This window comes from Pinus tabuliformis, chromosome 4_1, assembly GCF_031772625.1.
Source record: "Pinus tabuliformis cultivar Carrire ecotype Pingquan chromosome 4_1, CPIR1, whole genome shotgun sequence".
NCBI lineage: Eukaryota > Viridiplantae > Streptophyta > Pinopsida > Pinales > Pinaceae > Pinus > Pinus tabuliformis.
Genome location: NC_142303.1, coordinates 594160950 through 594232653, shown reverse-complemented (window position 1 = coordinate 594232653; position 71704 = coordinate 594160950). Strand labels below are relative to the sequence as shown.

General features: G+C 39.0%; 1 protein-coding gene and 1 long non-coding RNA gene across 2 annotated transcripts; one reads left to right on the top strand and one right to left on the bottom strand.

Moving 5' to 3' along the window:
• Nucleotides 1-10972: 10972 nt before the first annotated feature.
• Nucleotides 10973-20502, top strand: LOC149177369 (putative inactive cadmium/zinc-transporting ATPase HMA3). The gene is made up of 10 exons (XM_089421726.1): nt 10973-11448; nt 11825-12082; nt 12194-12291; nt 12384-12639; nt 14868-15005; nt 15098-15428; nt 15782-15981; nt 16085-16215; nt 19475-19543; nt 19642-20502. The coding sequence occupies exons 1-10, from the start codon at nt 11187-11189 to the stop codon at nt 20500-20502; spliced, it is 2604 nt and encodes an 867-aa protein (XP_089277852.1). The 5' UTR covers nt 10973-11186.
• A 15481-nt stretch (nt 20503-35983) lies between these two features.
• On the bottom strand, nt 35984-38369 carry LOC149177368 (uncharacterized). The gene is made up of 2 exons (XR_016258104.1): nt 36738-38369; nt 35984-36505 (listed from the first exon to the last, which is right to left on the bottom strand). It is a non-coding gene; the product is annotated as an uncharacterized LOC149177368 (long non-coding RNA).
• Nucleotides 38370-71704: the final 33335 nt, after the last annotated feature.

Sequence of the window (71704 nt, the reverse complement as noted above, 5' to 3'; positions counted from 1 at the left end):
TTTCATCCAGGAAATGGTAACGTGCATGGTGAGCTTATGATATTTAGAGTATTAGTTTTCACCTATGGTGTTGCTCCACTACCAATAGGCCTAGACAATACCCCAACGACGTCACTTCAGGAGCACAAACGTTGCTTCAATTCGAATGAGCCTGGAAAGTACCTTGGTGAAGTTGCTTGCTTCACCTCCCTATGCAGGAAGCCTTTCTCTTCTTTCACCCTTTATTTATTTATTTAATAGGACTATGTATAAACACTTATTATTTTTAGCAGGCGAAAGAGGGATCCCGACCTATTGAGAGCAGAGGAGGTTTCCCCTTCAGAGAAGCATTTTGGACCTCATGTATTGGTTTGTTTTCTTTAAATTTCCCCTTATCCCTTCTCTAATAGATTAGACAAGCATTAACACACAAGTAGATTTACACCATGTTGAGTAGTTTAGATACTAGCATAAGCACGGATCTAATAGGTTCCCTCGAGGTTCTCCTTTTGGAAGAATCATATTTTCCATTTGGACTTAGCTCAACCTATGGAAATTTCCCAAACAAATAAGGAGAACAACAGAAAGTCAAGCATTGTGGTTGTCACACTTCTCTTCTATTACACCACAAAGTCCTTTTAAGGCATGCACTTTTACACAAGGGTCTTATTTATGTAAAATTACCAAAAAGCACGATAAGACAGGACACGAATAACACAAAACACTTATGACTGACACATACAAAAGGAAAAGAAACAAAATAGATCGTACAAGAAGAGCATCATGTAGCTACTATTGAAAATAATACTTCGGATATCGACCATTTATAGGAAGGGGGTCAATCCTTTCATCTAAGGATTTCAGCTCGAATGTGTTATGACTGATATTTTCTTCGATGGTGAATGGTCCAATCCACACAAGTTGTAGCTTTGTGTGTTTTCCCTTTTCTTCATGGTTTTTATCCCACTTCAGTATTAGGTCACCCACATCGAAACTCTTTGCCCCTACGAATTTTTTTATAAAACCAACGCTTTACACAGTTTTGGCGAAAAAAAAAAAATCTCTCTTTGGATTTGAGACTCTCTCCCTCGAGTTTGAGTAAAGTGTTTATCCTGCTCTTATCTGGAAGGAAAGGTTTACCTTGTAGCTCTTGGGAGAGTTTCAAGGTTGGAAGATATAGGTTTGAGGGAAAGATAACTTCTTTACAGTAAACTAGAAAGTATGGTGAGGTATTCAAGGAAGGCTTAGGAGTTACAGATTCAACCCATAATGCATTGTTCAAAGCGTTATGCCAGTTCCTTTGCTTAGAGAATATGGTTTTCTTGATTATGCGGATAAGATTTTTGTTTGTTGATTCAGCCAAACCATTTCCCTGTGGATAATAATTAGATGCATGTTTTAATACAATCCCATTTTCTAATGCGAATTCATAAAGTTTTAATGATGGAAAGTAAGTTGTATTAACAAAGACAGGTGACATTGGAATGCTAAACCTAATTATAATATTTTGTCGTAAAAAATGGATGAATTCCTAGTCATTTACTTGTCTCAAGGGAATTACTTTTGACCACTGAGTGAAATAGTTTGTCGTTGTCAGAATATATCGACGTTGCTTTGACGAATGAGGAAAATTTTCTCCGATAACATATAGGTCCCACTGTTGGAATGGTTCCTAAACTGTTATTGGTAGCAATGGGGCTGCTGACCTCTAATCTCGACCGACGCACCTTTGGAAAGTTGTGCACTTGCGGACATAAGTGTGGGCATCTTTGAATATAGTGGGCCAATAATAACCAACCCTCATAAATTTATGTGTTGTAGTGTTTCCCACATAGTGACCATTTGTCGGTCCATCGTGCAAGTCTTTGATTATCTTATTTGTATCATGTGGCTCAAGGTATCTTAACAAGACACCGTTGTGGTGCTTTATGAAAAGCACTCCATGAACATGTTGATAAGATAGAGCTTTTAAATGGATTGACCTCTTATTTTTATTCGATAAGTGTGTGGTAAAGGTTCCATGATCTAGAAATTGTTGTATGTCAACATACCATGGCGCTATAGACGTGGACTGAGGAACATGTTAAACATTGTACATTTCTATCTCCTGCTCCCAACCTGAAAGATCTTGCTCGGGAGCATCTCTTGCTTTAGTTGCTAGCTTATAGAGGCCATGACCCTTTATGGTATGAATTGGTTTGAACTCCAGATAATATTCTTGTAAGCAGATCATCTAGTTAGCCCTCTTCTCACACAGCTCCTACTGCACGAATAATGTTCTTACCATTGGATGAGGTACAAATATGATCGTGTGAGCTTTTAAAAGATAGGGCCTGAAATACTTAACTACCTTGCATACAACATAGGCTTGTTTTTTTTATGGCAAAGTAATTTAATTATGTCCTTTGTAGGCTAGCACTCATAAAAGAAATAAGCTGCTCATTTCCTTCAGTATCCTTTTGAGTCAATATGGTTGGAATTGATGAATCTAAAGCGAAGGTATAAAGCAGGAAATCTTTGCCATAGTATGGACTAGATAACGTGGGTGCATCAACAATATCCTACTTGATTTGAGCAAAAAAGTCCTTTTCCCATTTATCACATTTATATGTTGCATCTTTCTTAATCATCTCTTGTATAGGCTTAACTATCTGAGCGTAATTAGAGATGAATTTTCTCAGGAAATTGATCTTTCCTAAGAAAGATTGCATAACCCTTTTATTCACTGGGAGCGAGATTTGTGTAATGGCTTTGACCCTCTCAAGATCAATTTTAATTCCACTCTTAACAATGTTGTGCCCTAACAGTGTCCCTTCGGACACAACAAAAACACTTTTCTTGGGATTGAGAGAAATCCCATACTTTCGACACTACTCAAATGTTAGTTTCATTTGACGTACGTGATCTAATATTTTTCTTGGAAAACACAGTAACATCTTTCAAATAAACAACTATGCTCTGATCAATAAGGCCACAAAAGTCAATGTCCATCGCTCTTTGGCAAGTAGCACCGATGTTGATATGTCCAAATGGAATTCTCTTGAAAGCAAATGTTCCCCATTTGGTCTTGAAGGTAGTCTTAAATTGATCGGGTTTCACTAATAACACTTGATTGTAACTAGAGAAACCATATAGTAGCAAAAACATCTTAGACCCAGATATTGTCTGGAGGATATATTCCATGGATGGCACTAAATAATTGTCTTTATCATATGCTCGGTTGATATTGTGAAAATATATGCATAAGCTTATTTCACTAAACTTCTTTCTGACTGGGACCAAGTTCGAAATCCAAGAAAAGTGTCTAACTTTAAAAACTATCCTAACATCCAACATCTTTCTCAATTCCTTTTGGATGAGGGGTTCCAGTGTTGGATGAATTTTCCTAAGTTTTTGTTGGAAAGGTTTTTCCCCTTCTTTTATAGGAATGATGTGTTGGATAATATGAGTATCATATGTCTTTAAATCATCGTATGTCCATGCAAACACATCACGATATTGTTTGAATATGCGGATAAATGTTTGTCGTTCCTATGCAGAACAACATGTACTGAGGTTTACATACTTCAAATATTTTGGAGTTCTTAGATTGACTTGTTCAGGTGATAACTTTGAACTCTGAGTCTCTGTATTGGTTGGCCATCTAAATCAGTTATGCATGTCAAATAACTTCTCCAGGGACACCACACCTTTGGGCATATTGTTTCCTTTCGTTGCACTAGATGCCTCCTGCAAAGCCTGATTGTGCTCATCCTCTTCTATGGAAACATCTTTGAATACGTTAACATTAGCCACAATGTGCAGTATATGTTGATAATCATTGAAAACACATCAATTAGTGACGTTGTTAGGCACAGATGGTTTGTATATAATTTCAATAGAAAAACCATTCTTCAATGACGACATCCTAGCGGTTTCATTTGCTAATGCATTTGTTGCAACATTTCTAATCCTAGGAACATAAATAATATTAAAAGCTTTAAAATGCTTAATCAAACACCATTCCTCATACTAGTAATTTTTAATATTCGGTGAAACATAGTGGTTAGTATCTCGTTCCTAACGATTGACCACCTCTGAGTCACCAATTACGTTGAGAATATCTACCTTCAGGGTTATGGCCTACTTCAGTCCAAGTACTAGTGCTTCATATGTTGCAGTATTATTGGTGCACTCGAACTCCAGACGACGTGAAAGGATATGCTTCTTATTGCATGGGTTTGTAAGTACGCAACCAACTCAGAGCCATCCTATGTATTTGAACCATCAAAATATACAATCTACATATTATTAGTTATTAAGTTGCTTCCTATACTAGTATTACTATTACTATGTACATTTATATTACATGATTCATTTTCACCAACTAGAGGGCAAGGAAGGAGCTCGAGCTATGTATCTGGTGGAACAGATGATGGTTGTGCTTGATAACACCCACGATCAGTTTCTAGGAAACAACTTCCAAATTTAAATCAACAAAAGAAATGGGATCATTGTGGCCCTCAAGTGGTGTCACAATGTGTTTCATGTATGGGCTCATTGTCCACTCGAATTTGGTTATTCATGCCCTTGTATGGAACTCATAAATGTGACAAGTCTGTAGAAAAATACCCCAATAATTTTCTAGACCAATCTCTGTTGAGGATTACACCATGGGCTTCAGGTATGTCCACAATTACAATATTTATACATTGGTGAACTCGATGATCAGATGATAATCAAATAATATGTGCATCGGTTTTGTCCAATTTAGCATTTATTTTCTTGGCAACATATAACGACATTACATTTACAGATGCACCAAAATCGATTAAACAATTATGGACATTGTAATTATAAATTTCAAAAGTTAATAAAAATAGAGGGAAGAGGGTGTTAACATCTAATGTTACAACATTAACTACATATTCAAGTGAACCATAAGACTTACCAAACACCTTTTGAAAGGAAGAAGCTTTATCACTTGGCAAAGGATGTGAAAAGGCTTGAATAAGCGATTCATGTTGGCTTGCTATCTTAGTGAGATCAAAGATGGAAATATTGGCTCGAGCTCTCTTGAAATCTTCAACTATGTTATACTCAATTGTTTAACCTTTAGTAGGCAATGTTGAAGTATCTAAAGGAGTGGCTTTGTTCGACACTTCTAGAGTGATGGACTTACTCTTGTTGTTGGAGGAAGTTCCCTTGGAATTTATTGCATTTCCAGACTTACTCTGTGTATTCTAAGCAGGATTGGATGGTAGTGAGATTCTTGTTAACAATTTCTCCTTTATTTTTTGTCTCGTCGCCTCCTATTTAGAGATGGACCCTTTACTCCTTAAACTATATCGACCTTTCCTCTGAGGAGGGGCCTCACTTTGTGGTGGTGCTTCAGCACTCTTCTTGTCAGCATTAAGGATACAATCAAAAGTATTTAGTGCATGTCTAAACCACTACAGGTTATTTTTTTTCTTCAATTTGTTTCATCTGCTCATCTACTAATAAGGAGTCTATAATGTGTGTGGCCAAAGCATTCGTGTTGTGGTTCCACTATGGGCATGTCTTTTCTGAATGATATTCCTAGTGGAAAGAACAACAGTCGATACCCATACTCTCTATATTCAACACAACATTAGAACTCTGGGAATATTTGGCAGGATGATTATTATTGTTACTATTTTTATTCCTTCGAAATGGGAAATACTTTGGAAGCTTGCTACTAGTAGAAGTCTCGCTTGACCTTCTCTTTAGTTTTGAAATTTCATTGGTAAGTTCTTTCACTGTTCAGGTCAAGCTTTCAATATCTAATGAGTCCTTTTCTTTAGCTTTACTTGAAGAAGGTTGAGACTTCTTATTGGTTTCCTTTGAGTATTTTGATTCATCGTCATCCATAATAACTCCAATAGTGCGCAAGTCCTTCTTGACGGTTATTGCTTCTGCAAATTTTTATGCCAATGTTTCCTTTGCAACTCTTTTAATGAATGAGGAAATGTTATTTGGCAAGGTAGTTGCGTAATAATCAATAGTAATTGAATCATGCAGTTCTATGCATAGGGGAAACTTGTTCAATATACGATTGAACTTTTGATTAAAGTCTTTCACTTTCTCATTTTTCCCCATATTATTGTTTCTAAGCTCTTTCAGTAACATGGAAAGAGTCTTGTCATCAAAAAATTTCTCTAGAAATAAATTCTTAAACTCCTTCCAAATGTGGACTGAATTGATAGGCATACTATAGTACCATGTTGTTTCTCTACCTTCTAATGTATAAGGGAAAAGTTTGCAAGTGACATCATCGTACCTTGCCTCCAACATTCATAGATGCATGTAGAAATCATCAATGTGATCTTCTACCTTTGTATTCTTGTCTGTATCAAATTTTGATAACAACTTTTCTGGATGTTTTGGCATCTTGTGGAGATTATCCGAAAGAGAAAGAGGCCCTTGAGCAATCCAATCCAAGTCCTGGTTAGATATGTCTTCGTCTCTTGGTTCTTCCTCCTTTTTAGAATCTGAGGAGTCTTCTCCTTCACTGTTTAAACAGTAAAAAATGTCATCATAAAGAACAATGTCGTCCTTGTACCCTTTGTTAATTGGTGGGAGTGGATCTTGTTGCACCGTGTTTTTCGAGAATTCTTCTAACTCTTCAAGAGTGGCAAAAACCAAATATTACACTATTGAAACCAATACACCGGTGTGAGTTGTTTATTTCTTCTTTGGATTATACGGAATATTATGTACAAGAGGGAGCAAACCGATAGCCTTTGCAAACCAATGGGTTATTGGTTGAAGTGCCCAGAGTTGTTCATAGGTAACCTCATATGTCAAACCCGGACCAGGCTGAGAAGACCCTCCTACTTTAGGAATAGTAGTTGGAATGGTGCTTGGAATGTTGCTACCTTGTCCCATAGATAAATGGTTAGGGTGTGTGGAGTTATGAGCCATAAAAATTTGGTTTCCCTCCTTCTAGCGCCAGAATGTTGACAGTGTTGGATACCGCCAACATACAGGTGGCCTCCATGATATGAGGTCCCAATTAGACCTCACACCGTTTGGTGTAGGCATCTCATCCCGAATATGGTCTGGTTATCGTTTACTTAAATATGTGCCTTGGTTTTAGTTGTTAGCACAAGAGAGAAGCATAAATGTCCTTTTTAATGAGCAAGCGAGTGCGCCTTGTGAATGTTTATTTGCAGATGTATCAAGGTTATCTTACTGCAAAGGGAGAAATAAAGTGAGCCTCTAAGAGAGTAGTAATAAAACTACCCTAACAGAGACACACATGAATGAGAAAGTCTCATCTAGAATTAAGCGAAATAGTTCACGTAGATGCGACGATCGTTATAACATTACAACACATTCCAAATAAGTGAGCACCAAAGTCGCTGAAATAGTTTAATTACTCCAATACAAGTGAAAGCAAACATGAATCATAAACATCCAAAGAATAGACACATAAACATCCACAATCTATGTGTGAAAATGTGTTGGCTTGGAAGGATTTGATATTAAGCACAAGTCCCAAGATACATAAATACAATGAACATCACTAGTTCCAATAGTGGAGCATTATAGCCACTACTTGCTCCCCAAAAGTACTAACTCTATCTCTCTAATTCCTTGTGGTTGAAGCCAAGTTTAAAAGTCCCTTACATGAGAAATGAGGATCCTTTTATAATTTGTGGGATGACCTTTCAAATCCCCATGACACTTGACTTTCCAAATCCTAATGAATTTTGGACTTATACAAACTTTGGACTTCCAAATGACTTTTGGAATTACATATGACTTTTGTTATTACATGTCTTATGGACTTCCATGACTCTATTGTCCATACATGACTCTTTGAAATCCAATTTTTTGTCTTTACAATCATTACATCATTACATTGTAACTTCCATATCATCATATAATGACAACGTGACATGTCACTATCCTTCATGACTAGGACTAATAGTGATTGATGACATGGACTTTCTTCAATTGTGGCATGGCTTCCACTTGATAACTTTGATATATGTCGATCCTAAAAATTATGGAGGAAAATTCCAACTCGTTAAACTAAAAATAATAATATACCTTTGGACACTAGAATTTCTACCTCAAGAGTTGAATGTGTCTCCTAATATTATGTACAATAACTAAACCCTCAACACTTAGGAAGAGATTTTATTTTTAAGACAATGAATTTCGATTAAGCTACTTGCAAAAGCGAAAAGCGAAAGTATCAAAATCTATTAAGGAAGAATTCTAAAAATGAGAGGACTTGTCCTTATCCTTCACAATCACAAGCTCTTCAATTTAATAATGCACAAGAGTTTCCCTAAACCCTAGAATCAAAGCATCGTTGGCCCCAAGGGTTAGCTTAAGTAGTCATGAGCCAAACATGAGACATTTTATCTCCCATAAACTTCGGGAGGCCATAGGTTTCTCTCTTCATTCGACTGGGGTTAGGCTCCATAATTATGGCCAACGGTTTACCCCTTTACCATTCATGGATCATAGGAAAGTACTCAAAGTGTCCATGAATGTGAAAAAAGGAGAAAAAAATGGAATAAAAACTCAATCTATTGTTTGCGTTTTAAAAGTGAGGATAAAGCCAACACCTCTAATTATAATATCATTATGATAAGCACTCTTTTAGCCAAGTTATCTAGAATTATTTTGGAAAGATCATCAGCATATGGTTAGAAAGTTATAAAAACAAGGCTAAAGACCACACCATGTTTAAAAGCTATCATTTATCCATGGACCACCTACTTAGCCTCAAGATTATTTTAAAGTAATGTCATGATTATAAAACCAATCTCTAGTGTTGCTTTTGTTAACTTTAGGAAATCGGTTGACATGGTGCTTAGAGTTAGCCTTTGGAATATATTAGAAGAGGTAAAAGCTATGTCGAAATTGAATAGTTAACAATGAAAAATTGGAGTGACAATTGTTTTAGGACAAGTATGATATTAAAAATTGACAAAACAAGGGTTATGATTATCAAATCCAAAAAGATTATTTATACTAATTATGACAATAACAACTTGATGGAAGTTACTTCATGCAAATATCTTGGAGTTGACCTTCATCTTTAGAACAAGCCTAACCAAAACTATATAGCATTGAGAAAAAGACTAATAGGATGCAAAGACCTATTTTGTCTTGGACACCATTGTAAACCAACAGGAAAAAGGGAAGCTCCACTTCAAGATTCTCGTAACTATTGTTATCTTATATAGATGTGAAGTTTGAAGCTACAACATCTCACTATTGTTATATATAGATGTAAAGTTTGAGGCTACAACATCTATAAAGAAATGTGAAGAAAAATCAATAAATTCAAAAACATTTTATAATTTTTAATCTTACAATTTAAACCAAGACACCCTCTATGATCCTTCTCATAGAAGCAACTCTTTCCCTCATTGAGAGTGGTATGGCTTATGACTAGATACCTAATGTATTCAAACTCCATTCAAAATTACATGTAAATCAAGAGAACTTACATAAAAATAAAAATATCAAATTTTGTTGAATTATTGAAGAATAGAAAAAAATGTCAAATTCCATAATATTAACACTATTAAAAATACAATACTTAATTTAACCACTGAATATATACATATAGAACATTTCAATATTAATTAATAATAATATAATTTTAAGGTTATAACCAAATACAACAAAACAAATGGTGTATAAAACCATAGAACAAAAAACCCCTTTGCACACTAATTTATATCCTCCTTTATATTATAATAAATTATATTCATTCCTTATTTATATACAACCTTAAATATCATTAAAAAAAAAACTACAATTTTCCAAAATTAATTAACTATCCTCAAATTAATAACCCTAACAAATTGATTCTTCCCTATTAATTATTTTCTAATCCAAAAAAAATTCAAAACAAATATATTATTCACCAATCTTTAGAGACAAACAAACTAATCTTTATCATCATTTCTAAGCCCAAGAAATTTTCAAAACAAATATGTTATTCCCAAACCTGTCAGGACAAACCAACTAAACTTTATAATCATTTTTTAAATAAATAGTTATTTTCAATTTTATTTAAAAAGAAAATTTAATATAAACTACAGCCCAACCGAGCAGAAGACTCTCACCTAAACAGACAAATACAAATATAACAATCAATGTATGTCATCAATTCATTATTCATTAACTAATTAATATCGTGGACCGAACGTTGGAATATTTAATTTACTTTCAGCATATGAATATAGTTTAAAAAGTTGTGTTTGTTTCCTAATGATGTCACTGGTTAATTGGCATCCAACCAAAGGAATCATTCTTTTTTTTTCTTTATTTCATTGAAGGTAAGAAGCGAGAAGTCTCTCAGAAGCTCAAAATTAGTGAGTTTTGTTTTGGAAGCTGCTTTTTTATTTCTTGGGTTAGGAAATGGTTATGGAGTTGCCCGCCTGTAACATGTTCTGACAGTTTTGGGTTAGAAAATGGTATGGTTGAGTTGCAGTTTGTAGCATGTTCACACTTTTGGGTGGGAGAGATTTATATTAAGCGTTAGATTCATTCTAACCAGCATTGAAAATTATCGTAGATTCGTTTTAACCTGAGAGATTGTAAGAGCAAGAACCCTAGAACTTGGGATTAGATAATGGATTGAAGTCAAAGTTAGAAGAATACGGATTCAAGTTAATGGGGATGTCTTTGGGAGAGTCACAAGGAAAGTGCAGTTGCAGTAGCTTAATTTCTGCTGAATATTCCAGGGCTAATGGTGTGATGCGAGGCATATGATGTTAATTTATTTTTTTACAAAGCAATAGGCCAAAACAAAACAAGTAGATTAGTTAGTTTGGCTTATGAGGTGTAGATTAACTGATTTGTGTGGGGTTTATTAGCTACAAATTTTATGAGAAGAATTGAAGATAGAAGTTATTAAAAGCTTCCAAGCTCAACTAAGCTTCACATCATCTTTGGGATAACACTCTTTACATAGTTAACTATTTTGAGAGGTGTCCCAAGGTCAACTAAACTTCACAAACCCAAAGATAACATTCTACCAATTACAAATCATTCTTCTACCCAACATTAAAGTAGCCTGGCATAATCCCAAAAACCAAGGTAATACAAATATGTAAGTTTTAACCCAGAGTAATACATATATCGTTTAATCTTCATTAACAGCAACTTATTCTTGATTTTGATTTTGTTTGTCACAGTTTCAGGCCCTGACAAGGAAATTCTCTGAAAACATGAGGACATATGCACAAATTTCCGAGATCTCAGCTGGTGATAACATGGGGAAATATGCACAAATTCCCGGCATCTCAGCTGGTGACAATGAGTTGAGTAAAACGATTTTAAACGTCTCGGGGATTTGCTGTTCTTCGGAGGCGTCTCTGATCGAGAGACTTCTTCAGCCTCTGCGCGGTGTTGAACAAGTTTCTGTCAATGTTCCTTCAAAAACAGTGACTGTGCTGTATGATGCCAGTCTTATTCAACCAGCACAGATAGGTATGAATCTTTTGCAATACATATGATGCCAATCTTATTCAAGCAGCACACATAGGTATGAATCTTTTGCAATACATATGATGCCAATCTTATTCAAGCAGCACACATAGGTATGAATCTTTTGTAATACATGTCGTGTTGTAAAATAAGAAATTTAAGAAATTGATGAATGTTTTTCCATATTTGTGGATTGGTATTCCAGGTAATGATAAAAAAGATGTGTTTTCTTAGATTATTAGATGAATAGGTTAAATAGTCAACAACATCTGAACTTTTTATAGTTCTGAAACATGATTATTTATTTTGAAATAAATAAAATATATGAACAAAAAAATTTAGATATGCACAGCAGTAACCTTCTCATGGTTTTGTACAGTTAAGGCCTTGAATCAAGCAAGGCTAGATGCAAGTGTTCGTGTAGTTGGACAAGTGAAAAGTGGTAGAGAATGGCCCAGTCCTTACACTCTAGCTTCTGGTTTTTGCCTTGCCATAGCTTTGTTCCAATATTTGTACCATCCTCTCCGGTGGGTGGCTCTAGGGGCCATAGCTGTAGGTATTTTTCCAATCATGCACAGGAGTTTCTTGGCCATCCGCAATTTCATGCTGGACATAAATGTGCTCATGTTTATTGCAGGTAACTGTTATAAACCTTTTAACGGATGAGGCCATATTGGCAACCTGCATAATTATTCCATAATGGGTGTACATAGTAATTTTCTAAATAAGCTAGTTGGCTTTGAAACAGTTCTAGGCACTCTTGGTTTGGGGGATTATTTGGAAGGAGGTACCATTGTCTTTTTGTTTACATTTGCTGAATGGCTGGAAGCAAGATCGAGTGACAAGGTACTGCGTTCCTCTCAAGACAATTAGATGATGCTTATAAATGTTTGCCATTTTACTAGCAATTCTATTTGGCATTTGGTATTTCATGGCAGGCTCGAGCAGAGATTTCTTCTGTTATGAATTTAGCTTCACAAACAGCCGTTATTGAAAAAACTGGGGAGAAAATATCTGTGGATGATGTGGCCATCAACACGGTGCTGTCTGTCAAAGCAGGCGAGTTGATACCTCTAGATGGTATTGTGATGTCTGGAAGCAGTTCAGTGGATGAAAGTAGTTTGACAGGAGAATCATTACCAGTTGAGAAAGAAGTGGGAGCCAACGTATGGGCCGGTACCATGAATCTGACAGGTAACCTTATGATGACAGTGACTCTCATAGTCAGATTAACCTGATTTTTTTGAAAATTACGATTACTCCTATAACCCTACTTTGAAAATTACGATAAATCCAATAACCTTACTTTTCTCCATGACAGATTCCTATTAATCTGAACTTTGGAAATTTATTACAATTCTACATTCTCAGGAACTTCGTCTGGATCCAAGAGTATGTCTGTAAGAACCGACCTCAATAATGTTACTTCGAAATATTTATATAGATTAATTTGAAATGGATGTAAATAAGTGAATCGAGTATAAGTTCTTACAAATGTATTTTTAATTAATAAATATTAATTAAATTATAAAAATATATTTTTGAATATTAGATAAATTATAAATAAAAATGTAAAATAAAAATTAAATAAGAGAAATAAAGAAAAATAATTAAATGGAATAGATAAATAAAAATAAAAGAAAAGATAGATAGTAATAAGTATTCAAATGTTAATCTGTTGAATTTTTCATTATCTCTAATTTTTCTGAAAACCTTATTGTAACTTAGGTTTCAAGGAATCTGAGAATTCAAGGGATTAACCTTTTCATTATCTCGAATTTTTCTAAATACCTCATTGTAATTTAGGTTTGAAAGAGTCTTAGGTTTCAAGGAACCTTTTGAAAAAAAAGAGTATGCACATAGAACCTGAGCTAAATATTGTTCAAATAGAAAATTAACCATTTAAAACTGGTTTTTTCATTTGAGTTTCTGAGGTCATTATGTATGAAGTTTTTGGTTATTGTTGAGTAAATTTTATATATGAAATATAATGTGTTGCTTTTAATGTAATAGTAACAATGAAAAATAGAAAAAATTTCCATAACAGTTAACAAATGCAAACAGTGCTATGATCATCTCTGTCCATTTCATCTTGAATTCTGAAATCAATGACTCTTATCATATCGTTGATGTAATTATTTAGTTATATTGCTCATTTTGTTAATAAAACTCCATTATTATTTGATTGAGCACTTCATTGATTTGTCTAGTTACAAAATCGTTAAACAATATAGTGTATTGCGTCATTTCTCATTAATTATTGGAACCTCCCATACATTTATTACTTCTTGCGCTAGATTTTACATATATAGGTCCGGTTGGGAATGAGACTCTTCCCAGAGCTAGTGAATGGCCTTTCCCTTGTCATGCCTCTCAATGCTGCACTAACCATTAAAATTGTTGTTATTGCTTATAATTATTTTTACAACCTAACTCCTGTCAAAATTTCTTAGAGTTGAGAGTTGATTGGAAAAAGTAATTGGTTAGAGTAGTGCACAATCAAAGTGTTGTCATGTCAAATAATTACATGACAGGAGCATTATTTTTTTTAATGTAACTTAGAGCGATATATTGATAAAACCATTCTGCTCTTTATGTAACTTAATAGATATATTTAATTCGTTGATTGATGTAAATTATGCTTAATTAATTGATTGTTAGAGCTTACAAGTGAACATTCAACACAAGCTTGCACGCACCACACCATCCATTTAATCATCTGGTTAATCCACAAGCATTCAAGAGGTGTGCCCTTAGGTTGAGTATTTGACCGTCTGGTTACCATCATTTCACCTCACATCTGCAGTGATTACATATCAACTTTCAAATATACATAGTTATAGAATTAGTATGGTGGTTGTGATTGTAAAAGCAATGAAGAGGTGTTGGCAATTGTACATAAACAGACTGATTTGATATTGCAAAGATGATAATAGAACCATCTTTATATGCTTGTTGAACGCTTGAATAAAGAAGCTTGAGGGAGAAGTAGAACAACTACTTATAAATAATCTTGTAGAGTAAATAAATTTCATAAAAGTTTTATATTGGTAAAGTTAATAAAATTAAATTTCTAAATAATATATTTTTTTAGTTAAAAGATTTTAGCTAGAGTGATTTAGCGAAAAAAATTTCAAATCTTAAAACTTAGACATTACCGGATAATTTAACCAAAAATTACTTCACCATATTCAACCACCGACAAACAGTTAGACATCGTCTTAAAAAAGAATACAGAAAACATGTCAAAAAAAATACACATTCGACAAATATTTAGACATCGTCTTAAAAAGAGTACAGAAAACATGTCCAAAAATATACATCATCCGTCAAAAATGTATAGGGTTTAAGTATACTTCTTTTACGCAGTAAATGTCTGTGATGAATAATTTATTTGAATGCTTAAATGGTGAAAATTGCAGGTTATTTAAGCGTAAAGACGGTGGCTCTGGCGGAAGACTCTACAATGGCAAGGATGGCGAAGCTTGTAGAGGAAGCCCAGAGTCAACGCTCACCCACCGAAGAGTTCGTTCAAAAATTTGTAAAATATTACACTCCAGGTCTGTAGGCAGTAATGTTTTTGAAAATCCTTTCATCAATCATGGAGTTGGGAAACATCTGATAGCAGTTTCTATCATGTGGTTGCCTGCAGTTATTGTATTGGTAGCCATAGCAATGACATTAGCGCCTTTGATCGATCGCTCTCTTAAATTTCGGAAGTGGGGTTACAAAGCCTTAGTTGTTCTGGTGACTGCTTGCCCATGTGCATTGGTTATCTCGACTCCAGCGGCTGTAGCATGTGGGTTGGCCTATGCTGCTAAAACAGGCCTCCTTATCAAAGGTGGGAGGTATCTGGAAGCCTTGGGGAAGCTTAAGGTGATAGCCTTTGATAAAACTGGAACACTCACAGAAGGAATATTCAGGGTGGTAGATGTAAAGTTTGTTGAGTCTGACAATATCCAGAAGCAGAAATGGATAACTTGGTAAGTTATTACAGGGTATTTTTATTCAGATGGTAGATATTTAGAATATCATCTCAAAATCCTAGTAATATGTTAGAATGATAGTAAGGAGGTCAAACAATTGATTTCTATAGCTGTTTATCATATTCTAAAATATTTTTAAATTTTTTACATCATATTCTAAAATATTTCTAAAATTTGCACATCATATTCTAAAATATTCTTAGAATCTGCCATCAAAATAAATTCAACCGTTATTAGTGATAAATTGGTTAGCCATTTGTGCCGTTTTAATCTCCACCCTCTGCAATTGTTACCATAATAAATTTTAGACTTGAAACCTTAGTGAGCATTAAGTATTGAATGAATTGCAGGGTTGCCAGCCTTGAAAGTAGGTCAAGTCATCCCATGTCAGTTGCAATTGTATCATACTGTCGACAAAAAGGCCTCGAGGCATCAGCAGAGGTGGACGATTTCGACATACTGGAAGGAGAAGGCATCTGCGGAGTGGTGGACAACCACAAAGTTTACATTGGCAATATTCGTTTATCAAATCGGTTAGGTTGGACCGAATGTAGGTTTGCATCTAATTTCACATCAAGCCATTCCCTAGTGTTGTTTAGGGTAACTCATCTCTGTTTCGAAGAATTAACATTATGAAGGATGGAATATTGTAGATATACCAGAAACCTGGGATATCCGAGGAGCAACGGTCGGATACTTTGGAACAGAGGAAAATTTTGTGGGGGCTCTCAGCGTGGGCGACAACAGCCGGCCAGAAGCAGCAGAAGCTCTAGATCAGCTCAAGGTAATAATCAGCTTATCATGTCCACTTTTACTATTTGTTTGTTCGTTTATATGAAATTTGAGATGTAATCGCATTTAATGTATGGGTGAATTTAGGAGAGAGGTGAGATTTATATTTTTATTGTGTGGAGAGGTGCTCTCTAGTTTAGTATGAAGAGATGTTGTAATGTCTTATTCTGTTATGTAAATATTTTAACTTGGTCAAATTATATAAAAATGAAAATAAAAATAAATAAAATAATTAAAATTAAAATAAAATTGAGGTAAAATAGTTACCATTTGCAGTTTTTAAGTTCGAGATTTTGAAATCCATGGTTTTGCATGTTTATGTAAGAAGTAATATATATATAACATAGATTCATCTAAACTCTAAATCTACCAAGTGTGGATAGGGATCAAATATCTTGAGGTGTGAACCTCTTTTACACTGAAAAGAGATTTGATCCCTCTCGGTGCTTGGTAGATCCAAAATATGATCTAGGTTGGTTCTCAGTTCTTGAGATGGATCTTGGCTCGTTATTTTTCTTTTTTTGCTAGCTCCATTTAATGTTTGGCCCTTAGTTGGAGACCTAGCCCCTTTTTCTAACTCTATGTTTATTCCTTTTCCTTGTCTCTCTATGTTAAATTTTTTGCATGTGTCCTACTCCCCTAGTCTCTGATAATTATGAGCTCCCAACCCCATCAGTGAATGCACAGTCGTCGACATGGTCGGGGGGCCGTGGAGGTGAGGGTGGCCGCATAGGCAAGGGTGACCAAGTTCCTCAAACTCAAACCCATTCCCAAACTCAGGCCCATGAGGTAGCAAATATTTTCTTTGTTGTTATTCCTCTGGAAATCTATGCAGAGATTCGACGTCTGGAAACTATGCATGTTGATGAATGCCTTGTTTATTCTGGGTCTGAGATTATTGAAGATGTCTCTCAATAAGTTCCCAACCCTAGTAATACCAGGGGAACAGAATCAGTATCTCAAATCAATCAGTGTCAACTAGCAACTCAAAACTCTTCTTGGCAGAAAAAGCGAGAGGAACAATACAACATATTTGTTGCTCTGAATGACGTTAAACATGCTCAAAGATCCCAATGTTTTTGTCTATAAAGCATAGAAGGCCAGATAGCTCACCTGGAGAGGCACTTATAGTGTGAACTTCAACCTTCAGCGCCCCTTGGTTCTAGCGCAAAAGATTTAGCCCCTGTGACCTCCTCAGATACTTGAAGTTTCATGCTCTTTAGAAATATTTTCTCATGCAGTTCATAGTTGATAATCCAGTTGTTTATTGGTTCTTTTTTTACTGGTATGACTTTTTCTCAAAAGGTGGTCAACATATTTGGTTTGGTTCTTTTTTCACTGGTATGACTTTTTCTCAAAAGGTGGTCAACATATTTGGTTTCCCTCATAGCAGATTAAGATTGCCTTCGTAAGTCTTGGAAAACCATAAATAGATAGTAAATGTATAGTGATGCTATAAGATTTTGAAATAATACCAACTTTTAAAAAAATAGTTTAAATTATAATATATAATTAAAAATATTTCTTATAATTTTAAAAATAAATTTTTAAACCAAATAAATTTTATATTTTATTTATGAGATAATTTATATTTACAAAATTATTTTATTTTAATAATAATTATTATAAAAAATAGTTTATATTTTAAAATAATAATAAAATTATTTATATATATATATATAGTGTTTGAAAAGTTTTATCTCCACAAGTGGCTTCCACATTCAAATCCTTTCATAAAATTTCAACCAATGCTCAAGAGTCAATATTCTCTCATGAAATTTCAACAAATAATCAACCAATACTCAAAACCTCCCATGAAATTTTAACTTCTTATCTCCACAAGTGGTTTCCACCCTCGAACCCTTCCATGAAATTTCAACCAATGCTCAAACCCTCTCATGAAATTTCAATGAATAATCAACCAATACTCAAACCCTCCCATGAAATTTTAACCAATAATCTGATGTGTAAAAACCTCATTCAAACCAACTAATCTATGTCTTATAGTCAACCTATAATCTAATGAGACTAAATCCCACTCAAACCAACTAACCTATACTTCATAGATTTAAATAAACAATAATTCATTGCACATCAATAAATAATGAATAGCATCATTTATTTGCATAAATGAACTTATCTTATTGCACTAAAGGGATTTTATAAGTTGATATGCATTATGCCACCAGCTTTAGGAGATGAGAAAATCCCCTTTGTGTAGTAACTTGAACCATTTAGGAGATGAGAAAATCCCCTTTGTGTAGTAACTTGAACCATTTCAAAGTTAAAAATTGACATTCCATTCCTACAAGACTGCTCTTCAGCCTGAGTTGCATGAATACTCTAGTTTGCACCCACATTAACATTAACAAGAAAATATTGACATGCTATTAAAGCCAACATGTGCTCTTGCATTAATATAGTTTGTACCCATTTTTAATAGTAACATGGTAAGGTAGGGGTGGCAAGAGAGGGAGGGGTACTCTATGACTCAAGAAGGATAAAGAGTTCAGGTAATCATGGGATCTTGGTCGTATGACAAATAATCACGCAAAGATATATGGTCTCTACCAAAGACTTTTGTTAGCCAAAGAACAACAAGTGGACATGCTTACAGTTTGGGAGATTCTCTCCCAATTTTGCATCATCTCATCACGCTCCCTCCCAAAGGAGAAATCTATGGAAAACATCATGAAAATAATAAAAGTGGGGAAAATATCTCATCCAAAGCATATTTCCATGTCTTAAGAGACTTCAAGAGAGAAGCAGACAATTATGCTAATGAGGGTGGTAAGTTGAAGATAAGTGAATTAAAGATTAATAGGCAAATAAGGCATGCTATAATTCCCTAATGGAGGTCCATGACAGCAACAGGTTTGTAATCATGAAAGATTTCATAATCGATTAGTAACATTGTGTGTTGTAAATTTTGTGCTTTGTTGGGACAGTTTTGTAAGGTATTCACCTACAAAGCCTCTCTTTTAGTTACTCAGATATAAATCATATATTCTTATTGTTAAAAAAAATAACTGAAATTTTTTTATGAATTAGCTCTGCAATACTTAATATAATATATTAATATATTGTATTTGTTCTGAACCAGGCACAAAATTATATAATACAATATTCTTTCCAGTTTAAAAAAATAGTAACACAGTAAGGCACAAGTCACAGCTGTATACACTGAGTACTGAGTAGTTTGATCTTTGAGGTATGATGTGTCTACGATGTTCTGTTTGTTACCATTGCAGAAATTAGGAATTCATCTCGCCATGCTCACCGGCGATACGGCCGCCTCGGCTGCTCTGATCGAAACAGAGGTAAAATCACAACAAGCTCTCACCAATTAGACTATTTGTACAAATGTTAAAAGATTATTAGCTTTCCAAGCATTCATTGACCATGTATCCACATTCAGGTGGGGCAGATTCAAGTTTATTCTCAACTACTCCCACAGGATAAGGTCAGAATTATTGGAGATTTGAAGCAGGTGGGCAAGACAGCCATGATAGGCGATGGAATCAACGATACCCCAGCTTTAGCTGCAGCAGACATCGGCATAGCTATGGGTGTAGCGGGCTCCGCTGTGGCCATGGAGACTTCAGACATAGCTCTCATGTCTAATGATATCAGGAAAATCGCAGAAGCAGTGAAGATTGGCCGAAGAACATTGAGGAAAATATACATAAACGTTGCCATCTCCATTGTCACAAAGGTTGTTATCTTTGTCCTCACTGCTGTGGGTTTTGTGTACCTCTGGATAGCAGTTCTGGCAGACGTGGGGACTGCTATGATTGTCACGTTCAACAGTATGCTTCTCTTGAGAGGAGCAAAAGACTCTCACCGTGTCGTTTGCACTCGCCAAGATCGTGATTTCGGAGGTCAATTGCATAAGGATAACAACGGTGGTGATCACTATGTTCATGGTGATAGAAACAGGCACCAGGCAGCCAGGAATCTTGAGACATCAGCAGATTCCACTCAGACAGTACAGGAGGCCAATACTTGTGACGTTGTGAAATGCAGTGCATGCAATTTGCCCCCTCCAATTTATGACGGCTGCGCCAAGCCAAGCACTAATCGCTGCTGTCAAAATTCGTCTTCTCCTCAAGTTGACGTCTGTGCCTCTGGGAATTGTAGAAATGGGAAAAGGCAGCTTGGAAGCAGTCAAATCAGCGATTCAAGATTTGAGCAACGCTGCAATTCCTCCAATAACTGTTGCCAATCAAGTGATCATCAGCCACATGAGATTGTCGTTCAAGTTGAACAAGATAAATAGTATTGCTTGCAGTTGAGATTGAAGGTAACTGTCCATTATTTCATCAGTTCGACTACCTATCGGTTTTTGTGATCTGACCTAGATTACCTTTAGGCTTTAGGTTTTTGTATTCTCATGTGTTAGGTGTTTGGTTCATTGTGTTGTGTTATCTTATGTGGTTCTTACCCGTAGGATAGCATATATGATGCAGCTTTTATTTAGTACAATGTGCTTTACGTATAAAATGCATAAAAGAAAATGTTGATCGTGGTAAAGCACATTTGACTTCTGACAGTATAAACTATTGTAAATATGTTTAATGGACTTAATGTTAAGATTTTTCCCTTTCTATAAAAACTCTTCAAGGATTCATGAATCATAACAGGGTTCACAAAACTCTATAACAGGTCATTGGGTTCACAAAACTCTACAACAGGTCATTCCTCCTCTATCTAAAACCATCCTCACCTGTATGGATTCACTATTTAACAGCTCAATAGCAGCTAGTCCCTGCTAAAGGTTCAAGTAAGCTGCATGGGATGCAATGTTCTCATCTTATTGAGAACAAATTTAAATGTTTGCTCAAACTGTGACATGCAAAATAACCATTGGGTCAATTGGTCTTAATTTATACTTCATAGTTTTAAAAACCAGCCAGGTTGAACTGGAAATTGGCCAAACCGGCCGGTCAGATACCCGAGCTTGCTAACCAGAGAAATAAACCTAATTCATGGCTACTTAAGACCAGTTAGGTCCTAACTGGTCGGATCTGTAAAAAACATCCGTCCCCTAGGAATAAGCATGCACTGGTTCTGCAATTTTGAAGCAAAAGACTTGTTGGTGAGAGGGATAGCAAGTCTAAATTGTCCACTCAGACCACTATGTCAGGAACCGTGCTTCCCAGACACTCCCAAGGTGCGCCCTTGATGCTCCCTAATGGTAATGTTAAATTCTTAAAGTAAAAGTGACGTTCTCATTTATCTTTCATTTTCATCATTTTACTTAAATTTTTAACATTACCATGAAATGACACAAGATGTTTGAAAGTCAGTTGCAACCTCATCGGACTTCATATGGATAAAATAGAGTTTCATGTCCCATTCAAAATTAGTAGACTTAAACATTTTTCAAGATTTCAGGATCAATGGGAGTGTGGCATTTCATTAGATTATATCACGTATGAGAGTATGTGATTGGCATTTAATCAAGAGCACCAAGCCTTATATCTACCCTAGTGTTGGTGGTGTTGATCGTTGAACTCCTTTGTCATGACCTTAGCAAAAATGTTATTATAGGAAACTCGATGAGTTATTATCAAGCAATCAAGTTAATGTGGAAACATGAGTTTGATGAGTGATCATGTTGATCAGTGATTTGTAATTTTGCAGTAGGCCAGTGGCCTAATAGATTGAGTTGTAGCATCGTTTTTGGACTCTAGAGGCCATTTAGAGCCTCATTGCTTATGTATTTCATTGATGATATGTAGTGCATCCAGTGCCATTTTAATATATGCACCCTTACATGGTATATAGATGAGCAGACTTTGCATATTTTGTCTCTAATGATTTAGAGTTATGGTTTGTAATCTTAAAAATATTTTTTTCATTAAAAATTAATTATTTTATATTTTTCAATTCCAGTTAATGAATCTGGTTTGATTTGGTTCCAATTTGAATCATGGTTAGATAACTGACCAGTTTGAAACCCAGTTCTGGTTTTTAAAATCATGATTAATTGCACTTCGATAAAGCAAAATGTCTCTTTGAAGCATTTGAGATTTGTTTATATTCATTACTTTGTTGATACAATAAAGTGAAAATTGTTCTGTATCATGATCTTCAGCCCCCTCAATGCCATCCCCAATCTGAAACAGAGGGATGTTCGATCCATCAGCAATAGAATGAGTTTTCCCTTCCCATCAATATAGTGTATCCGCTCCTTAAATGGTAGATCAGTGTATCCGCTTCTTAAATGGTAGATTTTCGATTCACATTGTCAGTGATTATATACTGACGGGTTCCTATTGGATAAGCTACCAATATAGTATGTCCAAGCCTGGCTCGAAAATTAGGGGCACCGCTTAAAGAGTTAGATTGAATTGGATACGTGAGGCATCTGAGCAATCCGACAGAAGATGCCACTACCACCCCTAGGAGGGGCATTTTTGAGGCGTGTACCTATAAATTTGTACAAATCCAACCGAAAAAGGGTATGTTCCACACAACAATATTCCATATCTCCAAATCACTGTTTTCAAGAGGAACATACATATTGATTAGCGATCGACTAGGGAAGCAATGATAGCATACATACTCCCTAACACAGGTTGTCCACCCTGCTTCCTGCCCTCGAGAAGCTGTACGGCGATTATTAAAAGCTCAAAGTCATCACTCTTACCTTAATTAACACTACTACTTCCCAAAGATCGAACCTAACGGCCATGTGATAACAAAGAAAAACTCCCGAGGCACGGGAGGGAACTACACAGATTCCACTTGAAACTAAGCAACAGGCAAGCCCAAGGACATAGGTCATAAAACTGCCCACAGATAATAACTCTCTTTCTAAGGACTTGCAGCTATACCCATTTATCGCTGCGTCCTACCAACTCAATGTCAACAAATATACACTTACATGTGACTACCATGCCCCACCTACATGGGCCATGCAAAACTGTTGGGACGTGTAGGATCCAGAATTGATAACATGGAGGTGTTTCTTAAATGAGGTAACCGGTATGAATAACGAGTATCTAAACGATGAATTGATATCATGCCAGAGACAAAGGAGGAATAGGAATAGGAACCAGATATATTCTTGGGCACCACCAACAAACCCTCCATAGAGATGAGTTCTTTCCTTTGTCATGCCCCCATAAGCAAAAAAAAATTGTAAAAAACAAAACAAACAGGTTGGCACAAGAAGCGAGTCAGTTTCCTGTGAGAGTACTCGAGGAGCATTTGTTAAGGGAGTGCCCCGGGGGCACTTCAGGAGCATCCTGGGAGCACTGCTCTCAAAGTGCTTCACACAAAGGCAAGGAGCACTTCAAAACCCTTGGGAGTGCACTCCCCGAAAACACTCTCAGGCAAGACCAACTCAGAAGTGCGTTTCTGAAGGCATTTCAGGGGCACTCGCATGAGGAGGATACTACAAGAACAAAGCTGGGGGGTGCTCCCATGCAGTGTAGCTTCAGCCAGTTTTGGAACAGATTTTAGACATGATGGGGGAATTTCAGCAAATCAGTTTTAACAATGTTCATAGAGAACACAACGTGCAATATCAGTTTTATCAGTTTTAATCATGTTTTTAACTGTGGAAAAAATCGCGATAACATCGGGAACTCACGTTTTTTCAACTCGCCGATGTTATCGGCCGAATTTTTCATGAATTTCTTCAAAAATTAAAAAAAACTCGGGATTTAATCGTAAAACGAGATAAAATCGGGAGTTTAACCAAAAGCTCGTGAGTGAGGTGTAGGGCGGCCACGTATAAGTTAATAAAGGGTCGATTTTTCCACTCATTTTGCACTCTAACCTTTACGATTTGTGCTTATGAGAGAAGGTGTTTGTCACTGCCCAAGAGGAGGAGATTCACTGGTTTTGTGGTGTGGATTTGGAGGGGCAGAGAAATTTCGTGACTGATTAGTTTATGACATATAGATGACTCGTGAAGATGATATACATTTAATATAAATTTTATTGATATTTTGACTCTTAAGATTGAGGTGACTCTTAAGATTGAGGGACGATTCAAGATCAATGTTTTAAAATTCCGATTCGGCTGAGGGTCAACTTCGACTCGGTATCGACTTGGCCGGCTCGATTTCAATGACTCGGTTGTTGTAAAAAATACATTAAATATTTTTTTTTTTTATAAAAGCACATAATTTTAGAGCTTTTCGTTCATGTTTCTAAACACACAGCATTATAATATAAATGGAAGACAACATATGATCAAAATAGGCTCATGAATATATCCATCATATCAAAATGGCACCCAGTGCACTGTCCAATGGCAATACATACATGATCAAAGATTCAAAACAAAAAACACATAACCAAGGAGGCCTTTCCTATAAGCTGCTATAAAAATGATACTACATTGCAAAGATCCCATGTGATGTATTTGGTAACAAGGCATCTGTACGGTCCTAGTTATTTGATCTATTTTTTGTTTCTTTACCTTAATTTGTATCTTTTTTGTTCACTAGGGATGTGCTTTCATCTAACCATCCAATTGGCTTCTAATTTGTCCACCATTCTTTGAATTTGTTCTTGCAGCGTATTCTAATTTGTCCACCATTCTTTGAATTTGTTCTTGCAGCGTATTCCCATTGTTGGTGTTATATGAGGTTTCTTTCACCCCATTACTCATAATCTTTGATTCTCCTTGTTTTCCTTGTATTGCTTCAGGTCCTTTCCTTGTAATTGATCTTCCCAATTGGTATTTGTTTTTGTAGTCTTATTTAGCATTTGAAGTTCTACCTTCATTTCACCATCCTTGAGTTTAATAACTGAATTTTATTTTCTGTTACTATTTTGGCATGGTTTTTCTTTTTACTGTATTGTTACCCCTTTTCTCTTGATTCTCTCTTTCCTTTCTGATTTTTCTTGTTGAAGGTCTTTTCTTTTTTGTCTCTGCTGGAGTTGCTTTCACTCATGCAGATTCTCTTCAGTTGTGTCATGCCCATATTCATGAATAAAGTGACACTTGAAGGGGATTCCATTGAAATGGAAATGCTTGCATATGTTACTGTCTTTCCTTTGTCAGATTTGCAGGTCTCAACTCTTCACATATTCACTGAGTAAATTCTGAATGCCTTGAAGAACTTCTTCATGCTAGAATTCTACAGGTTGAGAGCAAAGTGTAATTCTAATGGGGACAACAGAGGGGGGTGTTCTGCTATATTAAATCTGTTTGTGGGGTAATTGATAAACAGGCCAGCTGACTGGGGTACGTGAAATGTATATGGCTCTAGTTCCATTTTCTGGTTGGGTTGAGTGATACTTGAATTGATGTCTATAAGTTTTTTGATTTATCCAATTCTGTTGTTGATCCAATTTGGAAACAAGGTATCTTCCTTATACCAGGGGCTTTGTCAGAAGATTTTGTCTGTTTCCTGCATTAGTAAAAATTTAAAAAAATATATATATATAAAAACGCTGTTTTTGGGGTTTACTGGCCGCATGAACTGACCCGGCCGAGTAGTTACAGATCTGGCCGAGTCGGCCGAGTTATGACTGACTCGGCCGAGTCATGCTATAACTCGGCTGGGTCAGTCATAACTTGGCCGACCGAACCGAATCTTCTGCCGAGATGAAAAAAAAATTTCCGGATCTTAAAACAATGCTCAAGATTCAGGACTTAATTCACTGTTGATATGTAATGTAGCATTAGACTTCTTATACAGTTTATATATTAGCTTTCTTTTCATATTTATGTGGCAATGCATTTATATGATATTGTAGATACTTTAGATGCTAATAATTTTTTTTAATAAATATTTTTAAATTTTGACAAGTTTTGACCAACTTCAACTTTTTCAATTTTCAGACCTTTTCCTATTTATTCATGAGATCAACTTTTTCCACATCTTTATACTTTTCAATTTTCAGACCTTTTCCTATTTATTCCCGAGATCGACTTTTTCCACATCTTTATACAGAACACAATATGCAATCAAATGGCTTTTTCCACATTGGTTTATACGGAACACAATATGCAAGCAAATGGCCTTCCAAGAACGCACTTCAATGCGGGTTGGCATGCTGGTCTTGGTGTAGAATAGTGAGGGTGGGGACCATCCTACAGCACCCAGACACATCCGCACATAAATCCAGACACATCCTCCCGTAAATCTGGTTTTCTATTTTAGAAGTGTAACTTCTTGTTGTAAGACGTCAAAGAGAGGTCTCACAGAACTATAAGCGTATCCTGCAGATAAGATGCAGATGTTATATCTTCATGTCTGTGCTCGATTTCATGGTGGATCAATAACTCTTGTATTTTTTATGCCCATATGTTTGGATGTAATAGTTTCCTATAAGGCTAGTTGTTTTAGATGCTTATATATAGCTTGAGTGCCCATGTCCAAGACACTTGCACAATGTAATAACATATTTTCTTCTTCAAGTCAAGATATTGAGATATCTTCATTGGTAAAATAATGATATATTTAGATGGCCAAAAGCCAATATCTACAACTTCTGCGAACAAAATTACAAAATATTGGTATGACAGTTTTGCTTTGAGATTGTACTACCAGTGAGCATTTTAATTGCTTCTCTACAGTATACAAGTTGCTCCTTGAAGACACTTCTAAACCTATGCAAGTTATTAGCAATGCTTTTATCATTATTGGTGCACACAATATTTGTGAGAAGTCAGTGCTTGGCATTATGCCTATTAACCGATTTAGTTTATATGGAACTTACAAATAATCCAGATTAATGAAGATATCCTGGACTCCTAACAAATAGAGAAAGTTATTAGCAATGCTTCTATCATTATTGGTGCACACAATATTTGTGAGAAGTCAGTGCTCGGCATTATGCCTATTAACCGATTTAGTTTATATGGAACTTATAAATAATCCAGATTAATGAAGATATCCTAGACTCCTAACAAATAGAGAAAGTGAACCAGTAAGAGTTATTTTCATAGATTTGTTGAAAACAAAATTATTATCCTCCCGTCTATGTTCAAATCCCAATTTGACATGCTTGTTCTCTTCCTAAACCAATTGTTGGCTGTTGGCTTGGATTTGGGCCATGAAAAATCAGGTTTTCCCTAGCACCATCCTTTGTGAGTTTCTCCACGAAATACACTACACAAAAGGGGAAAAAAGGTAGTTTTTATAAAGACTAGTATTGTTTTTAATCTTATTGGCTATATTTTGTTATGCAACCAACTCACAAAATAGAAGAAGAAATAGATCAATGACTTCAAAATTAGTCTCTTTGAGGGGGCAACTTCCTTTACATTACACAAATGAACAATTCTTCAATGATACAAATGAAAATCCCTCCTTTCTATATATAGGAGTCTAAGGGGTCACAATATAATCAGAGCCTACATAACAAAAATATTGTAAGGGCACAACAATAACAATAGTGGGCTTCTATTGGGCACAATAATAACAATATGAGGACTACATGGGCACAACAATACAATAAGGGGATTGCACTAATCACAATAAGGGGCTACACTAGTAGTATAGGGACCTAACATGCCCCTCCTTCAAAAAGGTGTTGTCCTCAACGCTTGAGTAGCTCTAGATGCGTCTATATAAAATTTCCGTCCTCCCATGTGGAATGTTCAGTGGGTATGTTCTTCCACTCGATGAGATACTCTGAAATTGATCGATTTCGTAGCTGTTGGGTTCTTGTTTCCGTGACTGTTTCAGGTTACAATATGATTTTTCCTTCCTCGTCAAGTTCTGGCAATATTGTTTAAACTAAGAGTTTGTCACCTCTAACCTTCTTTAAGCATGAAACATGGAAAGTTGGGTGCACTCAGGAAGATGCAAGAAGCTCCAATCTGTATGTCATAGTACCAATCTTTTGCAACACCTTGTAAGGACCATAGTACTTTGGTGATAATTTATTATCCTTCCTAGCTTGCTTGAGGGACATTTGTTTGTATGGTTGTAGCCGTAAAAATACTCAGTCGCCTACATCAAAACTTCTTTCACTGCGATGTTGATCTACCAGTTGTTTCATTCGATTCTACACCAAAGTGAGGTTATCCTTTAAGAGTTGGAGAACTTGTTGTTGATGTTTGATGTGATCTTCCACTGCTTGAACCTTAGAATTTTCTCTTAAAGATGATGTGATGGATGGTGGATGATATCCATAAAGTGCCATAAATGGGGTCATTTTTGTTGAAACGTTATACCACCATTCAACCAGAGGTAACCACTTGACCCATTGTGTTTGTTTATCAAATACAAAACAACGAAGATATCCTTCCAAACATTTGTTCACTATCTTCATTTGTCCATTTATCTTGGGAGTTTGAGGAGTGGTAATTCTTGCCAATGCATTACAAGATATGGTTGGATTCATTTCTTCTTTCTCTAGGGTTGGTTCCTGCTGTATATCCTCTTCTTTTGACATTTCTTGATCATTTTCTTCCTCCTCTTCACAATCTATGTAAAATAATTTCTTCTCAACACACTTATGACCTTTAGTTTATTTGCTATCACAACTGTAACAAAGTCATTTTGCTCATCTTCCAATTGTTGTGGTGTCAACCTTATAAGTTGTGGAAGGCTAGGAACAACAACATTTCCATCTTTATAGTTGTGAATAGTAGGATTTCTTCTTACCATAATTTTTCTTTCACATTTTCTTGCCAACCTGAATGCTTTCTCCAATGAATCAGGTTCCCAAAGACGAACCTCATGTTGGATGTTATCATTTAAAGTCCCTATGAAAATATCAATCTTATGCTCCTCTAGAATATCATTTACCCTTATATTCAATTTTTGGAAGTCCTCAATGTGCTCCACCAGTGAACCCTTTTGTTTGAAATTTATCAATTGGCTAAAGAAGGTGTTCCTCTTTGTATCCTCATAATGTGCTATCATTTCCTCCATTAAAATTGACTGAGTGACAATTTGTTTACGAGAGCAAAGTCATTGATACCATAAAAACAGATTGGGTTCTAAATAGAAAGTTGCAATACATACCTTTTGTGTGTTTTGCACATTATGGATATCAAAATATTGCTCCATTTGCAGTATCCATGTTACGGGATCTTTGCCATCAAACTTCCTCATATCACTCTTTGGAATATGGTGGGTCTTCAATCCAACTTTAGATTTTATGAAATCATGATTAACATTTCTTTTGTTTTCATCATGAGTTTCCTCTACTACCTTTTCATCATTAAGAAGTCTTTCTTGTAGCAACTTTGTCCAACCTTCCTTCAAATCTCCCATGTTGTCTTTCAATTTTGCTTCTATACCATCGATATTAGCTTCCATGCCATATATAAAACCATTTATCTTAGCTTCGATCGCATTCTTCAAATCATCAATCCAATTTTTCTTACTAGGTGTTTCTATTTTCTTGATTCGAGTCATTTTTTTATTTCTTTTAGGAGCTCGATCTTGAAATGATTGTAACTCTATAATTTCGGATCTTCAAATTTTGAAATTTCGTGTTGTGGTAGCCCTCTGAGTCCTCTTTCCAACCCCACAAGTTTGATCGATATTAGATTCTCCAAGAAAGAGTTATGCCCAATCTCCCACAATGACCTGATTATAGACTAGTTTAGTAGAGCGAACTTGTACGAAGTGCCACATGTCATGGTTTCGACCTTCGGCCCTGAAAACAATACCCAGCAAACTACAGTTCGTCATCTTTATGTCACTTTTTACAAAATTTGAAAATGATGCTCAGAAAGAAAGTTATGACGATTTTCCCAAGGTCACCTGTTTGCGAACGAATTCTGGAGCCTACAAAAACCCTAACTTCATCGGATCATATCTCCAAAAATATAGCAAGACAAGATCTGAAATTCACACATGAGGTTCACCAAGATTTCGGCTCAAATGGGTTTTAATTTCAGCTTCTGAAACTTCGTATGACCTGTTTGAAGCAGCAAAACCCTAGAATCCAAAGCTCTGATACCAAATGTTATGCAAACAGCTCACAAAATAGAAGAAGAGATAATTCAACGACTTCAAAATTAGCCTTTTCGTGGGGGCAACCTCCTTTACATTACACAAATGAACAATTTTTTGATGATACAAATAAAAAGACCTCCTTTCTATATATAGGAGTCTAACGGGTCACAATATAATCAGAGCCTACATAACAATAATATTGTAAGGACACAACAATAACAATATGGGAACTACATGGGCACAACAATACAATAAGGGGGTTGCACTAATAACAATAAGGGGCTACACTAGTAGTATAGGGACCTAACATATTTCCCTTGAAATAATGTTTTAACCTTTCCTTCTCAAATTGATTTGATGTTGTCATTTTCTTAAAATAATGTTTTGCTATAAGATTCATATGTATGAAATAACAAAAGAGATGTTGCACACTATATAGTATTTGATTACCCCTGTGGTTATTGAAATTATGTTTTGCTATAAGATTTATATGTATGAAATAGCAAAAGAGATGTTGCACACTATATATTATTTGAGTACCTCTGTGGTTATGGAGGTGATTGAGCCGAGAGGTTTGTTCTTCAGCCCAGTGTGAAAACAATGTGTAAGTATGTTTGTCCCTCTTAAAATAAAAATAAAATATTCTCTAACTAGAAAAGCAATGTTGGCTATAATAAAAAAGAACAAAAAAATATATGCTATGCATATTTAATTAATTGTCCATATGACCTAATATCATGTAAAGTAATTAGAAGTAAAAAAAAATTATGTGAGTAAAATTTTTAACATGTGATGAACAAATAAGTGAAGTTTTCTCGACTGGGAAAAACGGGAGAGGAGCGATGGCAGAGTGCTCCATGAGCGTAGTTGGCGAAGTTCGACAGGAGAATGCATTGCAGGGCGGCTCGATCGATGAACAAAGGAGACGCGACAATGTGTGGGTTATGATTTCGTGGGATAGCTTTCTGCAAGATGAAGCGATCAAAGGTGGAGGGAGGTGCAGATCTTCTCCGGATCTGGCGTTGTTTTGGACATACTAGCAGTCTAAACAGAGATTGTTGTTTGGATCTTCCCTAACCAAAGGCGAGGACCTACACCAATCTGATAGTCGATACGGTGCTAATATTGTGACAGCCTTTACTTCTGAAAAGTACCCAGAAGTAGATCTATGGACAAGCCAGCTATATTGGGAGATTATCATCTCTCTGTGGGTTCTGAGCAATCGAAAGGGAGGTATGAAGTCGGATCTGTGGTGCAATCCGTCAGATTGGAGGTTCTTTCTGCCAGATCTGAGGTCTCCAGGGGAGTGGATCTCGTTTATGCGATTGTTCTTTATGCCACAGCTTCCTCAAAACCATACAGATCGGTATGTTGAGACAGATCCAGATATCGAATCGCACGACTGTCAAGAACGGTTTCTGGTACCCTTTTCTTCGGATCTACTCTCATACATAATAGATCCCAAAGTATTAAGGAACTCGCAGTCGACGATTGTGCCCTCATATCAGTCTCCGCTATAGGCAACAGAATCGCCATATGGCACTGAGCCGAAGCCCGAATCGCATGACTCCCTGGATCAAGTTGAACAGAACCTTTTCCAAAAAAATTAAAAACTTCAGATGGTAAATCATCATTAGTTTGGTTGCAAGCATTTGATAAGGTTTCTCAAATGAAGCAGAATATCATGCAAAATCTCGGTTATCCTTCACATCAGCAAAACCCGATTTGTGGTGGCAGATCTTTGCAAGATGATCGGAGTCTACATGAATACAACATTCTTCCTACGACCACCATCATCCTAAATCTGAGATTGAGAGGCGGAGCAGCTGGATCAAGTAAATCAAAGGGAGCAGGAGGTGTTGTTGGCTCTAGCTTACCCAAAGGTACAGAACTGAATAAAGAACATATAAATGGTGGTCTCTCCTTCAAAGACATCCTCCAAGGGGAACCAGCAACTACAGCAAACCCAGAACAAACACACAATACTCCCAGCCCCTACATAGTGGAGTAATTGAATCATGTCCCAGAACTAATTATAGATCTTCCAGAAACAAACGATCTCTGCACAACTTATGAAGCTCAAGCCATCATCTGCAGATTTAACAGTTTTTGGCCAAAACCAATGGATCTCTTCCATTGGATCTTCACAAATTGGACAACAAACTGTGAAATACACCTCTGCTCCAAAGGATTCTTCATCGTAAAGTTTGCATCATCGGAGGATCGAGAATTTATCCTTCAGGAAGGTCCATGGTTTTGGGGATCGACAAGACTTTTCATTACCCCATGGTTCCCAGATTTTGATGCAAACACCATGATTGTATCAAGAATGTCAGTTTAGGTTAGGCTACATAACCTTCCCCTTCATTTTTGGCATCCCCAAGCTTTAGAAGGCATTGGGAATCTCTTAGGATGATACATAAGGACAGACACACAAAGAATGGAAGAACGAATCTATACATTTGAACGAATATGTGTGGAGGTGGACCTCAATAAAGGCCTGTCGGATCACATTCACTTGTCACACAACAAGCAAAGCTGGACTTAGTTCCTAGATTTCAAGAACACAGCCTTCAGATGCCAAATATGCCGACAAACAAGACTTCTACAAAACATGTGCCTTGATGCCAAGAAAGAGTCGCGAAGGAAGAAGAAACCAGGAAAGTAACCCAAAGGATGGCAATTTCCCTCTAATATGCCAAAAGAGGAAGAGGAATAAGCAGAAAAGAATCCCATTTCCAATGTGGAAAACCAAAATACACAAGAAAAAGAAGGAAAGGCGAAAACCTCTCGAGAAGCAACAGAATTACAAGTCCCTGCGGCACAGTTAGTGAGGATACCTTAAGCGAAGGACTCTGGCGGATACAAACGTCACCATGTATCAGATAATTCTGATTCAGACAAGGAAATTACAAGAATAGAAGAAGGAAATCAGCTAGCTATTGTCTCATCCACACCATCTCAAGGAGAATGGCGGAAGGTTGAAAAGAATAAATGGAGAAAATGTTAATCTTTTCCCTTCATCTGTTAGTTGATTATTTTGTATGAACTTATCATCATCAGTCTTTGACTAGATGATGGAATGCTTGCAAGCATCTACAACATGTAATTTTGTTTTCATTAATAAAATTAATGATTTTTCCTTGGAAAAAAAAAAGATTTTTAACATGTGATATCAACTTCATATATATCTATATATAGATAAAAATGTTATAAGAGAATATTTTAATGTTGTAGAGAGAATAAAATATCCAATTGGGTTATGAATTAATATTGACTTTTACTTTAAAATATATTAATAACAAAAAATAATAGTGTAATGTGCACTCATAAAATGGCTCAATGCACATGTTATGTAATCTCTATAACATTCAGAAATTGGTTTTTACACTCTAAAATAAGTTTGCATCTGAAAAATTTGATTGCTCTTGGCTCATGTTAGATTCATGATTAAGATGGATCTACACTAGTTTTAATTATATAAAATATACACTTTTATTTATTATAGCCTAACATATTTATATGTTTCAACAAATTTGACAGAACCTACTAAATGTGTAGGATATAAATTCCATTCAATTATATTATGAATTTGCATCTATTAAATTTTGCATACTGGCAACTATTTGACACAACCTTACCTGCCTCCCTGAGAAGAGCGAGCTCACGTTAAAAACTTTTAGGACCTTATATGAACATAACTCAGTTTATAATGGAGGCATGATATAGGTCATTATAATTGGACATCCATGCCCATAGATATCTATATTGCATAGAAGTTTTAAAAAAAAAATAAAAGGAAATTAAGTCAAGCCCGAGTATTGGTTTAATTATTTGACACAGTTTCCTACTGGAGTTTGTATATATTCTTACATACAAGAAAATAAGACTGCTTTAGTATAATAAGACTCATACAAGAAAAAATAAGATTATAAATAGAAAACGTTTCCATTAATGTGAAAGTGTTGGAATATTAACCAGTGCTGAGGCACTTTTTACCATTTCAATCATATCATGCAAATATTAACAATTAACAACTATTTGCAAGTTGCAATTATTCTAGAGTTGAATTTTGATCTTCAAGCGTCCTTTGATTACTAGCTTTATGATGCTTCAATGATAGCTTTCACAATCTTTAGCACAACCATATATGCCAATTGTCCAAGTCTCATTCGTAGGTGGCTCATAGCTTTTAAGAAAGGGTTGACCACACCCTCAACATGTATGCAGAGCCAAAAAGCACATGTAATCCAAAATGGTCAAGATTCAAGATAGCTTCATCAGTGCATGGCATTTGCAAAGCCCACAAATCTTATTCTCTGCGTTGAAGGAACCTTAAATTCTGCTTGTGACAGTGTCACGGCATGATTTTCTTTCTTGTGATCTTCAAAGTGCTGCGTTTTGGTTATCAACATCTCAGACACATAGACCATGGTCCCGTTCTTAGGCTTCCCCTACATCGGACATTTTTAAGTGGAAAATTATGATTTCAAACAAAATGGGGTATTCTTTACCGGATGATAGCAGAAAACGCCATCAATGATTCAAAATTCAGTGAACGAAGATGTCCAGAGTTCAATCTGAAATTGTGGATAGTCCCCTGTATGCGGATCTATACTATGCCTGTACCCAGACCAGAATAATATTCAAAATTTGGGGACTATTGCAGCTCCTGGTTTGGTACCCAATGTGGATCTCATGTTACGGTACTGCAATCACTACCTCCTCTATTTTGGTACTCCAGCAATGAATATCACTTTAACATTCCTTTTCCAGATTGGTTGTTCTGGGGACAGGTTGAACTGAATCTGCCACCTTGGGAAGAAGAGTTCTAAAACATTAAACTAGAGTCCAAAGCATTTGAAATAGATTGACAAAAAACCTGTGGCACATTGGAAAGGAAATCCTGATGTGGCTACTCCTATACAGACAAAATTATTTGAATGCAATAACTCCACGACATCGAGGGCTGAAATTCTGTGGTAGAATTGGATTGCAAAAGCAGGTATGGTCTATATGAGCAGTCCAAACTCTCAAAGCAATGAAGCATAGGTATAAACTCTATGTGGAAGGTTTTCCACTCAAGATATATCCCACGTGCCTAACATACATACACAATTTATATAAACACAACCTAAACTGTGTGCATGTCGCAGATGAATAATAGGATAAGTCATGTACCTCTGACTATAATTTACAGGGAAGAAGAAGATCACCAAGGCTGTCAATGTTTGCTTATTTATTTGTCTGGTTGTTGAAAGGAGCGGTAGCGATAGAGGGCCAAATCCCCCACATGTAGTGCAGAGAGTCTAGTAGCTGCAAGGGATAGAGAGGCTGCGGACTCAATAAAATGGGCATCAAGTAGATGAATAGCACAGTTGAGCAAGGGAGAAGTTATAGCCGAGCAGAGGGAAACGAGTACCGATTAAAGATCATTTTGGACAATCAGATACAGTGCCACGAGTAGCCAAATCATTCCCCATGACGATTGCTCATGTCAAAGAAGGCCACACAAAACTTTAGTTCACAAACTTGTGGATTTCTCAAAAAAACCTCGCTTTGATACCACTGTTAGACTCACAAAAGTGGAAGACGGGTTTGATAAGCCTGAGATGTATTATCCATTTTCATTCATTTATATGATACACATAAATACATCAATTTCTAACCCTTGGTTTCATTTTCCAAGAGGTTTTTTTGGACTCCTGGTGAATTTTCAGATTTACTTGTGACTTTGTGACTTTTCACCTTCTTCTCAAGTAAATAATCCAAATTCACACAATCCTGAAGACTTACTTGTGACTTTTCACCTCCTTCTCAAGTGAATAATCCAAATTCACGCAATCCTGAAGTATCAGGTTTCCAACATATATAACACCCAATGTATTTGTTATTTTTGTAATTTCATCTTAAAAAACATTTGAAAGTTTTAATGGTATCTAAACAATACTCTTATTCAAGTGTCATCTTGAGGTATTAAATGTCATTCTCAGTTTCTAGATGTCCATACCAGATGCAAAGGTTGCACCAGCACTTGTAATAAGGGATAACAGCGGCAGCATTGGTCTACATGAATACACAAGATTCGAAGCCTAAAATACGACAAGCAACTCTAACTATGTTACATATTTCATGCTCAATGATAACGGAGAAATCAGTTGTAAGTTAAGCATGCTATGATTAAGATTACAAATCCCATATACCATTCGGTGTCAAGGTTCTATCTAATGTAAGATTCTATATCTGCTTTAAGAGAATGCAAACATAGTGTACAACGTAGGTTTCTGCTAACAAGTGACTTCATACACCTAATATTTCACTTGGATACAAGGATACACTGTACTGCATATCACTAGACACGTAGAATTAAAACTTGACAGTTAAAATGACCTGTTGAACAAAACAATCATTAAAACATTATACTAATTTATAAACTATTTTCAGAGCAATATTGAATTTCTATGAACTCGCATTTTCTATATCCATACTTTCAAATTTCTGAATATATGTATGTAAATATAAAACAGGATAAAAAAAAATTCTGCTAGGCGTCCATCACAATTATATCCACAGCATGGTAACAGATAAATAGCGTCAGATACTTAAGTTACAAGAGGCACACCTCTTCGTCTCTGGCAGAAATCGTTATGAGCCAACGCCCTCTTGACATAGGGGACAGATTTCAACAAGGCACCGCCACAGCACTCTGAGGAATGCTTTCAACATCAATGCACTACAGCACTCTGAAGAACTTGGAAGAATGCTGTCTACATCAATGCAGTACAACTCGTTAGCTCTTGGTTCAGTCTCTGCCCACTCTGAGGCACTTTGAAAAATGCTATCAACATCAATGCACGCGTTATCTCTTGGTTCACTGTTGTCCTTAAGGCAGGGAATTGCTGCTTTGCAGCTTCTCTTGTCTAACATGCAAAGTACGCCTTTAACACTACCAATCAGTCCACTACTCTGATGACCTACCATGAAGGGATATGCAGCTTGAAGAGCCTACCCAGTAAACAGAATTCAACATCGAGTAAATAAGATATAGCAATTATGAAGGGTGAATCTTTGTATTATATTTATGTTTTCATGTTCTCTCCCTTGAATTCCATTTCATATATATGTTCTCATAATTAATATGCAGACTAGTATGACCTTCAAACAGTACCAATCCCAATATGAAGCTTCAGTTCACTTCGGAATTATGGGTTTTATAATTGCTTCACCATGCTCTTTGCTCTTGCTCTGCTTGGATTATGACAACAAGTTCTTGTGTCATCTGTCAAACGCTACTTCTACAAGCCAGGAAGAGTTTATACCGAAGCACGCATTTAGTATTCCATTGGAGAGTGCATCCGAGAGCCAGTCGCTTACCGGATGCCTCAATATTTTCGCTAATATTCTCATTACCAAGGTCTGTCACTAGATCTTTACTGCACCTCTTGAATATGAATACAAACTCTTCATGCATTCTTTCACAGAATACCTGAATTTTTTTCACCAAACGGTTCATTTCCAAGCCCTTGACTAAATCTTTACTGAAATCCCTATGATTTAGAGGTTTTGCATCGTCCCTTTTCCGTATTCCGTGAAATCTTCCGTAGTTAGTTGCACTTGCCTTCTTGTGACTTGAGGCAAAGGACCTGGACCGTTTGCTAAATTTACCCACCCTTTTTCTCTAATAACCTCACTCTGGGGCCTGAGGCCCTTAGCTTGTCTGAAAACCTTCACGGGAGTACATGTTGCTGGCACTGACCTTCTGGCTAGATGAAACGGTGCTGTTCAATGGTTGAAAGGGACTCTTCTCTTCTGCTTTATAATCTCAGAAATAAAGACCTATTGAAAGCCCTGCTGATGCTGCTTGCTTCTTGTTTCTGGAACACAGGGTTCACGCTTGTGCGCCCCTCCTACATAGCTGGGAAATGACACTGTAAGCCCTCTCAGTGCGGTTCCAGTTTCTTGCTTGGTGTATATCATTCTAGTCTTTTGTAATTGATAGCAATCTGCGTTTATTATCATGCAACATAATTGATTGTGGTAAGATGCTGGCTTCCGGTGATTACTGCTAAACAGAATCGTCTGGTCATTTGCAGGGATTGAATGGGAAACACATGGGAGGGTCGCGCTGAGTAGAGAATATGATGCGAAAGACAAACCCACTGTCAAACGAAAGACAAGCCCACTCTGCCCTAAACCCCTATTATAGCTACTCGCCAAGTGTACGGTCGAGCTAATAGTAGCCCGCCCTGACGAGAATGATGCGATCTCATCTTTTTCTAGAGCGATTCCTATTTCCAATCCCATAGAAAAGTTATTGCGCTTGACATGCATATAAATTTTTTTTTAGTCATCACCGGGGCGTGTTATATCTGGCTATTAAATGCGCATGTCAAGGCGCAATAACTTTTTTATAGGGTTGGAAATAGGAACCATTTTTTTTTAGTCATCATCGGGGGCGTGTTATATCTGGCTATTAAATGCGCATGTCAAGGCGCAATAACTTTTTTATAGGGTTGGAAATAGGAACCGCCTTTTCCAACCCTATAAAAAAGTTATTGCGCTTTGACATGCGCATTTAATAGCCAGATATAACACGCCCCCGGTGATGACTAAAAAAAAATTTATATGGGGCTATCGAAGGTGCATGTCAAGCGCAATAACTTTTCTATGGGGTTGGAAATAGGAATCGCCTCCCTATTAGGGCAGATCCATTAAACAACGGTTAATGGATCCAACCGCTGGATCCAACCGCTCCACACATATTTATATATATAAATGTGTAATAGGATTTTTAATTGTAGAGATTTATTTTTGTTTTATCATATATATTTTTAATTTTAAATAGGTTTTGATTGAATTTTATGGGCCAATACTATATTTTATCAATAGTACATGTCTAAAAAATTATAACACAGCACATGTCTAAAAAATTATAACACATTTCATGTGACACTTGTTTTTATGATTTCTTTAATTAATCAATTTAATTAAATAGATAAATCTCAACCTTTGTTTTATGTATATTACTAAAAATATTCTATAATATTCTTTAGAGATTAAATTTCTAGTGTCCACTTAATAATTATTGATATTTAAATTAAAATTTTAGAAGCCCTATTCCAAAATAAGCACGACGTAATTAACTCATAATCTCAATAGGTGTGTTGATATCTCTATGAAATCTCTCATCCATGGCATGTGTGATGGAAATTTGCAATTATTGCATCATTTTATCCATGTTTTGATTTATGGAATCTATCCTTTGATCCATCATTTTTTCATTTCATTTTTAAGGTATTTCTAAAAATGTGATAAATCCACTTGTTTCAACATACTACAACCCATTTAACCCTAACCCTACTCAACCATCGACATCTCCATTGCCTTTGCATCTCCTGCTAGCCATGGTTGGCATTGTAGGAGGGAGTAAATGTTGCAGGGGATAAACACCCCAACCAATCCTTGAACCCTAACCCTCGTTTTGTTGGAAAAGAACTAGCTCGAGACCAACAAAAAGGTTCCTTGGCACATGCTTCTACTAGTTAGAGATCTCCAGGAAGTTGCCTTCCAAAAGCGGCCACAAATCCAAAGTTTGAAGTGCATTCCAATTGAATTGGTGAGTATATCCAATATATGAGGGGTCATGCTTAATAGGCAAATTCATTGGCATTTGACCTTCGGAAAAAGCCCTCTCCTACTGCATTCAGTAAAAGTGGAAGTCAAAGGGCCATATCAAATTGGAGTTGGGAGCAAAGGGCATTTTCACCATTATTTTTTCCAATGTAGAAGATCGCATGAGTTTTCGAAAATGACCCATATTTCTTTAACTTTATTGGATTATATCTCTGGTTTTGGATAGAGAGATTTGTTCCGAACAAAGAAGATTTCATAGTAGCCCCGGTTTGGATCTGAATGTCCTCCCTACCTAGAGAGTTTTGGGATGGAGAAATATTAGCTAGCATCGACAATACTCTGGGCCACTTCATCAAAGTTTTGAAAGCCACAAAACAAGCTAGGTAGATGTCCTACACCCATATATGTGTATACATGAATATCTCAAAACCCCTTCCCAAGTTGATTTATATTTATTATCAAGACGCGATATAGAAGCAAACACTGGATTATGAACGCATTCCATAATGTTGTCGGAGATGCCAAGAATATAGGCATCTTTATAGAAATTGTCCCATACTTGTACCTAAGACCACTCCAGATCAAACCCAAGTAGCAGATGAGGATGGCTTCTCAACACCAGTAAACCACCACCATGGACCCAAGTCTCTTACGTCGCAGCCACACACTAGCAAAACTCCTGTCACTAGCAACTACTTCAAGCCACTTGCAAATCTTGAATCCTTAGCCCCTTCTTTGGATACATTCCCCTAGAAATAGACATGCCTAATTCCAACTGATCTAGGTGGATATTGGTGGCCACCCTCCTATTCCACTTGGAACCCCAACACCATCTCTTTCAGTTTTTCAGTTTCATTAATTGTAGCACAATTTACTATTTTTGGCAATTTTTCAGGTCCTAAACTTCTGAAGTCGTTTTGAAGCCCTAAATGACGTTTTTAGGGAAAACGGAGAGACTGAAAATGTCCCAAATAAAGTAGTTGATTTGCTTTTAGCCTTCTCTTTGAGATCTTCGAAACGAGGTATTATGATAACCAAACGGAGATCATATGCCAAAGTTACGACCCTGGGAAATTGATGTACCAATTTACCCAAATGGGGCCCACAATTTTGACGCTTCATCTCCTAGGGTTAGGTTTTTGGATGTTTAGGGTTTTCCATTGTTTCTCAATAATAAATAGGCCTTGGAGCCTCATTGTAACACAATTGAGAGGCATGTAGCCGCCACATCTCTTCTCAGAGATAAGCTATCATCGTCCGAGCTAATCTTATTTCCATTCTATTTGTAAGCATATTTCAATATTTGATATTAATGAAATGAAGCATTATTTCTACTGCATTTTTGTATTTATGGTTATATCTGTAATTTGTTGCCTTCCTGTTTAAATTTAGACCAGTGGTATCAGAGTAGTTTTCTCTTTCTCTATTTTTCTTTGCATGTCCCCAACGAGGTTGAGATCTAAGGAGTTAGGGCTTGAATTGGCCGAACCTTTGCAATACTAGCCTCGCAAATCCCGATGGCCTCCGATGGGAAAAGAAAAAAAAGATGAGGGGGCAAGAGATCCTTTCAAAATCTTGCTCAAAGAAGCCCTCGAGTGATAGAGGAACGCAATGATGGACAACTTTGCCCAAATCCTTCAGCGGCTACCCAAGGGTGACACATCTACTTCCAGCAGCTACTCTAGAAATGCCACACCCTTTAAGGTACAAGTTAACTTTGACATTCCCATATTTGAGGGTCAGATAGATGCGGACATCGTAGATAAATGGTTAAATCTGCTAGAAGGATATTTTTCTGTTCATGATTTTTCCATTCGGGAAAAGATTACTTTTCCTCTTCTCAAAGTCACCCCCCACGTCAAGGACTAGTTGGAAACCTACTGTGAGCAAAAGGATGAAAGTACGTCCTCACTATTTTCAGTCGCACCCACTTGGAATTCGTTCTGGGATTCCATCAAGGAGCAGTACTACCCTATCAAGAGCTATGAGAATAAATACATAAAGTGGACCACACTGCAACAAGGAAGGGACCAAGACGTGTTGGAGTTTACCAATGTTCTTCATACCCTTTGCACAAAGTTGGGTATCAAAGATTCTAAGAAACCTTTGGTACTCAAGTACCACGGTTGCCTACACAGGTACATCCAGAATGAGATGGAGTCCCTGGACATCTCCTCGCTCGACACGGCGTACTGATACGTTGTCAAGATCGAGCAGAAGCTTAAATAGAAAAAGCGCGACTTTGGATCTATGAATCTAAAACAAGGGAAAAGTGCCCCCAAACTGCAAAGCAAAGGGTAAGGCCAAGGCTGGGTGACTCGGGAGAACCCGTCGAAGCCGCAAGCAAAGAACAACACCACGAAGACAAAGAAGGACACGAGAAAGTGGTGTGAGTTCCATAAGAGCTCCACTCACAACACAACTGAGTGTCGGGCCAAGTAGTCACTGGTGGTCGAGTTAAAGGCTTATCAGTCTGAAGCATGTTCCGACTCTGAGTCAGAACTTGACAAGGGGAATGACAAAGGGAAGCAGATAATTGACGCGGAGCCCAATGCCATTGTGGCCACCACCGAGATCCAGAAGATTGAGCCTCTTCCACTCACAGATGTGGGTGAAGTGTTCTCCGTTGCAATTTATTATCGATAGCGAGAGCCAAAAGAACCTCATTTCAGCAGAGGTCGTGAAGCGGCTGGGCCTACCGACTACAACACATCCACAACTGTTTATCATCGGGTGGCTTCACCAAGGACGAGATCTTCGCATCAACCAGCAATGTTGCCTTCCCTACAGCATCAAGCCCTTCACAGATGAGGTACTGTGTGATGTTGCTCCTTTTGAAGTTTGTGATGTATTATTAGGACAACCATACTTATGGAAGATGTATTATTAGGACAACCACACTTATGGAAGCAACATGTTATATATGAGTCTAAACCTCGCTCTGTTATTATTTCTTTAGGTACTAAGTTGTACAGGATACCAAAGGTAGCCCCCACATACCGCCATCTCTTTGATCTCTGCTAAGAAATGCAGTAAGTGTAGAAAATCATGTAGATTCACAAGCTCATGCAATGTACTAAAGCACAGGACAAGAATCTACTTCTACTTTTAACCAGCGGAAGCCAATAGATCAATGAAAACAATATGAACAAGAAGAAGATAAATAAATGGCACATAACACAAGATGTATCTGGGGAAAGCCACTGCTCAAAACCCCGCTATATGTATTGCATATATCATAAATATGAGTGAAGATACAAATCTTGTTCTCACTAGAACAATTCCGCACAAGTATGCTCAACTCTCTCAGCTCACAAGCTACCTCTTGGCCAACACTTAGCCAATTTTGCAGCTCTCCAAGCCTCTAATCTCTTGCATCCTTGGTCGAAGAATTTGGATGAATACAATATGCCTTGCTCAACCTTGAGCTTAACTTGCACAAGTATTTCCTGTCCTCCGCCTAATGAATGTTGAAGTTTCTAAGTAAGTAAGTTTACTTACTTAGAAACCCTCCATGCACTTTATCTGATTTATTCCTACCTACTTGTTATTTACTCAACAAGTTATTTACAATGTAAATACTGAAAATAAACACTAGTGCATGCTCAACATATTACAAACCAGCAACTAAAAGAAACAGAAACAAACACACCATATGACACCATTATTTTTGGACTAATGTCCCCGGAAAAACCCAATGTGGGAAAACGGTGCAACTATCTGAGGGTTTTCTTATTAAGCAATATCATAGTACAATTTGGGTGCCGAAACTGGCCTACCCAATAGAGAATTTCCTTGGCAGTAATATCTCTTAGTTTCTTAAAAATCTCCTAGTTGAAACCCTGGATAATCCTTCCAGCAGCTACTCAGCAGAAATGTGCCCCAGAAACCCCAGCGTCAGCCTCTCTCTGGACTGTGTTAGCCCCTCTCTGCCCCACGCTGGCCCTACGTCACCCCAGATAGGTTTGCGTCAGCCCTGGGAGACCCTGCGTCAGCCCTGGGAGACCCTGTGTCAGCCCTTTGGCCCTCTACGTCAACAACGTTGGCCTCTCTGAGGCTCTGCGTAGCTCCCGAATGCCTCTGCTTGGCCCTGCGTGATCCATGGCTGGCTCTACGTCACTCTCCTTGGCTACTGCGCTGCTCTCTCGACACTCTCTGCCTCTCTGTACTCAAATTCCCCTCAGTTGCATCTCCCGATCACTAATTCTATCTCTCTCAACTAACGCAACTCTAAAGAATAGAATGATTAATCACTCTAGTGTCTCCTCCAAATGACCCTCAAGCCTCCTCTTATACTTTTCCTGTTGACATATCAACGGCCGAGATTAAGTCCCTAATCAATGGCTAAGATTAGATTTGGCTTGATCCATGTTTTTTGGACCATTCTAACACATATTCATATTAATACACATTAATATTTTATTTTCCCTAAGATTAGACTTAGGGACTCCATTAAAAATATTAATTATTTTAATATATCCTGATCTGTTTAGAATTTGTTCAAACCCTTTCTGGGTATTGGATATCTCATGTTCCCCAACCTCTCCACCAAATTTCGTGGCTAGACCACATTTGATGCTACCCCATATCAACACTCCCTCTTAGTGAGGAATGTGCTCTAGCAATACTCCTTACTAAGTAGTACTCTGATCATTCGGCATCGGTACCTACAGTGATGCTAGGCCTTCCTGCCCAACATCCTCTGCACTGCTACATCCTGTACTGCTGCCCATGGTTCTGCCACTGCCACTGCTGCATCTGTACGACAGCTCCCTCTGCATCTGTGCTGCTACTGGTCCTTTCTCCCAGCACTGCATCCGCACTGCACCTCCTCTCATCATTCTGCATCATGTTGCCCACTACTGCACTGCAACTTAGCTACTGAGAAGTAAGTAACTAATCTCCCAATCTGACCTCCCTATTGGGCTAGAGACACCCACTGATGTTGAATCTCCCTCTGCCGCTGATAAGTGCTCCCTATCTGACCTCTGCACTGCTGCAACAACTCCCTACATCTCGCACCGTTGCACACCTCTCTATGCCATCCTGCACCGGTGCAACACTCCTGTGCCTGTCGCATTGTTGCAACCTGCTAGCCTTGCGCTGTCTCGAGACTCCTGCACTGTATCTCTCTTTGTCGCTTCATCCGCATCTGTCTCTACCTGACTCAGCCAGTCCTGCTACTCCTCTTCGAGGTTCCCGTAGCAAGTTCTAATCCAAGAGGTTGGGTACCTTGAGGATCCTGCCCCTCATCGCCTGTAGTCCACCTGACTAAAAATCGATGTCTTCCCACTTCTGCTCAAGTGTTGTGTGTGCACTCATGGCACAGTCATCATCTGTCAGAACTCCCTTCTCTGCCCGTGTTGGCGCTGCCTTAGTCTAGGAAGACTCTCCCTTACTCCTCTTCCTTGGACACTGGGTCGCATAATGACCCAACTCCCCACAGTGGAAGCACTTGATCTTGGAGAGATATTTCTTCTTCTGTTTCTCTTGCTTTCCCTCAAATGCTAGGGCCAAATCTTCCTCCTCCTGCTTGACTTTGATCCCCTTGCTGCTACTACCCGTCTTCGACTGTCGTCTGATCTCTTCCTGGTGAAGAGTTGCCCACATCTCGTCCCAAGGTGGTAGCGTCCCTCTACCCAGTATACTTTGGACAAATACCTCCCAGTCTTCTGAGCTAGCATTCAGGGTTGTCCTCACAATCAGCTCCTGATCCGGTGTCGCCCCTATAGCAGTCAACTAATCTCGGATCTCATTCAGTCCTCCGAAGAAGGTGTCAATATGTTCTCCCTTCTTCATTTGATACAACCACAACTGATTCTCAAGCAGCATTCTTCTCTGCACAGAAGTATGCTGGTACAACTTCTTGAGAGCCTCCCACGTCTCAAATGTAGTTTCCTTCTTGGCTATGTGTGGAACTACATGATCCTTGACCTCATCAAGGATAATGCTCTTGGCCCTCGCCATCGCCTCCTCGTACCTGCCATTATCATTAGGGTCTACTGGGATAGCTCTTACCTTCAAGGCGAAGTTCTTGACACAGTTCCTGTCAAGTACGGATAAGATTCTGGCCTTCCAGACTGCGAAGTTCGATGCTTCGTCGAGTCTATCCTGGTCTCTTACTCCATGTAGTGCCATGATGCTCATTTACTTCCCTCCTGGAAGTTCTTTGTTCAACTTCTCTGAGTCTCTACTTCCCGTCTGGAAGTTCTCTTTTGGAATCCCTCTGAGTCCTGATTTCCCTCCTGGAAATCCTTCTGCCACTGTCGAGATGCCCCCTACTCTGATCATCTTGTGCAAACACACCACTGATCCGGGTTCCTCGGCTAGAAATCCTTGGTAGCAACTCCTCTGGCCTTGCTTTGTCAGGTATTGTTCTGACTACAGTACCTCACCAGCTCCACTTTGTAATATTCTCGCAACCTTCTAAACCTATAGAAATTCTGACTGTAGATTAACTTGATAATGAAATATAACTAAAGCAAAATACTTTAATCTACTTGTACAATCAATTAGCGGAAGCTTAAAAGATTTGAGCAAGATCAAGCAGAACACATATAACCAGAGAAGAATCAATGCACATGAAACACAGAAGAATACTCAGGGGAAAGCCTCAGCTAAAAACCCCACTATCTGTATTATCATTACAAGTTGGAAATATCTCAGAATTACACACAAAAGCCTTCTCCTTTGCCCTCTTGATCTCCTATTTCCTTGCATTGTTTCTCCTGGGTGATCCTACTATTACCAAGTGTAACACTGATCACTCACACTGATCACACACCCTGTAAAACTACACAATCCTCAAGGAATGAATTCCTTCTACATGCATGAGTTTTGTTTATAGGAAAACACATGCAACTGATAGTACATTGTCCTTGTCTTTAATCTCAACTGGGTCTTTCTCAGAATAGACATGCATGAGTTACTGATGAGAGAATCTTTAGTTATCTGGAATACACTAGTTGGATGCATGCATGCATTAACTAACTGAACTCACAATTAGTTCCTCAAACAGTTTGGAACTAATTTAACTGGACTTAACTCAGTAAACTAAGCTAACTAATTACAACTCAAATATAACTCAATCTTATCTCCTTAATTTAAGGGATAACTGTTGCATGACTTCAGAAAGACTTCTAACTTGAATTTCTCTAACTAATTAACTCAAGATGAATTAATTAATTATTTTTCAAGCAGCTGGTGAGACTAAATTCGAATTTTAATTCAAGGACAAATTAAAATTGGAATATTCTTGTTGCCACATTTCAATGCTCCCGCTCAACAAGAAAGGGATTATCTACCACCCCGATCTTGTCTCTATGGAACTCGAATTTACACTTTGACAATGCCTTTGTCAAAATGTCTGCATCTTGCTCCTTTGTCGAAATATACTGCAGCAACATGATCCTCCTCGCTACACAGTCTCTGAGATGATGGTACCGGATATCGATGTGCTTGGACCTATCATGAAATATTGGATTGTCAGAGAGTTTGATACAACTCTTATTACCACAATAGATCACAGTTGGATCCATCCTCCGATCAAACAAACCAACTAGGATTTTCCGCATCCAGATGGCCTCACATGTTGCTTGACTTGCAGCCATGTATTCAGACTCTGCCAAGCTGAGTGCAACCAACCTCTCTTTCCCGCTGTACCAAGAAAATGCAACTAACCCCAAGTTGAAAATCCCTCCTGATGTGCTCTTCCGATCTGATGGACTCCCTGCCCAATCTGCATCAGTGAAGCCCTGTAGCTTCACTCCCTCTGTCCGTTTGTACCATAATCCATACTAATATGTTCCTCTGAGTTATCTCAATACATGCTTTGTCGCCTTCCAAAACATCTTGGTAGGCTGAACCATCGCTTGACTCAGTTGGTTCACAGTATAGCACAAATCTGGTCGTGTGTTCACTAAGTACATCAGTGAACCCACAAGTTGCCTGTACACAGTAGCCTCTACTACTTCTCCTGAAGTAGCATCCTCCTTCCTCCAGTTACCTGCTAGAGGAGTCTGCATGGGCTTGCACTTCTCCATGTGGAATCTCCTGAGTATCTCGTTGGCATACTTTCCCTGAGACACAAAAAACGCCCCATCCTTCTGCCACACTTCCATGCTAAGGAAGTAATGCATGAGACCTCTGTCTTTCATCTCGAATTCTCTTGCAAGGTCCTCCTTGCAAGACATGATCAACTGATCATCACCTGTCAATATGAGATCATCAACATAAAGTACAATGATCAACTGCTTACCTTTAACCATGATGTGGTACAAGTTTGCATCTGCTTCACTTTTTGTGAAGCCCAACCCAGTGAAGTAGTTGTCTTTCCTGGTGTACCAAGCATGAGGTGCTTGCTTCAGCCCGTATAAAGCTCTCTTGAGTTGGCACACATGCGACTCACGATCGAAAGTCTCAAAACCTTCTGGTTACTCTATGTACACCTCTTCCTCAATCTTGCCATTGAGGAATGCAGTGTTCACATCCATCTAATGGATCTTCCAACCCATCTGTGCTGATAGTGCCAACATAGATCTAATAGATGAGTACCTTGTGGCAGGAGCAAAAGTATCATCATAGTTAATCCCCTCGACCTATGAAAAGCCACAGGCAACAAATCTTGCCTTATGCTTCTCCACACTACCATCAACAGCTTGCTTTACCTTGTAAAGCTAATGGGAACTCACAACTGACTTGTTCTCCGATCTTGGAACCACGTCCCAAACACTGTTACGAACTATGGAGTCATACTCCTCCACTATAACATCAACCCAAATCAGTTGTTGCACTGCTTCCTCAAAGGAAGATGGCTCGGTCTCAACACATTCCCCAACAAGGGCCATGTATCCAGTGTACCTCTCAGGTGACCTCCTTTGTCTGGGCTAAGAAGATGGTTCTCCCACATTCTCTCTCGTATTCGTCAATAATCTGTCAGTGTCTCTTGTACGCTTCCGTCCATCTCTAGAAGACTCTACTTGAGTGGATGTCTCCACTCCTGGAACCTTTGCATGTGGCTGCTCTGCATTAGTCTAAGGCGTCTCCTCCTTAGGAACCAACAGTTCCTCCACAGCCTGTAGTTGGAGCTCCCTCTCAAGGGAAACTCGCATGGCCTTCTGCTCATCAAACTTGAGATCTCTGCGAACCACTGTCCTCCAACTGGTAGGCAGATACACCCGATAGTTGTGGGGTGTATCAGTGTACCCCACAAGTATCCCCAACTCTGTTGTCGGCTCAAGCTTTTTCCATGCATCCTTTGTCACTTGTCAATATACCGATGAACCAAAGATCTTGAAGTGACCCACATCTGGTCTCTTACTGGAGAAGGCTTCCTCTGGTGTCTTCATCCCAAGTATGTGATGCAGGCTTCTATTATGCAAATAGACCACTGTGTTGCATGCCTCAGCCCACAAGTGAAGTGGCAAGCCTTGGTCATGCAACATCGCCCGTGCTGCCCCTACAATAGTTTTGTTCTTCCTCTTAGCCACCCCATTCTGTTGTGGGTTATGAGGTGTTGTCAACTCTCATTTAATTCCTTCCACTGCACAAAAGTTGTTAAACTCTTGAGAGACATATTCTCCACTGTTGTTGCTTCTCAAGGCCTTGATCTTCTAAAGCTTTGCACTCACAAAACTTTGAGAAGGTTTGGTCCTTCTTTTGCATGAAATAAATCCAGCATTTACGAGAAAAATCATCAATGAAAATCACATAATACCTTTGCTTCATTGTGGATGCCGTCAAGAATGGTCCACACAAATCAGTATGAACTCGCTCTAAGATAGCCTCTGCTCTACTGTTTCGATCATGAAAGGAAGACTTGGCGTACTTTCCCAAGGTACAACCTTTGCATGTGTCAACTTGCTCAAGTTTACCTTTGGGAAGTCCTGTAGATATCTGATGCATTATCTTCAAGGCCCCATGATGCAAATAGCCCAACCGCCTGTGCCACAACTCGCCAATGTCTTGGCTTTGCACCAATTCTGCTTTCGTACTCAATGTTGCACAATAATCTACCTCTAGTTTATAGATATTCTTCACCCGAATCCTTATCCTCTTGGTCTGACCCGTGGCTATGTGTCTTAGGAACGCCTTTCCTTTACTAAAGACAACATAGTAGCCTTTGTCCTCCAACATCGCGACCGATACCAAGTTCTTCTTTAGTCCAAGCACATACTTCACATCTGTCAAGGTGAGAGGAGCTCCATGCTCCCTTTGAAAAGCAATCGTGCCTACTCCTGAAACACTGTACTTTTTGTCGTCACCCATCTCTATACGCATATTGAGGTCTTTCTCCTCCAAGGTACTGAATAAACTTTTATCGCCGGTCATGTGGAATGAGGCTCCACTGTCAAGATACCAAACACAACCCACCATCGATGACACCATGCATGTGATGAGGGTAAAGTCTGTTTTGAACTAAGAGGCTAATGCCTCACCTTCCGATCCTTTCGAAGATCCCTTCTTGGACTTCTTCGATGAGTAATTAGTTGCATAATGTCCCATCTCATGACAATTAAAGCATCTCACTTTAGACTTGTCAACCTTCTTCCCTCCATGAGAAGAATTCGATTTGGAATGGGAAGGCTTCCCCTTCCCTTTCCTTGCCTTACTTGCTAAGGCCAGATTTTCTTCATCATCATTCTTGGATGAAGAACCATCTCGTGTGCTCCTCCTGATCTCCTCCTGCATCAGATCCGACCACAGTAGTTCCCAATCCGGCAGTTTCTCCCTTCTATTCACAGAGTCTTGGTAGCTATTCCAACTCTTTGGAAGGCCGAGGAGTGCAAGGCTCACCATATCATCATCGGCAGTAGTTATGTCCACACTGCTAAGCTCATCTCTGCAGGTGGTGAGCTTGTTTAGATATGTGGAAATAGTATCACCCTTATCCATCTTGATTCTTCAAAGCTTATCCTTGAGCGTCAATTTCCTTTAGTCGCTACTGTTCTGGTAGAGGTCCTTCAATGTCTTCCACATTGAAAATGGAGTATCCTTCCCATGGAGACTCGAGACAATATGGTCTCGAACTCCCTCAAGGATAATCTGTCTCGCCTTCGGCACACACTTTTTTCCATTCAGCCAACTCTTGTGCATTAGTTGAAGTTGGCTTTTGGATTTCTTGATCAATGAATTCCTTCAAGCCGTTGTCTTCTAATACAGTCTCCATGTGATCTTTCCATGCTGTGTAATTCAAGCGACCATCCAAGGCATACTCGAGTCTCAAGCCATTGAATGCCATTGACCAACCTTGAAGTATGATAGGAATTCGATTTTGCACCAGCAACCCCGAACTTCGAACTTCAAATTCTCTTCTCAGTATACTGTTCACAGCTCTGATAAACTTGGCTCCGATACCATGTACAAATTCTAACTCTAGATTGACCTGATAATGCAATATAACTAAAGCAAAATACTTTAATCTACTTCTACAATCAATTAGTGGAAGCTTAAAAGATTTGAGCAAGATCAAGTGGAACACATATAACGAGAAGAATTAAAGCACATAAAACACAAAAGAATACTCAGGGGAAGCCTCAGCTAAAAACCCCACTATCTATATTATCACTACAAGTTGGAAATATCTCAAAATTACACACAAAAGCCTTCTCCTTTGCCCTCCTGATCTCCTATTTCCTTGCGCTGTTTCTCCTAGGTGATCCTATTGTTACCAAGTGTAACACTAATCACACACCCTATAAAATTGCGCAATCCTCAAGGAATGAATTCCTTCTGCATGCATGAGTTTTGTTTATAGGAAAACACATGCAACTAATAGTACAATGTCCCTGTCTTTAATCTCAACAGGGTCTTTCTCAGAATAGACATGCATGAGTTACTGATGAGAGAATCTTCAGTTATCTGGAGTACACTAGTTAGATGCATGCATGCATTAACTGACTGAACTCACAATTAGTTCCTCAAATAGTTTGGAACTAATTTAACTCGACTTAACTCAGTAAACTGAGCTAACTAATTACAACTCAAATATAACTCAATCTTATCTCCTTAATTTAAGGGATAACTGTTGCATGACTTCAGAAAGACTTCTAACTTGAATTTCTCTAACTAATTAACTCAAGATGAGTTAATTAATTATTTTTCAAGCAGTGGGTGAGACTAAATTCGAATTTTAATTCTCAATTTTAATTCAAGGACAAATTAAAATTAGAATATTCTTGTTGCCACATTTCAATGCTCCCTCTCAACAAGAAAGGGATTATTTACCACCCCGATCCTGTCTCTATGGAACTCGAATTTACACTTTGACAATGCCTTTGTCAAAATGTCTGCATCTTGCTCCTCTGTCGAAATATACTGCAGCAACATGATCCTCCTCGCTACACAGTCTCTGAGATGATGGTACCAGATGTCAATGTGCTTGGACCTATCATGAAATATTGGGTTGTCAGAGAGCTTGATACAACTCTTATTATCACAATAGATCACAGTTGGATCCATCCTCTGATCAAACAAACCAACTAGGATTTTCCGCATCCAGATGGCCTCACATGTTGCTTGACTTGCAACCATGTATTCAGCCTCTGCCGAGCTAAGTGCAACCGACCTCTGTTTCCTGCTGTACCAAGAAACTGTAGTTGACCCAAGGTTGAAAATCCCTCCTGATGTGCTCTTCCGATCTGATGGACTCCCTGCCCAATCTGCATCAGTGAAGCCCTGTAGCTTCACTCCCTCTGTCCATCTGTACCATAATCCATACTAAGATGTGCCTCTGAGGTATCTCAATACATGCTTTGCCGCCTTCCAAAACATCTTGGTAGGCTGAACCATCGCTTGACTCAGTTGGTTCACAACATAGCACAAATCTGGTCGTGTGTTCACTAAGTACATCAGTGAACCCACAAGCTGCCTGTACACAGTAGCCTCTACTACTTCTCTTGAAGTAGCATCCTCCTTCCTCTAGTTACCTGCTAGAGGAGTCTGCATGGGCTTGCACTTCTCCATGTGGAATCTCCTGAGTATCTCGTTGGCATACTTTCCCTGAGACACAAACAACTCCCCATCCTTCTGCCACACTTCCATGCCAAGGAAGTAATGCATGAGACCCATGTATTTCATCTCGAATTCTCTTGCAAGGTCCTCCTTGCAAGACATGATCAACTGATCATCACCTGTCAATATGAGATCATCAACATAAAGTATAATGATCAACTGCTTACCTTTCACCATGATGTGGTACAGGTTTGCATCTGCTTCACTCTTTGTGAAGCCCAACCCGGTGAAGTAGTTATCTATCTTGGTGCACCAAGCATGAGGTGCTTGCTTCAGCCCATACAAAGCTCTCTTGAGTCGGCACACATGCAACTCACGATCGAAAGTCTCAAAACCTTCCGGCTACTCTATGTACACCTCTTCCTCAATCTTGCCATTGAGGAATGCAATCTTCACATCCATCTAATGGATCTTCCAACCCAACTGTGCTGATAGTGCCAACATAGATCTGATAGATGAGTACCTTGCGACAAGAGCAAAAGTCTCATCAAAGTTAATCCCCTCGACCTGTGAAAAGCCATGGGCAACAAATCTTGCCTTATGCTTCTCCACACTACCATCAGCAGCTTGCTTTACCTTGTAAAGCCAATGGGAACTCACAACTGACTTGTTCTCCGATCTTGGAACAACGTCCCAAACACTGTTACAAACTATGGAGTCATACTTCTCCACCATAGCATCAACCCAAATTGGTTGTTGCACTGCTTCCTTAGAAGAAGATGGCTCGGTCTCAACACATTCCCCAACAAGGGCCATGTATCCAGTGTACCTCTCAGGTGACCTCCTCTGTCTGGGCTGAGAAGATGGTTCTCCCACATTCTCTCTTGTATTCGTCAACAATCTGTCAGCGTCGCTTGTACACTTCCGTCCATCTATGGAAGACTCTGCTTGAGTGGATGTCTACACTCCTAGAACCTCTGCATGTGGTTGCTCTGCATCAGTCTAAGGCTCCTCCTCCTTAGGAACCAACAGTTCCTCCACAGCCTGTAGTTGGAGCTCTCTCTCAAGGGAAACTCGCATGGCCTTCTGCTCATCAAACTTGAGATCTTTGCAAACCACTGTCCTCCAACTGGTAGTCAAATACACTCGATAGTTGTGGGGTGAGAGCTCCTAGGCTCTGCGCAATCCCAGCACCAGAACCCGGCCTCCTCAGCCAACTGCGTCAGCCCTCTCAGCTACTGTGTGGCTCTACATGAGGCTTCTCTTGCTTTCCTTCGCCTTTGCGCTGCCTCTTCCTGGCTCACCCTTGATGACACAGACACTACGTCACCCTTCCTTGTCGCTGCTCTGTTATAAACAACTTCTATCACCTCGGGACAACTATTTTCTGCTACTATTGCTCCGCTCGGCTGATGTCCTTTAGTCCTCATGTGATATGCAATCTCACTTTGATACCATGTTGAAGTTTCTAAACTTACCTACTTGTTATTGACTTAACAAGTTATTTTCAATGTAAATATTGAAAATAAACACTAATGCACGCTCAATATATTACAGATCAGCAACTAAAGGAAACAGAAACAAACACACCATATGACACCATTATTTTTGGACTAATGTCCCTGGAAAAACCCAATATGGGAAAACTGGTGCAGCTATCTGAGGATTTTCTTATTAAGAAATATCATAGTACAATCTGGTTGCCGAAACTAGCCTACCCAACAGAGAATTTCCTTGGCAGTAATACCTCTCAGTTTCTGACAATTCTCCTGGCTGAAACCTCGGATAATCCTTCCAGCAGCTACTCAGCACAATCTGCCCCAGAAACCCTAGCGCCAACCTCTCTCTAGACTGTGTCAGCCCCTCTCTGCCCCACACTGGCCCTGCGTCACTTCGAATGGGTCTGTGTTAGCCCTCTAGCTCTCTGCGTCAGCAACGCTGGCCTCTCGGAGGCTCTGCGCAGCTCCCGACTGCCTCTGCGTGGCCCTGCGTGATCCCTGGCTAGCTCTGCGTCACTCTCCTTGGCTACTGTGCTACTCTCCCGGCACTATCTCTGCTTCTCTATCTCTCTATACTCAAATTCCCCTCAGCTGCATCTCCCGATCACTAATTCTATCTCTCTCAGCAAACCCCACTCTAGAGAATAAAATAACTGATCACTCTAGTGTGTCCTCCAAATGACCCTCAATCCTCCTCTTATACTTTTCCTGTTGACATATCAAAGACCGAGATTAAGTCCCTAATCAATGACTAAGATTAGATCTGGCTTGATCCATGTATTTTGGTCATTCTAACACATATTCATTTTAATACACATTAATATTTTATTTTCCCTAAGTTTAGACTTAGGGACTCCATTAAAAATATTAATTATTTTAATATCTCCTGATCTGTTTAGAATCTGCCCAAACCCTTTCTGGGTATTGGACATCTCATGTGCCCCAACCTCTCCACCAAATTTCGTGGCTAGAGCACATCCGATGCTACCCCAAATCAACCATATTTATGGAAGATGTATTATTAGGACAACCATACTTATGGAAGCGGCATGTTGTATATGAGTCTAGACCTCGCTCTGTTATTATTTCTTCGGGTACTAAGTTATACAGGATACCAGAGGTAGCCCCCATCTATTGTCATCTCTTTGATCTATGCTAAGCGATGTAGTAAGTGTAGAAAATCATGTAGATTCACAAGCTCATGCAATGTACTAAAGCACAGGACAAGAATCTACTTCTACTTTTAACCAGCGGAAGCCAATAGATCGATGAAAACAATATGAACAAGAAGAAGATAAATAAATGGCACATAACACAAGATGTATCTGGGGAAAGCCATTGCTCAAAACCCCACTATATGTATTGCATATATCATAAATATGAGTGAAGATACAAAGCTTGTTCTCACTAAAACAATTCCGCACAAGTATGCTCAACTCTCTCAGCTCACAAGCTACCTTTTGGCCAAAACTTAGCCAATTATGCAGCTCTCCAAGCCCCTATTCTCTTGCGTCCTTGGTCAAATAATTTGGATGAATACAATATGCCTTGCTCAACCTTGAGCTTAACTTGCACAAGTATTTCCTCTCCTCCACCTGATGAATTCCTTTGGCCAATACTTAGCCAAATTTCCAAGCCTCCAAGCTTCTAATTCTTTGCACAATTCCTAAGAGAATTAGCCCGTATTTAAAGGGAAATTCCTCATCCATAACTACACAATCCAAAATTAGGTCCTTCTCTGATTGCATGCATGATATTTACAACTCAATAAATAATACCACTGATATTACACTGTCCCTGCACTCTAGTCTCAACTGGGTCTTTCTCTGAATCGACATGCATGAGTTTCTGATAAGGGAATCTTCAGTTAACTGGAGTATCACTTGTGGATGCACTAGTGCACTAACTGACTTCTAATCCTATATTAGTTCCACAAACAGTTAGAAATAATTTAACTGACCATAACTCAGTAACTTATGTTATCTAATTAAAACTCATAAATAAATTCATTCTAGACCCCTAAGACTTAGGGAGAACATATAAATGACTTCCAAAAGACTTCCAACTCGAAATTCCTAGGTTAACTAAGTCAACTTAACTTAGTTAACCATTACAAGTTTCTATGAGAAAATAATTACAATTTTAATTCACAATTTAATTCAAGTACAAATTAAATTGGAATTTTTTGTTTCTATTTTTAACATTTCTTGTTGTTATTTTCAACACTCCCTCTCAACAAGAAAGGAATTAAACTCTATCTCAATCCTTAACCTTTGGAATGTTCTGCATGCAACAATTCTCTCTAGTGTTGCTACAACAACTCCAAAAACTTAAAATAAATAAATAAATAAATAAATAAAAATAAAAAAAAAATTAAGTATGATGGATCTGTCATCAAAGTCTCTGATTGTTATTGCCTCTGTCAACTGAAAACTTTGTGCTTCTGTTGACTCTGCCTTTTTGCATTGTTGTCAACCCTTCTCTGCGCTCTTCAGTATCTGACTGCTCTAGCCTATGTCACTTTGATATCTGACTTAATCAATCCCACTGATTCCTCCCGCTACTATTGATATGTAATGGAGTAGATTAGTAATGTTGTGCTAATTCCCCATTCAAAATAAAACCCAAGATTCTTATCGTTTGCTTATCATGTGCTTAAGGATTCACTATTTTTGCTTAATTAACTTATTCCCATGAGAGTTTCTTATGTAAATGTTATAAACAATTTAACATAAAACATATGCAAAATAGCAACAAAATAACAACAAAGAACATCAAAATACAACACACAACACACAACACACAACACAAAGATTTGATGAGGCGTTCACCCCTCCTGGGCTACGTCTCCTTGGTCCAGCTTTCAATGCTTGGGCCCCTCTATTATGCTCCAAATTACAACAAAAGTGTGTTTACAATGCTCAAATGCCTATGAAACCTGTCTCAATGAGTTCAAAATAGCCAAAACTACTAGAATTGACTCTTTTTTCACCTAATTTGGATAAGAACTGAAGAAGTTATGACCTCTCCTAGTTCTCCAACAATTTGCTCAACAAATTCCCCTTTTTCAGCCACTAACCATCAAATTCGGCCTTAAATCCGCCAAATTTTCCACATTTCGGCCACCGAAGCCATACTTCCTGAAGGCTTCAGAAATCACAAATGGCAAGGACCCAAACCCATACACTGCAGTATCGACGGACCCGACGAGGATATAAACTACAACATATAAAAATATCACGTCCGGGCAGTCTATCGCAAATCACAATCAGCGATTACTGCCGGAACCGTATCACAAACACCAACCATTTTCTGCGATTGCGATATGCGATAAATCACATCGCAACTAGGCTTCACCAAGGGACGATTTTGTAATACTCGCCCACCTCTTATTTGCGATATGCGATATCGCAATCGCAAATCAGCACTGCTAGGGGCCGATTCTTAACCTACGACCTCTTATTTTCCCCAATATGTGATATGCGGGACCCAGTGGCAACCTGCCACTTGGCGTTTCCCCATTCGCTAGGACCTTTGCCATGTTATCCAATCCTGCCACATGTCCAAGTCAAACCTGAACTTTGACTTGCTCTAACTTCTGCATATGAGTTCGGATTCAAGTGTCATTCGCACCATTGGATTTAGAATGATGAGCTCTTCGATCTAAAGCTAAGTTTAACAAAATTATGACACTTTGATTTTTGAGCATAATTTTGAGCATCTGATTACTCCTCCCCATTGGAAGCCTTTTGGACCCCAAAAGATTATATTCAGTTATTGAACAGATGAGGGTATTGTTCCCTCACCTTCCCCACTTCAATCCATTTGGCCTTTAATAGATTTATACCTTTGAGACCCACTCGAAGATAATCAACATTCCCCCTTTTTTTTGTCCTTGTTTTTGTGTCAAATATGGTGTCTTGTTGAAGCTCATCAAGAAATTATGGAGAAAAATCTTCAATTGATGGAATTTGTACACTTTTTCCTTGATGTTAATCAAAAAAGGCTCATACAATCTCAAATTTTCAACATTAACAACAAAATAAATTTGCATATATGAAGGCAAATCAAGCATGAAATCATTATTACCAATCCTTTCCAGAATTTTAAATGGACCATAACGGAATGGTTTCAGCTTTTTACCTTCACCTTGAAGCCTTTCCTTGCTAATTTTAAGCCAAACTTCATCAGATACTTGAAACTGATGATCCACACGATGCTTATCATGCCTTTCCTTATACTTGCCTGGACTCTTTTCTAGTTGTTCTTGAACTATTTGGTGAATCAACTAAATTTTCTCAATGAATTTCTTTGCTTTGTCTATGTCGCTATGTCCGTCTACAATTACATCTCTCTCAAAGATGAAATACTAAGGTGATTTAGGCAAATAACCAAGACATGCCTAAAAAGGCGAAGTTAGAGTAGAAGAGTGTTTTGCTCGATTGTAAGCATGCTGAATATAATGCAATTGTTCATCCCACCACTTAGAATGTTTGCCACAATATCCTCTTAGCAAATGAATAACTGTCATGTTAACCACTTTAATTTGACCATCTGTTTGTGTATGGAAGGCTATACTTTTCTTCAACTTGGTGTCCATCAAGTTCCATAAATTTGACCAAAAATTCCCAACAAATCGGGAATCATGATCACTTACAATAGAATTAGGTAATCCAAAGTGAACCCATACATTTTGAAAGAAAAGTTGAGTTGTTTGTTCAATTGTAAATTATTTTTACAAGGCATTAATATGCACATCTTGCTGAACCTATCCATAACTACGTACAAATAATCATGACCTTTTCTTAATAAAGGAAGACCTCCTACAAAATCCATAGAAATACTCTCCCATGGACATAAAGGCACTGGAAGTGGTGTGTACAATCCTAGTTTCCTATTACTAGGCTTATTGATTGCACACAATGAACAACCTCTATTAAAACGTGACACATTTTCAAGCATATGAGGCCAGTAAAAATACCTCTGAAGATTTGCCACTATTTTACTTACACCGAAATGTCCAGCAATAAGAGAAGTGTGCGCTTCCCTTGTGACATTTACTCTCTCCCTATGGAACACAAATTTTTCCCAAATGATACAACATATTATCATGTACATGGTAGTCTAATTCCTCAACTTGGTGGCCTTGACTCAAGTTTGAATATACCTCTTGAAAGTCAGCATCATGTGCGTATTGTTCAATATAACTTCCAGGCAAAATAGAATGATTCTTGAGACAAATGCCTACATTAACAACGGTCTAGAAAGCCTATTATCAACTCTATTATATATATATATTTCTTGTACCTGATTACAAAGTGGAATTTCTGTAAGAATCCCATCCAACAAAAGTGCCTTGATTGTTGCAATTTTGTTTGAGATTGCAAATATTGCAAAGGTTGATGATCAATGTGAATAATGGTTTCTTTTCCCATTAAGTAATGCTTCCATTTCTTCACATTTTGCACCAATGCGTAAATATCTTTATCATATGTAGGATAGTTAATAACAACACCATTAAAAATCTCAGAATGAAATGAAATGGGCTTACCATGTTGTAAAAGAACTGCACCCATGGCGTAGTCACTTGCATCTATTTGTATTTCAAATGGTTGTTTCAAATCCGGCAATGCTAAAACTGGGGCTGAACTGATCTTTTGTTTTAAAGCATCGAATGCTTTTTTCTGTTTGCCTCCCCACTGGAAGACAACCTTCACGTTGGTCAAAGCATGTAGTGGAGCTGCTATGGAAGAGAAATTGGCAATGAACTTCCTCCAGTACTGTGCTACTCCTAGAAAACTCCTTACTTTTGTGACTGATTTGGGTATTGGCCAATTCACAATGACCGAAACTTTAGAGGGGTCAATATTCAGCTCACCTCCTCCAACTATGTGGCCCAAATACACTAAGGAAGTTTTCCTGAATTCACATTTAGAAATCTTCATAAATAATTGTTCCTTTTTCAAGACATCCAACACTTTCCTCCAATGCTTGACATTCTCTTCTCGTGACTTTTTGAATATCAAAATATCATCTAAATAGACAATTACAAACTAATCAATAAAGGATCTTAAAACATCATTCATAACTCTCATGAATGTAGCCGGAGCGTTGCAAATACCGAAAGCCATAACCAACCACTCAAACAATCCTTGTTTGGTTTTAAAAGCAGTCTTTCAAATATCCTCCTTAGCTATTCTATTTTGATGATATCCACTTCTCAAGTCTAATTTAGTGAAATATTTTGAATTCTTCAATTGATCTACCAAATAATCTATTATGGGCAGTGGGTATCGATTCTTTATGGTAATTTTATTCAAAGCTTGATAATCTACACACATGCGCCAAGTTCCATCTTTCTTGGGTACCAAAACAATTGGTGAACCACATGGCGAAGTAGAGGGATAAATTACACGTTTATCTAATAATTCATGGACTTGTTTCTTAATTTCTAAACTTTCCAAAATTGACATTCGATACATACCGATATTTGGGAGTGGACAATCTTGTTGTCGCTGAATTTTGTGTTGAATTCCTCTTTTTGGTGGCAATCCCTTTGGTTCTTGAAACACATCTCCATATTGATTAACCACATCAACCAATTTGGATTTCAGCTTCACGTCATATCCTGCAAAGGATTCTTGCTTCATTTCATTCTTCCACTTTATCATAAGGTGCACGAGATTCTTGTTGGAATTAACCTGTCGCTTCATTTTCCCTACGCTTGCTAAAGACAGATTAAGATTTCTACGATGGCCTGTCACAACATACTCCACTCCATCTTTGTACAAATGATATTTGTTCTCAAATATATGGAAAACAACTTTCTATTCATACAGATATGGGCCTCCCAACACAATTCCAAAAATATCCAGTGGCACTACATCTATTTCGACTTCATCAACGAACTTGGCAGTAATAGAAAACCTGAAAACGCACTTCCTTGTGACATGAAGATTTGCATCCTTGGTTATCCAACCCAACGGATATGGTTTATGATGAGGCATAGTTTCCAGATTCAACTTCTTGACCAAGTATGTAAAAATTAAATTTGCCTAGTATCCACTGTCAAACATCGTATCAATCTTAATGTGTTTGGAAATAACTCTAATATGGAACAACCCAATTATGTTTTCTTCATTGGAAGTGTTGTTGGAGTTATTTGTTGCACTGGTGCTTGCCACGACTTCCTCTTCGCTTGTTTTTTCAACGACTTTTCCTTTAGTGACAGTGGTTGCAATCTTTGTTTCATCACCTGAGTCGGAACCCAAGTCTTGTTGTACAACAATGTTTGTCTTTTGTTTCCCTTTATTGTTAAATTTCTTCAGTCTTAATTTAGGATGAAGCTTCCAAAAATGTGCTTCATCATGGCCCTCTTTGGAACAATTCTTGCACACAGGTTTCTCCCCTTCTTTCTTAACAAAAGAATTTTTCTCTTTCTTTCCTTTATATTTCTTTCCTTTTTCACCACTTTGGAATGACTTCTTCTTACCTTCTTCTTGTACATTTTTCCCTCTTGCTTCGAGATGTGTAGCTTGAACACGGGCCTCATCAAGATTCGTGGGATTAGACATAAGAATGTGTTGTAGCGGCTACAACCACCCTCCAAAATTTTGCCTTAGCCTGTTTTGGAGCCTCCCTACCAACCTTACACAACACTTTGTCTTGCTTCATCAAATACTCAAGCTTCAAGTGTTTTCCTTGCACAAAGACAGCCTGTCGAACACATTTGATCCATTCCCCTCACAGGCTGCTCACCGGACTTGGTCCAGCTGCACGCTGAGCAGCTTCCCCTTGAAAATTGCGCATTTCTGGAGGGAAACCAACCTTCCCTCCAGGAATTGCACAATCCTCTCTAACAGCCTGCTAGGCTCTAGGATTGCGCAATCCTACCAGCCAACCCTCCCAGCAAGATTTGCGCAAATTTTCCCAGTAGCAGGTTGTTCAGCCCAGAATTTGTGCAAATCTGGGCAGCAGTTAGCTCCTTTGCCTAGAAATTGCGCAAATCTCTTGGGCAGACAACCCATCTCCTAGCCAGAAATGTGCATTTTTCTCCAGCATTCAAGCAGTCTCTTGCATGTGCAGTTGAGTTGTCTGGTTCCCTCCGGGACTGAGCAAAACAGACTTGCATGCATGGGCTACTTCTTCCGAGGTAGCATGCAAAGGCATCCCTTGTTTCAGGGATCTATGTTTAGCAGTTGGAGGTTACATGCAAGGAGCAATTCTGAAACATCCCACCAAGTGTCGCTTCCCCTAGATTCGTGGCATACACGTCACAACCTCGATGTTATCAAAACTCATCAACCAGACACTGGAGAGCTCATTCCTCACATCAACCTTGCAGCTCTGACATCCCACATCACGTCTAGGAGCAGTGGACACGTTCAACTCAGCTGTTTTCGGGTAAGCCCACCTCCCATGCTTTGTGCTGCATTTCTATCGCTTTTTATGTTTTCACTTGTGGGAGTATTGTTTGCTTGATTTCTTTGGATGCTTGCTGTCGTTTACATATATACTAGCTTGTCCTAGCTCTATTTCAGTTTTCGTTGCTATCTCATTGCTGTCGCATGCATGAAACTGTTTTGCACGGATGTTTGCCCAATCGGCAAACTGTCTCACCCACATGCATGTTGATCTGTTTGTTGAATCTTTCATTCATGTTTTGCATGCACTGTCAATCACTTCTACTATCACTTAGTTTCGCCATGCGTTCACTGACTTACTTGCTTTTAGTTTCCTATCGGCAAGTCGGGCCAACCTTGGCCTAGGCTTTGCCTTACCAAGGCTGCATTATGCAATCTGCGAAAGGAAGGCTCACCTTCCTTTCCATATTTGCGCATTCCTGCCTAGCACTTCCCTCCAGGACTGTTTTACGCATTTCTGGAGGACAGTCGCTGCTTGGCCCAAGAAATTGCACAAATTTTTCCCTAAGCCAGCAGTCCTTCCCAGTTGGAATTGCGCATTGCGTAATCCCAACAATCAACAGGCAGGCTGGACTGTGCATTGTGCAGTTCCAACAGTCAGTCAGTTTCCCAGCAGCCTAGACTATGCCTTGTGTAGTCATGGTAGTCGGTCTCCCGACCTCCTGACCAAAATTACACAACCTTCATGATCATGCACCCAGGTATGTTGCAAGTCAGTTCTCATGTTCATTTTGGTTTTCTACTGACAGATTGCTTGCCGTGAGCGTTGCCATGTCTTCAGGTATCCCAGGTGTTCATCTGCCTCTCGACATTACATGTACAATGGTTTCTAGGATAACAGAGATGAAGACACCATTCAGAGCACACCTAGGGATGCAATCGATCAAGTGTCTATGGACTTGCCTACCCACGAAGACATCAATTTGTTTGTAGACAAGAATATCAAGGTATGACAACAGCAACATCACAACAAGCAGCATCATGAACAACAACTGAAGACAACATACCAAATGCAACGAATGCAAGAGGAGGGTTGTTGACAACACGGAGGTGGAATAAGGTTGCAAGCTCAAGCAGGTCCATTGATGATGAAAGAAACTTTGGAGACTTCGACTACTAAGTGACGACGCGACATGAAGATCGCGGGAAAGTAGAAGATGGAACAAAGAAGGAGTTGCATGTGTTGAAGCAGCAACTCATGAAGAACATGAAGCTGCACAGACAGACAAATGAGTTGCAACAGGGACATGAACAACGATGGGCGCATCGTGCACTCACGGATGAAATAGCACCCGTACAAGGATCCATCCTAGCAACTGACACAGAGCAAGCATGGTGAGCAGTGTTGTTGATCACATGGAAGGGATTCAACAACATGCATGTCGTTGAGCACACACATGCAATCCAACCCATTCAACACACTCACCAAGGCGAAGACAAGAAGCAAGTCCAACTGGGGTTGAACATGTACTTCGGAAAGTTGATGTGCATGACCGCCAGCACACACTTGAAGATCAGCACAGACACTATGCAATATTGTGTTTCTGGTTCAACTGTACCCAAGAAGGCAATGCACATGTTAGCAGACGAGTTGGATGAAGGGGCCGAACCAATGCACCGGTTGCAATGGAGGCAAGAGTTCGCTTCAGAAATATGTCACCATGAGGTGCATACACACCATCACGGACGACCAAGCTTGGCATCAACTCACCACCTTCACCATCACAAGCATGTCAAAGAGTTGGTCTCATCACAGTGGACCGAGTGTTAGTGATGTCTTGCAAGGCTTGCTCAAGCCATGTTGTCTCACATGAGTACATGTGCATTGTAATGTTGAGTCATGTCAAGTGTAAGTCAAGTGTCAACAGTTGGATGTAACAGTCATAGAGTAGATGAAGATTCATGAGGGTAGTTGAACTATCACAAAGGGGAATGTCAAGGGTCACCCCACCCTTTGCTATAAATAGTCCCTCATAACTCATTGTATAGGCTTTTGGTCAGCCAATCTTCTACTAAGATTATCTTGAAGAAGGCTTGGACAGTATTGTAACACGCCTTGGCTTCTCCACTGCACGGAGCTAGTACATCTCTTTGGAGGAGTAGGCGAATGTGGTTGTAACGTTTCAATGATGGGGCTAGCAGGTTTACATGGATGTATTGTATGATTGGAATTTACACTTTATATAGTAAGAGCCGGCACATTTTCATGCAAATGTTGTTATTGTAGTTGGACTGCTCCAGTTTCCTTAATGATATATGTTGTTTAACTTACGTATTTGTGTATGAACTAATTCACATGCAATTATATGAATCTTGTTGTTAACATTGTCATCGTCCATGTCGACTGCTCTGCCAGACACCAGACAGACCTTTCACATGAACCTTGTTGTAACAACCGCAACGCTTGTCTCAGACTAATCTGTGAGTTTTGTACATGTTATCTTACCTTGTATGATGTGACTATTGCATCCGAGTGGATTGCTCCGCCAGAAGCCGTGCATGTTCTTTTGTGTTGTGTGTTCCTAGCCAAGTTGGGACTAATCCATTTCAACCTGGAACTCACCTTCACTTTCTTCTCCCTTCGAAGTGTTAGAACATCTCATACACCTTCCTTGACTCACTACATTAGTCACATCCTTACTACTGACAGAGTTATCTTACTTGCCTTTGTGCGACATCGCGGTCAAGGCATTACCTTACGACCCACTGCTGGGACTCCTACACCAAAGGGTCAAGGTTTAATTGGGACTTCTTACCGGGGAGATCCCCTTGACATGTTGGCGGGTCCAACACTATCAACATTTCTAGCGCTAGAAGGAGGGCCTGATGGCAAGCTGTGTCCTCTCATCAGTTTTGAACCTCTGCATATCTTTCATGGAGTCTTGCATTCTTCTCCACCGAGGTGTTTTTTGAATCGTGAAGATGTCTCCATCTCAGGGAAGTTTTTCGATCTCTTTTCCACTCACACATATGATGGTGAAGGTGAAGTGGCCTGGCCTGAAAACTTATATAACTTTATTTTCATTATTTATGAGGAAGATGAGTTTTCTAACAAACAGGTCGATTTGTTGCTTGCATACACACTTCGCGAATCTCCATTTTGTTGGGTGCTTAGCCTACTGGCTGACACCGTGCACTCATTTGAGCACTTCTGTGATCTCATTGAAGACACGTTCTATCATTTTGATCCAGACTATCTTGACCGGAAACTGTTACAGCAACAGAGGGCTCCGCATGAATCCGTTATTGATTTTTGGTAGCGCTTCCGTGACTTGCAGTTTCAAGCTCTGAAGAGCCAGATGAAATTTGCTTATCTTTGGGACCAGTTTGAGTATTTCCTTAAGAAATATGCCCGTCCTAAGAGGAAGCTTGATATCAAGCCTCGCTCAACATTCTTCATTGATGGAACTACGCAATCTCATGTGGGAGCGGGCATTGTCTCAACTAACTGTCTGCCTCCCTCTCATTCAGCAGCTCCACCATTGCCCAGTGATGTTGAGGATCATGCTCACACACCTGTTCATCCTTCACACTCTCCCAACATCACTCCACTCGATTTTCACACAGATTTGGTTGTGAGTCCTTCGAGTTCTCATATGCATTCTTTTCTTCGACCTCCGTCTTCGCACTTAGGTGTTCCTTTGGATGATGTTGTCTTGTGTTCGTCCATTCCGGACTCTTCACTTGTTGTGAACGAGGAACAACCCACTGATAGAGTCGGTGTTGCACAACCAACATGCGATGTCATTCATGAAGAGTATGAGTGGGAGCTTGAACATCAACACTCAGCGAAGGATGACTCCCTTCTGTCTGAGTCTCCTCTGTTCTTTCCTAACCTCTTTGGTGAACCTGCCATCCATGATTTTGCATGTGTATCTTCATCCACGGATGCACCCATTTTTGATCACTTGTAGGACTCATTAGATGTTAGTCCATCATTCAAAAATAGAGAGGATAAGTTACTCGTTGAAAATCCACTTGATCCATCATTTTTATTTTCCAGAAACACAGAGGATGAGTTTGTTTGGTTTTCATCTACCCCTCTGTGTGATTCATCCAACCATAAGGATGATGACCAACATCCTGAATTTTCTGATCTTGGTTGTCATGATCACGATGTTGATTCACTCATTGTTAATCTATCTAAGCCACTGGTCTACAAAGATCCATCTATCAACGAAGTCAAAACCCCACAGACCGTCGAGAGACTTCAGCCCGAGCTGATGGTTATGTCAGGCCCTCGTTGTCTTGAGGTTGGTTTCGCTTTCGATCAAGAAATTTTCCAAATGCTCAAGGCTTCTCATCACTCATTTGTATGCACTCAAGATCAATCCAACACTCAGATTTTACTTCCTCCACTCGAACTACACGATCCCATTGCTCATGCATTGGAGGAGTCTTACATTGCAAGCACTCGTGCGTGACGCAAGTTATCTTTGTTTCTTTCGTTTGCTTGCATGTCACAGTCAAGAGTGTGCTTATGCTTCAAAGTTGCACGTAGTGTCACACAACACCATGATAAGTCCGCGGACTGCCCATCATGCACATGCACTCACTTATGTCCCGTGGGCACTTTGAATCATGAAGTGTGGTTGTCTTCATTGTTATATCTTTCTTGCTTGTTGGTTTGCACAACTGGGTTGCTCGCGGACCAAGCCTTCACCAACATGGGTCTACCAATGTGTCGATGGCTGCATTGGAAGTATCACTTCATGTGATCAGGCCCATGTACCGTTAGTGTAGGAGTAGGAGTAGTGTTTGCTTTCAATTGTTTGCTTGCATGCTTGTTTGCTTACGTGCTTTGTTTGCTTGTTTGTTTACTTGATTCACCTTCATAAAAAATTGAATCAAGTAAAGTACAAGAGGGCTTGTACTTTACCCTTGCTTTGCTTTGTTGATTGTTAGTTCGTTCGCTTGTTTCGTTCATAGGTTAGTTTTGCATGAAACCATGTATGACTCTTGAAGCGAGCTGGGTAAAGTACAAGAGGGCTTGTACAACTATCACTACTTGGTTATCTGTCATCTTACCTCTGTATGATGAGCTTGTTACTTTTAGTCCATGATACGTCAAAGGAAAATACATACTGTTCAAAGTGAACCTTGGTGTAAACACAACGCTTGCACGCTAACTAGTGTCACCTTCTCTAGTCGATTGTTTTTGGGTTAACCCTTGTCAGCTCAGTTAAGTAAGGTGAGGGGGGAAACCTTAGCAGGCTCGTCAAAAATATAATAAACTACTTCTCTGCTGGAACAACCACTTCTACTCTCAATAAGTCGGGATCCTTCTTCCGCCCATGAAATGAATAAGTTCTATGCACAGTGAAAATAAAAAAAAATGAAAAGTCAAAAAAAATGAAAAAGGAAAAATGATTAAGTTGAAAGAAGAGAAAGGCTTCCTGCGCAGGGAGGTGATGCAAGTAACTCCGTCGGGGTACTGACCAAGCTCGCTGGTAGCAGAGCCATGCTTGTGTTCCTATGTGACTCCACCGGGGTACTGTCTAGGCCTGCTGGCAGTGGAGCAACACCAGAGATGAAACTAAGACTCTGACGACTATACTGCTTGTGCACCTATATACCCCTCAACCCCAATCGAAACAATTGTGTTGCCTTGGCTTGGAATGTGTGTCAATCGACAAAGAGTCTGGCAGATGCTACATCTTACAATCAAACTAGTGTGAAGCCAAGATGAGCTGAGAGCTGAACAATACTTCTGGAGGTGTTAGACTTGCTTTTCACGAACAAGGTCCATTCAGAGAGCTGGAGTTCTACCAGTGTGTCGCCAAGTGTTGTAGTGGCTACAACCACCCTCCAAAATTTTGCCTTAGCCTGTTTTGGAGCCTCCCTACCAACCTTACACAACACTTTGTCTTGCTTCGTCAAGTACTCAAGCTTCAAGTGTTTTCCTCACACAAAGATAGCCTGTCAATCACAGTTGATCCATTCCCCTCACAGGTTGCTCACCCAGACTTGGTCTAGCTACAGGCTGAGCAGCTTCCCCTTGAAAATTGCGCATTTCTGGAGGGCAACCAGCCTTCCCTCTAGGAATTGTGCAATCCTCTCTGACAGCCTATTGGGCTCTAGGATTGCGCAATCCTGCCAACCAACCCTCCTTGCAGGATTTTGCCAAATTTTCCCAGCAGTAGGTTGTTTAGCCCAGGATTTGCACAAATTTAGGCAACAGTCAGCTTCTCTACCCAGAAATTGCGCAAATCTCCTGGGCAGCCAGCCCAGATCCCAACCAGAAATGCACATTTTTCTCGAGCAATTGAGCAATCTCTTGCATGTGCAGCTTGAGTTGACCGGTTCCCTCCAGGACTGACCAAAATAGACTTGCATGCATGGGATGCTTCTCCCAAGGCAACATGTAAAGGCATCCCTTGTTTCAGGGATCTATGTTTAGCAGTTGGAGGTTACATGCAAGGAGAAATTCCGAAACCTCCCAACAAGTGTCACTTCGCCTAGATTCGTGGCATGTGTGTCACAACCTTGATGTTACCAAAACTCATCAACCGGACGCTGTAGAGCTCATTCCTCACATCAACCTTGTAGCTCTGACATCCCACATCACATATAGGAGCATTCGGCATGTTTAGCTCAACTGTTTTGGGGTAAGCTCGCTTCCCATGCCTTATGTTGCATTTATGTCGCTTTTTGTGTTTTCGCTTGTGGAAGTACAATTTGCTTGATTTCTTTGGACGCTTGCTGTCATTTACATATATATTATCTTGTCCTAGCTCTGTTTTAATTTTCATTGCTATCTCACTACTGTCGCATGCATGAAACTGTTTTGCACAGATGTTTGCCCAACCGGTGAACTACCTCACCCACATGCATGTTGATCTGTTTGTTGAATCTTTAATTCATGTTTTGCATGCACTATCAATCACTTCTGCTATCACTTAGTGTCGCCATGCATTCATTGACTTACTTGTTTTTAGTTTCTTGTCGGCAAGTTGGACCAACCTTGGCCCGGGCTCTACCTTCACCAAGGCTACATTGCGCAATCTGGGAAAGGAAGGCTCACCTTCCTCTCCAGATTTGCACATTCCTGCCCGGCACTAGCCTCTAGGACTATTTTTCACATTTCTGGAGGACAGTGGCTACTTGGCCCAAGAAATTGTGCAAATTTATCCTTAGGCCAACAGTCCTTCCCAGCTGGAATTGCGCATTGTGCAATCCCAGCAGTCAGTAGCCAGACTGGACTGTGCATTGTGCAGTTCCAGCAGTCAGTCAATCTCCTAGCAGCCCAGACTATGCCTTGTGCAGTCTTGGCAGTTGGTCTCCCAACCTCCCGACTGAAATTGCGCAACCTTCATGATCATGCACCCAGGTATGTTGCAAGTTAGTTCTCATGTTCATTTTGGTTTTCGACTAACAGATTGCTTTCTGTGAGCGTTTCCATGTCTTCAGGTATCCCAGGGTTCATCTGCTTCTCAGCAATACAGGTAAAATGGTTTCCAAGAGAGCAGAGACGAAGACACCGTTCAGAGCACACCTGGGGATGTAGTCGATCAATTGTCTATGGACTTGCCTACCCACGAAGACATCAAGTTTTTCGTAGACAAGGACATCAAGGTATGACAACAACAACATCACAGCGAGCAACATCATGAACAACAGCTAAAGATAGCATACCAAATGCAACGAATGCAAGAGGAGGGTTGTTGACAACACAGAGGTGGAACAAGGTTGCAAGCTCAAGCAGGTCCATTGATGATGAAAGCAACTTTGGAGACTCTGGCTATGAAGTGACGGCGCGACATGAAGATCCCGGAAATGAAAAAGATGGAACAAAGAAGGAGTTGCATGTGTTGAAGCAACAACTAATGAAGAACATGAAGTTGCATAGACAGACCAATGAGTTGAAACAGGAATAGGAACAATAGTGGGTGCATCATGCACTCACGGATGAAACAACGCCCGTACAAGTTAAGGATTCATCCCAGCAGCTGACACAGAGCAGACATGGTGAGCAGTTTTGTTGATCACCTGCAAGGGATTCAACAACATGCATGTCGTTGAGCACACGCATGCAATCCAACCCATTCAACACACTCACCAAGGCGAAGACAAGAAGCAAGTCCAACTTGGGCTAAACATGTTCTTCGGTAAGCTGATGTGCATGACCACTAGCACACACTTGAATATCAGCACGAACAGTATGCATCAGTGTGTTGTTGGTTCAACCGTACCCAAGAAGACCAAGCGCATGTTAGCAGACAAGTTGGATGAAGGGGCCGAACCAATGCACCGGTTGCAACGAAGGCAAGAGTTCGCTTCAGTAAGATGTCACCATGAGGTGCATACACACCATCACGAACGACCAAGCTTGGCATCAACTCACCACCTTCACCATCACAAGCATGTCAAAGAGTTGGTCTCATCACAGTGGACCGAGTGTCAATGACGTCTTGTAAGGCTTGTTCAAGCCGTGTTGTCTCACATGAGTACATGTGCATTGTAATGTTGAGTCATGTCAAGTGTAAGTCAAGTGTCAACAGTTGGATGTAACAGTCATAGAGTAGGTGAAGAGTCATGAGGGTAGTTGAACTATAACAAAGGGGAATGTCAAGGGTCACCCCACCCTTTGCTATAAATAGTCCCTCATAACTCATTGTATAGGATTTTGGTTAGCCAAGCTTCTACTAAGATTATCTTGAAGAAGGCTCAGACAGTATTGTAATGTGCCTTGGCTTCTCCACTACACGAAGCTAGTACATCTCTTTGGAGGAGCAGGCGGATGTGGCTGTAACGTTTCACTGATGGGGCTAGAAAGTTTACATGGATGTCTTGTATGATTGGAACTTACACTTTATATAATAAGAGGTAACACATTTTCATGCATATGTTGTTATTGTAGTTGGACTGCTCTGGTTGCCTTAATGATATATGTTGTTTAACTTACGTATTTGTGTATGAACTGATTCACATGCAATTATATGAATCTTGTTGTTAATGTGTTGCATATGTTGTTAATGTTGTCACCGTCTGTGTCAACTGCTCTGCTGGACACCAGACAGACCTTTCACATGAACCTTGTTGTAACAACCGCAACACTTGTCTCGGACTGATCCATGAGTGTT

Bases quoted from the DNA above. Each gene is read 5' to 3' on its own strand.
- LOC149177369 (XM_089421726.1), top strand. From the start codon at position 11,187: ATGAGGACATATGCACAAATTTCCGAGATCTCAGCTGGTGATAACATG. The intron at 15,006-15,097 runs GTCTGTAGGCAG...GGTTGCCTGCAG, and splicing joins TGTAAAATATTACACTCCAG to TTATTGTATTGGTAGCCATA. The intron at 16,216-19,474 runs GTAATAATCAGC...TTACCATTGCAG, and splicing joins AAGCTCTAGATCAGCTCAAG to AAATTAGGAATTCATCTCGC.